The sequence below is a fragment of the Miscanthus floridulus genome, chromosome 2 (genome assembly GCF_019320115.1).
Source record: "Miscanthus floridulus cultivar M001 chromosome 2, ASM1932011v1, whole genome shotgun sequence".
In the NCBI taxonomy this organism is placed as follows: Eukaryota; Viridiplantae; Streptophyta; class Magnoliopsida; order Poales; family Poaceae; genus Miscanthus; species Miscanthus floridulus.
In genome coordinates, this window is record NC_089581.1 from 5027140 (window position 1) to 5090741 (window position 63602).

At 46.3% G+C, this 63602-nt stretch overlaps 4 protein-coding genes, 1 non-coding gene and 2 pseudogenes across 5 annotated transcripts; 3 read left to right on the plus strand and 4 right to left on the minus strand.

The window, feature by feature from the left end:
- Positions 1-7400: 7400 nt before the first annotated feature.
- LOC136537728 (heat shock cognate 70 kDa protein 2-like) lies at positions 7401-13736 on the minus strand (annotated as a pseudogene).
- Positions 13737-23123: 9387 nt separating this feature from the next.
- On the plus strand, positions 23124-28776 carry LOC136515570 (phosphatidylinositol/phosphatidylcholine transfer protein SFH10-like). Its single transcript, XM_066509122.1, has 7 exons — positions 23124-23486; positions 24030-24447; positions 25493-25638; positions 25989-26084; positions 26565-26821; positions 27362-27582; positions 28169-28776. The coding sequence occupies exons 2-7, from the start codon at positions 24121-24123 to the stop codon at positions 28532-28534; spliced, it is 1413 nt and encodes a 470-aa protein (XP_066365219.1). The 5' UTR covers positions 23124-23486; positions 24030-24120; the 3' UTR covers positions 28535-28776.
- A 2285-nt stretch (positions 28777-31061) lies between these two features.
- Positions 31062-33897, plus strand: LOC136515579 (zinc finger protein GIS2-like). Its single transcript, XM_066509129.1, has 4 exons — positions 31062-31202; positions 31421-31657; positions 32805-32894; positions 33106-33897. Exons 2-4 carry the CDS (start codon positions 31482-31484, stop codon positions 33614-33616), a joined length of 777 nt encoding a protein of 258 aa, XP_066365226.1. The 5' UTR covers positions 31062-31202; positions 31421-31481; the 3' UTR covers positions 33617-33897.
- A 255-nt stretch (positions 33898-34152) lies between these two features.
- On the plus strand, positions 34153-34227 carry TRNAV-AAC (transfer RNA valine (anticodon AAC)). Its single transcript has one exon. It is a non-coding gene; the product is annotated as a tRNA-Val (tRNA).
- A 511-nt stretch (positions 34228-34738) lies between these two features.
- Positions 34739-36669, minus strand: LOC136515588 (actin-depolymerizing factor 3-like). Its single transcript, XM_066509134.1, has 3 exons — positions 36484-36669; positions 35254-35519; positions 34739-35164 (listed from the first exon to the last, which is right to left on the minus strand). Exons 1-3 carry the CDS (start codon positions 36484-36486, stop codon positions 35014-35016), a joined length of 420 nt encoding a protein of 139 aa, XP_066365231.1. The 5' UTR covers positions 36487-36669; the 3' UTR covers positions 34739-35013.
- Positions 36670-41130: 4461 nt separating this feature from the next.
- Positions 41131-42487, minus strand: LOC136535994 (actin-depolymerizing factor 3-like; annotated as a pseudogene).
- Positions 42488-51090: 8603 nt separating this feature from the next.
- On the minus strand, positions 51091-55135 carry LOC136535996 (zinc finger protein ZAT1-like). The gene is made up of 2 exons (XM_066528431.1): positions 54499-55135; positions 51091-52037 (listed from the first exon to the last, which is right to left on the minus strand). The coding sequence occupies exons 1-2, from the start codon at positions 55010-55012 to the stop codon at positions 51367-51369; spliced, it is 1185 nt and encodes a 394-aa protein (XP_066384528.1). The 5' UTR covers positions 55013-55135; the 3' UTR covers positions 51091-51366.
- Between the last annotated feature and the right edge of the window lie 8467 nt (positions 55136-63602).

A 63602-nucleotide genomic window follows, 5' to 3' on the forward strand; every position in this document is an offset into this window, starting at 1 on the left:
TAGCTCCGGAGCACTGTTTTGCCAACACGATTAGGGAAGGGTGGCCGTACCTGATTAGGCGGTGAGGCGGCGAGGCGCTCCATGTAGGCCTTCCGCTACTCCCGCGGCTCAGGCAGGAGCTGGGGCACGCTGAGCACGACGTCGACGCAGAGGTTCCCGAGTGTGCCGATGTCCGTGTTGTTCCTCCCGTCCTCCCTGGCCTCTTGCGGCGCCCCACGCCTCCTGGCCTCGTTGACTGCCCCCAAGACGGCGGCAGTGACGATGCGCCGCTTCCGCACCGCGCCGCCGCTTCCCTACCGCAGCATCGTCACGCCGCCGCATCCGCCCCGCGCCGTCGCCGGTGAGACAAATCGATGCCTCGCTTGGCCCATCCTCGGCACCGCCCTGTTGGGTTCAGTCGCCGGGATCTAGACGGAGCATGCCGGAGTACTCGAGCAGCGCGGTGAGCGCCGCCTAATGAAGCTGGACGCCGAGAAGTGCACGCCGTACCTCCTGGACAGCACGGGCAGCCAGCTATTCGCCTCATCGTCCGGCCTGGGTGGCCGTGGCGGCGGTCTGAGTGATGGCCGCGGGTTCCGCATGCATCGGCGTAGCCTCGAAGGCTGCAGGCGCGCTGGGGCGGGGGCACGATCTCGTGTCGGGGTGCTGCGGTCTCGCATCCCTGGGGCGGGGGCTTGGGCGGTCGCTGGGGCAAGGCACATCTAAAGAAGCTGGACCATCGGATGTGGTTGAGTGAGGAGAGAGAATGAGTGAGAGTTAATCTGATACGTACATTTGTAATGTGATCTTTATCTGTGTTGTTTTGTGGGGTGGACGTAGTTTAGGCTGTGACTGTAGATGTGGGATTTGTTTGGTGGCTGTAGGATAATTTGAAGTGGTGTATTATAGGGGTAGAGATAATGGATGTGAAACATGCATATAGGAGGGCAACAAAGGAGAGAAGAGACGTCATTCCTTAGCTTCTAAGGATGCAATGTGTGTGAGAGTGAGATCAGAAAAATACATGGATGGATGTAGCTAGTAGCAGCAAGAGTGGGAGGGTGATGAGAGAAGCAAGGGGGGCCGGGTTTTATGCATGACACTACCGGAATGCACAGGTTTGCCGTGTGCCCCCCGTGTGCCCACGGCACATGGCGAAGGCAAAAAACACTCGACAAAGCCTTTGCCGAGTGTTGCACTCGGCAAACACAGACTCAGCAAGCTGTCTTTGCTGAGTGTTTTTTGTCGAGCACTCGGCAAAGACGTTGCCGAGTGCTAAACCCGACACTCGGCAAAAAATATTTCAAAAAATATAAAAAAAACCAACGCCGCCACCAGGCCGCCACCGGTCTATAGAGTATACCAGCACAAGCGTCTAGTCTAGGATATAAAAAACAAGTGCCATTGGCCCATATCCTCCCCTTGTATCAAAACAAACGAATCTTGGTGACAAAATCATCCTTACGGATATACCCAAAATAACAAATCCCAGGGACATTGCACTAGGCAAGACATCCACTTCTGATAGAATGAACCATTCAACATTACCAAAATTAACAAGCACAATCAATCCACCACCTACCAAGTACCAACTGAGGGGATCACTTGTAACGTGCAGTTTTGCAGATGCCATCAGAATTATCGTGTCATAGGAAACCCAAACCTAGCCCAATCTGATCAGACCCCAATCCAACAACGTTCGCATGTCGATGAATCCACCCGCCCTAAATCAACAAGATAGAAAGGAAACGCCCCGCGAGGAGATCGCAACCATACCATCCAAGGGGTTGCTGAAGTTGACGTAGGCGTATCCGAGCGAGCGGCGCGAGGTGACGTCCCTGCAGACGCGCACCGACACCACCTACCTGGCCTGGCTGAAGAGCTCGTACAACTGCGAGTCCGAGACGGAGCCCTCTAGGCCGCCCACGTAGAGCGATGTGGTCGGGAGCGGCTGCGCCACGCCGACCGCTCCCGGCGACACCACCACGGGGACTGCGCCTGGGAGGGAGGGAAGGGAGGGGTGCCGCCGCCGGCCGAATCCGGGAGGAAGGGGTGCCGTGCTCAGGGAGGGAGGGGAGAGAGGGAGGGGCAGCGCCGGGGTAGAGAGGGAGAGAGGGAGGGGCGGCGCCAGGGAGAGTGGGAGGGAGGGGGCGGCGGCCGCGCGAGTTTATAAGATGCTGAGTTTGCCGAGTGTCGAATCTAGGACACTTGGCAAAGCTAAGTTTGTCGAGTGTCAGATCACGGCACTCGGCAAAATTATCTTTGTCAAGTGTCTGCACTCGGCAAACTTATCTCTGCCGAGTACCTATCTTTTGCCGAGTGTTTTTTGCCTCTTTTGCCGAGTGCAATTATTTTTGCCGAGTGTTTTGTGACAACACTCGGCAAATAGCTTCTTTACCGAGTGCCCGATAGAATGCACTCGGCAAATATTTTAGCACTCGGCAAACACCTAGTTTCCGGTAGGGTGAGGAAAGTTGGAAACCCTAGGGAGGCAACAGGAAGAGGTGGTGATGCCTGTTGTGCTACTGTTTGGAAGCTAAGGTTGTCTTGTGCGTGTTCTTTGCTTTTTTTTCCTTCTTCCTTCATTTCCCTGCTTGATTAGCTAGCTAGCTAGCTGGGGGCGTTTGGTTGCAGGGATTAAAGTTTAAGAAGTGTCACATCGGTTGTTACATGGGGTGTCGTATGGGGTGTTCGAATACTAATAAAAAATAAATTACAGAAGTCCTCAGTAATCCATGGGACGAATTTATTAAGCCTAATTAATCCGTCATTAGCATATATTTACTGTAGCATAACATTGTTAAATCAAGGACTAATTCGGCTTAATAAACTCGTCTCGCAAATTAGTCTAATTTGTGCATCTAATTTCATAAATAATCTATATTTAATACTTCATGCATGTGTCTAAACATCCGATAGAACAGCGACTAAAGTTTAGAAGGGAGAACAAACACAGAGGGGCTGAACAGTGTACATGCGAAGCTCTAGTAAGAGGTTACCAAAAAACATGAGCTAGCTACCAATACAAGTTGTCCAGTCCAGGGGTTCATTCTAGCCAGTGTTTGTACAGGTGCAACTTTATGTCCATATTGATGAAAGAGATCAATCAGTGGTAAAGTTACTCTTGCTACGACTCTCTTTGGACTCTTGGCTAGCTGAGTAGCTGGTGCTTGGTGTGGAGAATTCCTATTCTACTACCACTCTATCTTTCTCTCTCCCAAACCCAAGACCAAAGTTAACAAGTATAGCTAGACAAGTAGACAGTGCTCTCATGTATGTACAGTTCTATATGAGTAGGCAACTTTAAGTACATAGAGTAGATAAAGCAAAAAAGTACGTTCTGTCCTACACAGGTCTTTGTGCAATGTACAGATGAGCAGTAGAGGTGACCGGCCGGGAAGAAGAGCTGCTAGGTAGAGAGAGAGCCATACGGATCGATTTATTTTGTTTGCTTGCTTGCTTGCATAGCTGGGAACAGTGTTTGAGAGTACATAGCCATTATATTGATTCCAAATTTGTCGCCACTAGTCCTTTCTATCTCCTGTGGTTGAACACACCTGTCCTGATATATGTACGTGCTGATGCTACTAACTAGCGCAATTCTCAAGTACAGTACGTACTTGGAAGAAATTTCAGCGCAAACGTGAAGCATCTATGGTAGGCTACTAGCCCTAGTAGAGTAGTAGATAGATCTATATGAGACGTCGCGTTTCGATCGCTTTGTTGAACGAGTTAAGCAAACATGTCATCTGAATACTATACTAAAATAAACTATGATGGGGCTTTACACATTCGAATTGTACATGCAAGATCTGGACAAATCACGAGGTTCTTATTCTATTCGGGTCCTTCGATAACTAGAAATAATCAACAAGTGACTTCCCAAAAATCGGCGCAATCTTTCCTTGCTTTCATATATTCTCCCGTCCCATCCATCCATGCTTGCGTGTGATGCATTTTTTTCCCCTCTCCGAATGGTATGGTGAGAGGATTTGTGCTCACTGTCTTATAATTAGATCATTATATTCTCCTAATTGGCTGTCTTGTCATCAGGTACCAATTGAATAAATAAACCTGAAACAACCCACTTTCCCTAGCTTGCCTATGATTGATTAGCTAGCTAGAGAGATTAGACAGAGGATAACAATTCGGTTCTTTCAGCGTAGCAGGAGGATCTAGTAGGCAGTGCACTCGGCTTTCCCATTTATTGATGAGCTAGCTATAGCTACTATATATCTCGTTCATTCAAGGCGACTGGTGAGTGGTCAGTTCTCGATTCAGTTAAGTTACTTACTCCTTTCAGAGATTCAGTGCATCGATCAGGCATCAGCAGTCATTTTACAATGCCAGAATGCATGCAGCAGACCCGAATTTTTTACTATTTAACCCTTTTTTTAAAGTTTTTCTCAAATAGACCCCCGATGGAAATAATTTCAGAAATGGACCATTGGCTCGGCGCCAGAGTGACTGGCGCCGAGCTCGGCGCCACGGTCACTGGCGCCGAGGTCCTGGGCACGGGAAAATGGCCTGCCAGGGGCTCGGCGCCATAGTGAATGGCGCCGAGACACCTGCATTTAACCCAGCCTGCACTTCTTTCCCGAGCTGACTTTTGGCTAAGTCCCTAAATTCACTCTGGCGCCGAGCCCCTGGCAGGCCATTTTCCCGTGCCCAGGACCTCGGCGCCAGTGGCGTCGAGCCAAGGGTCCATTTCTAAAATTGTTTCCGTCAGGGGTCTATTTGAGAGAAACTTTCGAAAAAAGGGCCAAATAGTAAAAAGTTCGGGCAGCAGACTGGTAAGAGTGTCCAGTAGGCAGCTAATGCTGCTGCTACCTACAGAACGCACGAGCCTTCAGATCAGGCTTTGGTTAGTTGCATGCTTTGCGCGGCCTGAGAACCTTCAGCTTTCACCTGAACTAGGTTACATACTTAATGCGAACAAGGTTCTACTACAGCTTGAATCCATCTCCAGGCAGCTAGTGTCCAAAACGAGATGACCGTCGACATATATATGTATGTATAAAAGTTGAACCACCGGCCGACGTTGCAAGCATGAGTAGCACCAGCAGGTTTTTGTTTATATGATATGAGAGAAGAGAAGAGAAGAATATAACATGCATCATGAGCAGCAGGCGCTACCACACATGGTTTCATGATTCAGCTTTGGAGGCGCGTATAGACGACAGTGGCTTTAATAGCAGTCCAAGATTCTGCCCCGCTTTTGCTCACTGAAGATTGTGTGCGCACTAGCTAGCACTACTGGTCATTTGAACCTGCAGCAGCAGCAGCTGGCTTGACCGAACCTGCCGCGCGCACTGAAATCCTCAAACATCTCTCTCCACCGCCTGTATCTGCATGCGTTTCCTTTGGGGCGAAGGGATCGACGATACAGATGTACTAACTATGTATACAATACAAGTGAAAAGCTGGGTGCAGGAGAAGGAAATGAAGTGAAGCTTGCTACTTGCAGATTTCAGAGATGCACGCATTCATGGCGTACTGCAACGATGGATTCAGATATCAGAGATGTCGAACGATCGATGGATGGATAGAGAGAGAGATATATATGCATGCATGCAGTTCGGTAGCAGTAGTACACGGATGGATAGATGGATGGGTGGATGAATGCATGGACCAGCCGCAGCAGACAGGGCAGAATGACGGAGGCAGAAAGCTAGTCTATGGCGGCAGTCAATTAAGCTGACCGATGAATGCATGAATCAGCTAGGAGTAGCTTGCTAGGTACTCGTATAGCTTAAGGTAGCGCCGGCCTCGACGATCGCCTGGCCCCAACGCATGCACTGCCATGGATACGATGATTTCCCCCGGTCCTTGCTCTCAATCAAGCCGTCAGAACAACTGCCGGTGGAAAGCGCAACCCAGCACCAGCACCGGGAGGCAACCAAAGTCACTGGCAAGGGCAGGCAAGCGCCGGGCCGGCTCGTCACCTCACCTCTCGCTCCCTTTACTTGGTTCTCCCTCCCACTACTCTTGTCCTACTGGCCTGGCCCGCCCTGGCCTCTCTCTTTCCGCGGTGACCGGCCGCGGCAGGTGCCCGGCAGCAGCGGCATCCACCTGGGCGGACCGCGGCCATCGTGCGACCGACGCGCGGATGCCCGGCAGCAGTATGCCCCGGGAGCGGGACGGCCAGGTGAGTAAAGCGACGGGGGCCGCTGGGCGCCTGAGGCGATAATGATTGGCACTGGTTGGCCGGCCGGCCGGCGCTTTAGTTGCTTAGCCGTGTAGGGAGAGGGAGTGGGGAAGGATCGGAGTCGGAGGGGCCGGCGGGACGCCGCTTTCGCCCTGCACTATCATGGCTGACGATCGCGAGCTGATCGATCGATTAAAGCCAAAGGCGCGCGCGCTCAATGCATGGCTGGGATCGGAATTAATTTGAAAGCAAGCACCGGAGATGGCTGCCGTTTCATGCGACTTTCCTTCTCTTCGCCCGACACCTCCCCCGGATTCTTCGTTTCGATGGAGATCTATTGGTTGTCGTTGTAGCAGCCATATCACGCATGCATATATAATGCGTCCTCGCGCACCGTATGCACACACGCGATGTGTGTGCATACGGTGCGTCCAGCTCCAGCACAGCAGAGCATATATCTAGCGACGGTCATGCTCACGCCGGCCAACAGTGGCGTCGCCGACAGGAATCATTACGGACGAATCAGACAGTACGACATTCTCACTCGCAGTTTCAAAACCCCCACCGCCCCATACTACGGCCGGAGGAGCTGACGAACCAGCTAAGGGTGCGTAGTTCGCGAAATGAAAAGTCTTCGGTGTCAGGTCGATGTATCGGAAGGACGTCAGGAGGGGTTTTTGAATATTAATAAAAAATAAATTACAGAACCCATCAGGAAACTGCGAGACGAATCTAATGATACTAATTAATCGGTCATTAGCACATGTGGATTACTGTAGCACTTAAGGCTTTTCATGGACTAATTAGGCTTAAAAGATTCGTCTCGCGATTTTGCCGAGAACTGTGCAATTAGTTTTTTTTCCGTCTATATTTAGTACTCCATGCATATGCCGCAAGATTCGACGTGATACTTTGGGGTGAAAATTTTTGGAAACTAAACAGGGCCTAACATCACCATATATTATATGTATATTTTTATATTTTAATGAAGTGCAGGAGTATCATCTCATCTCAGTAGCAAAACCGTTCCCGTTCGGCTTGTTCGACTTTTTTTTAGCCGTAACAGTATTTTCTCTCCCAACATTTTAACCAGAACAGTGTTTTTTTTTCTTCTGCGTGAGCAGTGAAAAGGTTACGATTTCAAGCAACAGCAGCCAAGTTGATCCTGAGTCATCATGTTTAAAAGGGAGCAAAATACACAACTAATGCGGTGTAGAATACCAAAACAGAATACTGAATAGAATATACTTTCAAAGCGAGTCAATACAGGTCCAACCTGAAAAAGCAAATTGTTCATGACACGCACATAACCAGCGTACAACTAATTATAAGCCCAAGTGGTATGATTGCCACCTGGGGCTGCAAGCAACAAAAGAGCTATCATCTTCTTTTACTACTACGATACGAAGAATGATGGTCCGGGGTGCCCATAATTTAATCGACCTCCTCAATCTTGGGGCCAGCACCGCCAGCAGCAGCGGGGGCCTCATCCCCCATTCCGCCAGCCATGTCAGCACCGGCGCCCTGGTACATCTTGGCAATGATGGGGTTGCAGAGGCCTTCCAGCTCCTTCATCTTGTCCTCAAACTCTTCCACCTCGGCGAGCTGGTTGCTGTCGAACCAGTGGATGGCCTGCTCAACAGCGTCCTCAATCTTCTTCTTGTCGTCGGCGGGCAGCTTCGAGGCAATCTTCTCGTCCTGGATGGTGTTCCTCATGTTGTAGGCGTAGTTCTCCAGGGAGTTCTTCGACTCAACCTTCTTGTGCTCCTCGTCTTCAGACTTGTACTTCTCTGCTTCCTGGACCATCTTCTCAATGTCCTCCATGCTCAGCCTCCCCTTGTCATTGGTGATCGTGATCTTGTTCTTCTGACCAGTCGTCTTGTCTTCAGCAGAGACGTTCAGGATACCATTGGCATCAATGTCAAAGCATACAGTGATCTGAGGGACGCCCCTAGGTGCAGGGGGGATTCCAGAGAGCTCAAATTTCCCAAGGAGATTGTTGTCCTTGGTCCGGGTCCTCTCGCCCTCATAAACCTGGATCAGCACACCAGGCTGGTTGTCTGAGTAGGTGGAGAAGACCTGCTCCTTCTTGGTTGGAATGGTGGTGTTCCTTGGAATAAGCACAGTCATGACTCCTCCGGCAGTCTCAAGACCAAGAGACAGTGGGGTCACATTAAGAAGGAGAAGGTCCTGCACCTTCTCATTGCCCTCGCCGCTAAGTATAGCAGCCTGGACAGCAGCACCATATGCAACAGCCTCATCCGGATTGATGCTCTTGCAGAGTTCTTTTCCATTGAAGAAATCCTGCAGCAGCTGCGGAACTTTGGGGATCCTAGTCGAACCACCAACAAGTACAACATCATGGATGGTGCTCTTGTCCATCTTGGCATCCCTCAGGCACTTCTCCACAGGCTCCATGCACTTCCTGAAGAGGTCCATGTTAAGTTCCTCAAACCTGGCTCTGGTGATGGTGGAATAGAAATCAATGCCCTCATTGAGAGAATCGATTTCAATTGTAGTCTGCGCTGTGGAAGAAAGTGTCCTCTTAGCCCTCTCACATGAAGTCCTAAGCCTTCTCAAAGCCCTGGGGTTCCCAGTGATATCCTTCTTGTGTTTCCGCTTAAACTCCTGGACAAAGCGGTTGTCAAAATCCTCACCACCAAGGTGAGTGTCACCAGCTGTAGCCTTCACCTCAAATATACCCTCCTCAATAGTGAGGGGTGAGACATCAAAAGTGCCACCTCCAAGGTCGAAAATAAGGACATTCTTCTCACCAACGCTAGTAGCTTTCTTGTGAAGACCATAGGCAATTGCAGCAGCAGTTGGCCCATTGATGATATGCATAACATTGAGACCGGCAATAACACCAGCATCCTTAGTTGCCTGCCTCTGGGAATCATTGAAGTAAGCAGGAACAGTGACCAAGCATTCTTCACAGTTGATCCAAGGTAAGCTTCAGCAATCTCACACATTTTGACAAGAACCATGGAAGAAATTTCCTCAGCTGAGAACTGCTTCTCCTCACCCTTGTACTGCACTACAATCATAGGCTTATCCACTGGGCCAGAAATAACCTTGTATGGCCACATCTTAATATCACTCTGAACAGAGGCATCAGAGAACCGTCTTCCTATAAGACGCTTAGCATCTGCATAATTTAATAAAAAGAAGCACCATTAGAATCATAATTTGGACGTTACGTTCAGTATCTCTGCTTATATAAATATCTAAAGTCTTGCCCACAGATATTATTAAAGAAACAAGAACTAATGCCAACAGAAAATAAAGTGTCAGTTCAAAAAATACCATTAGATATGCCCTTTTATTGGATTAAGTTTCTGAAGCAATGGGCAGTTATAATAATATCGTGGATAAACAAGATCTCAAAGTACAACCCAAAACAGTTCAAATGTATATTATCATGGACTACTTTAACACCTTGTGTGATGTGTATATGCAAACCTAAAAAACATGGATAAACAGATCTCAAAGTACGACCCAAAACAGTTCAAATGTATATTATCATGGACTACTTTAACACCTTGTGTGATGTGTATATACAAACCTAAAAAATATGCATGAACAATAACATCTTTTGTGATCTGTACCTAACTAATGAATCTAACATGCTTAGGGGTACATGTGAAACATAACTTTTATTATATAGTATCAAAGATAGATACATAATTTAAGTACCACATGTCCATGTCAATTCATACTTAAACTGCCAAATTCAACCAACATGATTGTTCTTACAGCAAACATAACAAAACGATACAAAGTACAACCCAGAACAGCTTAATAAAGTATAACAAAAGCCAATATTCAAGTTAATTTAATCCCTCTGATTTAAACTAGCAGGTGCATTTCATTTTGTTAGGAAAGCCTTTGACCAACAATCTATATATCAATACATGGTTTTGTAACATAAAATTGATGTCCACATTGACAAATACTTATGATTTTGTATCACATAAATGGCATATTGAAAAAGAGTAATTGATCATCAATGTCTTGTAGAAATAGGCCTACTAACTTCAAGAGTACAGACACAGAAAAGGTAGCTACAAATCTAGGTGCTAGGACCTATAGCTATGTTCACACCAAATGCATAAAAAATATAGAAACAACTCCAACTACAACAAGCTATGTTCACAGCGAATAATTCCAAAATAATTTGTCTACAACCTAGGTGCTTGGACTGGTTCAAAAAGCACTGGGTCAGGCCAGCAAAGTACTGGCCTGTTTAAACAATACAAAACTGGACCCCACAACCATGCAACGAAACGACATTTATACAATTTGCCACAATATAAAGACAAATTTGTCTTCACACACCATATCAATGTGCAAATGCAGTCATAATAGGTCCTATAGAGAGCCATACTGTTGAAAATAAGAGTACCATGAGAACTACTAGCAATGATAAAAAGAGCTCTGTTTTGTTTAAGTATAAAATGCATAACCAGGGACTAGTTTCTGCATGGCCGACAAATCGGCAACAGTGACTTCACGGATGTGTCATCCAACATGGTTTGAATATTTCAATACCAAAAACTTTTATGCGCAAATTCTCCAGTGAACAAACAAATAAATAAATTGCAATAACGGAAAGACAAATCATCATGGCGAACATAGTACAATCCAATATAAATTCCTTTTTCAGTCAATCCAACATAAATTCTTTTTTCAGATGAATTTACAACACTTTAATAACTGCTAAGTATAAAACAATACCTGGATAGTGCATTACCACCTAGTCCAATCATATGTAGAGGCGCTCGGAGTCGGTGAAGGCGACGTGGCGATGATCTCGACGCGGTCGTGCTGCCACACGCCGACGCACGAGTACGTCGTGCCCAGGTCGATGCCGATCGCCGGCCCCTCGCCCTTGGTCGGCGCCATTGCTGCGTCTAGATCGCTCGCGGCGGCGGCAAAAAGACTGGATGAGAGAGGGGCAGCTAGGGTTAGGGTTTTTGCGACTGCGCTTGGAGCAGAGGCGATTGCTACTGGGGTTTTCAGAGGCAGAGGCGGCGCCGATGTCGTGGTGGTATTTGGGGCCAGTTTAGTTCCCCAAAATTTTGCCAAATTTTTCAAGATTCCCCGTCACATCGAATCTTTGGACACATGCATGAAGCATTAAATATAAATAAAAATAAAAATAATTACACAGTTTAGACGAAATCCACGAGACGAATCTTTTAAGCCTAATTAGACTATGATTGGACACTAATTGCCAAATAACAACGAAAATCGCTACAGTCGCATTTTGCCAAATTTTTTGGCATCTAAACAAGGCCTTGTACACAGAGCTCACTTGGTCTCGGTCTCTGTCTCCTCCGAAATTGCGGGGGAGCGTGGCCCAACAAGGGCCCAGTTCGAACTCTACAGCTTCTGCAGGTGGGGCCCGTAGAATTTAAGTGTTTGACTGTTTGTTTTCTCCCCGTGATGCTGTTCGTCTTGCTGCCAATGGACCCATAACCGAAGGTAATTCTCTATTGTTCCTAATATACTCCTGTTTTGCTAAATTTGACCACGCCTAGGGACAAACTTTTATTTATCCTTTTTTATTTACCACCGAGGAATAGAATTACAGTATTGAGTATGCCGGGGCTGAGCTAGCCAACTAAAGTAGACTTCAAGATGCTTGCTAAAGATATATATTCCCTAGGTGGGATACAACAACTACAGTAGCAACTTCTAACCAAATGGTCCTGAATGCATCTGTAAGTGAAGCAAACTGAGCCCCATACAACAATGAAAGATAGTTAGAATGGGCGACTATTTCCATTTGCATAGTCACCGATCACTAAAGCCAATTCAAATGGCCATATGAGGTTGATGCTTCTGCTCTGCATCTAGATACCGCACCATGGCCGTGGCATTATCTTAATTGGCTGCAAGGTTGGTACTTTTAGCCCACAGTAAAAAAATCGAACCAAGGTTGTACAGCTCAAAATTCTGGTGGTCAGGAGTCGGATAAAAAAACTAGGAGAATTTAGTAGTTAAGAGTAGGTATTAAACTCTACTAGATTCAATTTTTTGTTCATGTTAACAGAATAATTGCAGAAGCTGTGTAAAAGAATGGTCATTTGAAAGTTCATTCTTTTTTTAGCCTGAGCTAGCTAGCATATTTTTTGGATTTTAGCTGATTGACAAGTTAAATCCACGACTTTTACGTTGGAAGATGATGAACGTTGTATATGCAGTCTATGAAAAAAATGTGAACCAAACTTTGGTATTATTTTCAACACCAACTTGTTCTGAAAATTGTAGCTTTGGAAAAGGTTGCATTATACAGTGCTGTGTTACTGGTTTTGCTAACAGATGTCCTACCTGAAGAAGCTTTGTTAGTTAGAAATGGTAAAGGCTAAAGCTAGGCACTAAAACTTGTAGTGCGTGCATTGCACAAAAGTAGATTTTGGATCTGGATGCGTCCATCCTAAAATCCGGCTTCATTCTAAGCTATGCACTCAATCGTTTGGTAAGCAAGAAATGAATCAAGCAAGTTATCAGATTAATTCAAAGATTTGGCACTTCAAGCACAATTTTGAATAAAAACAATAAGCAAGAATTCCGAATTCGAGTTTTGGAGTTAGTAGTCTTGCTACTCATGGATTATATTTATGACCAGACTATAACGCTTAACTGACATAGATGGTCCCATATATTTCAGAAAATTTGCTACACCAAAACAAGCTTATGAGCATTAGAGAAAAGTATGGTTGGCTCTATATGCAATTATGCATCCAATGATTTAAGCCATCAAATTGTACAGAATATAGCTATGGAAACATAACCGGATACAATATGGTTCTTTGCTTGAACAATGATAAATATTATGAATGTAAAACTCTATATTCAGAAGTAATTGTCGTCATCAAGCTTGCATCATGCTCCCTTGAATCAAAGCCATGTTTCTCTGTTTCACCCAAAATTAGATATATTCAGTGAGCACTTTACCTTGTAGGCATTTCCTCGAGCTGTTGTTGGGCGTTGTCCATTTGGTCGACCACTCCATTAGGGTGCGTATAGAGGTGCGGGAGGCTGCGTTGTGCTTAGGGCGCAGCATTGGTGCCGCTGACCTTTTTCGTCATGTGCGCCTTGTGCGGCACTGGAGGGGGGCGAGGTCCGCGGTTGCGGCTGGGAGCAGAGGGGGGCGTCGCTGCAAGGAGAGGAGGCGGCCACGAGGGCAGTTGTCAGATGAGGGCGCCACGTTGATTCGTGTCTCAGAGTGCTCATCGCTCGCGGGCGTGGGCGTGGGGAAGCCATGGCAGCCGGTGGCGCTGCTGGCGCCATCATGCTTCGTTTCCCAGGCGGTGGAGCTCGAGTGCAGAGCGCCGCGACCCAGATAGGGGCGGCGGCGACCCGAGTGCTGGATGGTGGGTGGCGCAACAGGTCGCAACGAACGTCGATGGGCCGCAGGCGACGCAGCAGGCGGAGGGCGGACGCCGGCACCTTCGCGGAGGGCAGAGGGTGCCCGCTCTTGTGGTGCGCGGTGGTGGCCGTGTCCAACTCACTTGCGGGGCCGCGCTCAGCTCGCCCGCGGGCTACGCCGCCTCGCTGATGGCTGCCGCCCGTGCTGCCACTCGCTCGACGGACGAGCCCGAGAAAGTTCGTGAGCTTTCGGGTTGAGAAAGAAACGGGCAGGGACCAAATCGATCCGCAATCGAACGGACAACATCGCAAGTTTGCTGGATCGGACGGCCAGCGGGCTAACGAGCTACGTGGCCCTATTCGTTAGCCCGCTTTTGGTGCAGGATTCGTTTATAGAGATGTGGTCTTGGCCAGCAATGTGTGTAGCGCACGCATGTGGGCGGGGACGTGGGGCGCGTCTGCCTTGGCCCTCCCGCCCGCGAAGACAACCGGGGTGGTCGACTCCACCTTCCACGAAGCAATCTCGTGGCCACTAAAGATGGCAATGGCCATGGGACCCATGACCCGATACCCGACGGGTATTTATTCTATTAGGGTCTAAATATGGACTAAACACACTACCCACGGGTACGCAAATGGACCAAACCTTTCACCCATCGGGTACGCGGGTATGGGTATGTTCTAGCAATCCCCGTACCCGTTTACCCATGGGTGAAAAATACCCAGTCCAAAACTAAATAAGTCCACCAGCCCATGTAAAACCCTAGGTTCACCCGTCGGTCCCATTTGGCGACTTGGCCGCTGGAGCCCTCAACCGCTCGAGGGAGGCTCGACACCTAGCCTTCCCCCGCCGAAAAATAGGCGCATGAGTAAAGCGCGTCGTTACCTCGTCTCGGCGCTGGCAGCCTGGCACCGCAATCACCACTCACCAAAACAAACGTCGCCACCGCTCAGGGTGGGCATTCGGTTCTCGATTCGGTTTCGGTTCGGTTCCCTTGGTTATTGATGAAATTCGGTTCCTAGAAAACAGGAACCGATCGGTTCCAAAAAATTTTAGGAACCGAGCATTTCGGTTCTCGGTTATTTCGGTTTGGTTCCGGTTCTAACCGAACTAACCGAATTTTTTTAGAAGATCTCAAGACAATAATAAATATACTTGTTCTAAGGCAAATTTATGCAACACTATATTCATTTTTAATAATAATAATAATAATATATAAGAAAACAATAGCAATATAGTAACACAAATATATAGCAGTTCAAATATAAAACATTACACATAAACTAAACATAATCCTACAAAATACAAGTAAGTGAAGTATAATTCATGTAATTCGGTTCTTTCGGTTAATTCGGTTAACCGAGAGTAGGAACCGAATTTTCTTCGGTTATTTCGGTTCTTCAATATTAGGAACCGAACTAGGAACCGGAATTTTCGGTTTCGGTTCCAGATATTTCGGTTCGGTTCTCGGTTCTCGGTTATTTTTGCCCAGGGTTAGCCGCCGCCAAAAAAAACTACGCCGCCCGCCCGCCCCTCGTGACCTCGTCTTGGCGTCTCGCGTATTCGCATCGCATCAAAGCACCAGGAACTCACCACGCCATGCCGGCGTTGGAGCAACTCGAGCAAGAACGGTGATTGCCCATGTTCCCCTTCCCCTAATCCCCTTCATATCATATTATTTGCACTTGCAAGCGCAGCACTGCAGAGGCGTTCGGCCCTCCGCGCTCCGCGCCGCGCTCCTTTGCCTCTTTCCCCCGCACTAACCAACTCCTTCACTCCGGCGTCAAGGGATTTTGTGGAGGTCCTAGAGGATGGTGACCACCTGAAGTCGCCGGATCCCGACCTCGTCGTCGCCGTGAACACTCTAAAGCTGCAAGATCCGGAGGTCCAAGTTGAAGTCGCCGCTAGCGCTCCTGCAGCGGATCCGAAGAACGGCGCCAGCGTCGCCAGTACTCTTGCATCCAAGCCCAAGAACGGGAACAACGCCGCTCATACACCCAAGTCCAAGAACACCACCACCAAGGAGAAGAAAAGGACCGGAGCGGCCATGGAGAAGACGAAGCAAAAGGACGGCCGACCCCCTCTTTCTCCGGCTTCATCTCGGGAAGGTGTTGCTGCTCCTTCCGGTCGCCGCTCCTCTTCTACAGCCACAAATTCAGGTGGAGGTGGTGCAGTAACTAATACTCGGCCTCCTGGTACTAGCCGCAAGTTGCTGCAGCCACTGATGTAAGTAAACCCAAGAACAATAGTGCTAGTGCCAGATTGTATTTATTCTGACTATACGCTTCTTCTAGTTTAAATGAACCAAAGCATATCCTGTTATGTATGTCAAACCCACCACCATATCACCATGTCTTAACTTTCAGGTTTTGTTTATTGGCATGCCTAAATTTTTTATTTCATCTTGACATACAAAAATATGTTACTATGGACATCATGACGATGCATGCATATAGGCAATATAGCATTGCATTCAGTTAGTATACTGCTAAAATAACTTTATTTTTTCCTATTTTTAGTGATATAGCTATCCTAGCTCCTCAGTTGTACTGCCGTGTGGTGCAATTACCAATTCCTCTATTGCCATATGTAAGCAGTTCAAATAGAACGAATTGACATATTTTGCTTGTTTCCCATGTCCTGCCATATCTGTTATGTTTGATATTTTTTTATAGCATATATTTTTTTATTAACATTCATTCTTATTATGTCATACAGATTGAAAAAATGAGTACTAGCCGTGATAGCTAGGGTGGACCGGTCGACTGTTGAATTGTTGATTTTTATGTGTGTGAATAAATTATTGGCGGGTACGAGTGACCCGCCGGATATGATTTATCCGGCCGGGTATGGGTCTGGGAAAAATTCTCCACCCATGGTGGGTACGGGTATTCTGGTGGTACCAAATTTTTATGGCGGGGATAGGTCTGGGGTGGCCATACCCGATGGTGATTTACCCATTGCCATCCTTAGTGGCCACAGAGCTACACTTGGACAATGACATCAACGAGGTTAGCGTCGTGGCACTGCCGATGGCGCTGTACGAGCCGGCAACAGGCGGTGCGTGCGCGTCCACGTCCAGTGGGTGGAACAGTGCGCTGCCCAAGAGGACCAGGGACGGGTTCGATAGACGCACTGAAGTTGTGCTCCTAATTCTCTGTTCATAGCAATGGGTGCAGATTGAATAAAATTCAGTTCAATTCGTGATGTCAGTCATTTGTTTCTTGCTACTGACCCATAACTATTTTCTTGTATGTCATATATGTACGAGTTATTTCAGAAAGGGGAAAAACAATAAAATCAAGGCTTCATTGAATATTGATAGGACCAGTAAGAGAAAATCAAATGGCACCATTTCCACTATATTACTTGTAACTATATTTGGAGCATTGAGCACCCATCAGGACTCGAAGAATCTGACAGTTGTTTGGTGATATCCAACAATGTTGAACGTCTGAACGCTTTTCAAGTTTAGTTATAATTTATTCTTAATGATGACGTTTTTTAGAAGAGCTACGTACTCTCTCCGTTCTAAATTATAAGTCGCTTTGACTTTTTTTGGTACATCCATTTTGTTATACATCTAGATAAATAATATGTCTAGATACATGATAAAATTGATGAACAAAAAAGTCAAAGCGACTTATAATTTGGAACGAATGGAGTACTATATTTTCTCTGTATTGATCAATTTATTCTCTTCTTGCATGTTACCATGTTGACGGGGAATACAATTAGAGTATTGTATTTAAGTATTTAACTATCTGCAATAAAAAGGTATAGGTGATTTTGATTACTGTTTCAGCATTTATGTGTTCTTGATATTCATTTTCCAAACTTTTGCAGACCATTTTTAGTTTTTTCTGTATATAGGGTAGTAAATCTTATGAGTGGGCAGATACTTTGACTAGCAAATTTTGTGTACGCTCTATCCGAGAACAACCACTTCTATTATTCTCTTATATGCACGATATCAGTCTACTAGAAATTCAATTTGGTACTTAGTCACCCTGTTCGCTGGTTGGTGTTGGTGTTGTTTTGGGCTGACTGGTGCTGATTTTTTATGAGAAGAAAACACTATTGACTGGTTGAATAAGCCTGGCTGAAGCCAACAAGCGAACAGGGTGAGTAAGGCCTTGGATGCTACACATTTTCATGGAGCTACAAAATGGACGGTTCATTTATGGATTGAATTTGATTTGTGCAAAAAAGGGGAACCGTGGCATGGATGCTTTTATGGGTTTTGTATAGTGTTTTGTTTGCTTGATTAAATGCTATCGGTTGTGGATTGTACATTTCAGTTTGATGCTATGTTTGTGGCACGCGGCACACTGGGTTAGTGATTGTTACGAAAATGAATTAGCACCCAAGAAAACCTAATAAACAGCAAATATGTGCATGGTTGTTTTGACGCTATTAAATTGGTGCACATGATTCTTTATAGCTCAAAAACATGCTGCTAGGATCAGATGGACTGTACTATCAGTTGACCTCAATTTTTTCATGCTCCTACAGCATTGAAAATTTTGAGAGTCGTAGCAACGCACGAACGAAAATTTTAGCTCCTCTAAAGCGTTGAAAATTTCAAGACTCATGTAGCAACGTATGGGCGAAAATTTTGAGGCTTCTGTAGCAACGCACGGGCATCTCCTAGTCTTGGTAAATTGAAATCTCCAAGCTCAAGGACAAGGAGAGTGTAAATCTCGATGTCTATTGACTCAGTTTTATCAAAGATGTTTATACTGACCGAAGCTACGTATAAATTAGAGAGTGTAAATGTACCTTTTATAGAAATAGTGATTATATCTAAAATGTCATCATATATGCATCCTTTGTGGCATATATCTATGCAGCCACAGGGCAAGCAACTTCGCCATAGTGAGGTGTATCTTGATTTCTACCAGCTCAATATTTTAGAAATTCTTATAGGAGTAGGAAGTGCGTGCCATCAATAGAGGGTGTATATAGTGACTTGCCAATCTCAAAACCTCACGATCCAGTCTCTCATAAGTGCTCATAAAATAGCATGTGTGTACATATATATGTATAGACGGTAAGTGTACATGTATGTACATGAGCGTTTTATATTGTGATAAGTAAAAAGTGACATTAATAAGGCACAAGAGTCTCTATCTATTTTAACACCACATATCCAATCATACCTTTTCTTTTTAGATTATATACTCCCTTCATTCTAAAATTATAAGACGCTTTGGATTATTAGATATGCAGTTTTTGCTATTGCACTTAGATATACACTATGTCCACGTATTAAAACAATATATCTACAAGAGTCAGAACATCTTATAATCTGGAAAGTATGAAGTATCATTTTAAGTTAAATCAAATTATATACCATTTTAATCTTCCTCCAAGTCAAACTTATTCAACTTAGACTAAATTTTACTAGTTTAAATAAATGCAAAATCATTATATATTTTGTGGTGAATTTAGTAAAAATACTTTGTGGTATTGTTGTCAAGATCTGCCGGTGAAAGGTCCTTGTTTGGTTTTGGTAATTGAGTGACAACCTAGGTGGACTAATTGTGTTTATGTGAGATACACAGGTGATTAGTCCACAGGTACATGTGTGTGAGCAACATATGCCATGAAGGTGAAAATGGCTTGGAAATGTTGCAAAGCTCACACATGTGATGATGAAGGAGCTTAAATGCACATGAGATATGACATTGAGTCATGTGATCAAGGTGGAGAAGATCAGGACAAGACTTGGCTTGATGGACCGGTTGCAAGCGTGAAGGGCAAGTCGAAGGCTTTGGAGTGATGGACCGCGTGGCGGTGAAGCTTGAGCAAGACTTGGCGCCGATGGACGATGGCAACGGTGAAGAGCAAGTAAAGTCAAGATCGATGAACCAATATGATCACGTGATGATATGAAGTGGATCATATCATTGTTGATCGTGTTGGTGCATGTGTTCCATCGACATTGGAGGAGATGGAATGGAATGCGCAAGGCAAAGGTATAACCTAGGTCATTTCATTTCACCGGTCATTGGTGTGTAGAGAAGTTTATGACCGAGTTTAGGATAGATGGTCGTACTATCAAGAGAGGCAAACTTGTTTGCATATCGGTCATCTAGTGCCACTCGAGTGATCTAACTTTGCATTGTCGCTAGGATCGAGTGGCGTGGCAAGTTGAGTGGCTAACATCCTTTGGGAAATGATTGTGAAAATGCTAACACACATACACATGGTGGTGTACACTTGGTGGTGTTGGCACATTTACAAAGGAGGTGGTGTTTGCAGGGTTGAGATGGGATTCGGCGCTTTCGGGAAAATTGAATGCCTATTTTCTATTACGCCGGATGCAAATTCTTGTGGTTAGCTCATTGGAGCAAGGGTGAAGATGTTAGAAGTGAAAACGTGTTGATCGCGAAGATGCCAGCGTCGGTCAACTGACCGGACGCTAGATCTGAAAGCACCGGATGCTGGCAGGGTGCGTCCGATCAGGCTGACGTACGGTGACGCAGAAGCTGGAGTGTGACCGAACGCTGGCTGCGTCCGATCAAGTGTGACCGGACACGTCCGGTTGAGGTCGGTACCTTACTGGAAACGACCGGACGCTGGGGGTTCAGCGTCCGGTCAGTTGAAAGCTACTGCGTCCGGTCAAGTCAAGTGACCGTTGGAATCGGGACACGTGGTCGTCTGCGGGCGATCGGACACTGAGGTCCAGCGTCCGGTCAACACGACCGGATCGTCCGGTCGGCCCGACCGTTGCCTAGTGAAGGGGTAATGGCTAGTTTAGCCCTTAGGGCTATAAATAGAAGTGGCATTCGGCCATGGCTGGTGTGGAGCACCTTGGGGGACTTTGTGTCCATGCTTGAGAGTGCTTAGGAGCCCTCCATCTCACACATACTTGATAGCGATCATCCGATTGTGTGAGTGAGCGATTCTAGCGCGATTGCATCGTGAGGTTGCATCGAGTGGCACTAAGTGATCGAGTTGCAAGCCGGTGGTGCTTGTTACTCTTGGAGGTTACCACCTCCTAGACGGCTTGGTGGTGGTCTCCATCGAAGCGCGCAAGAAGCTTGCGCGGCGCTCCGAAGAAGTGCTTGTGAGGGGCATTGTGCTCGCCCCGCGGGAGCTGCGAAGAGCAACTCTAGTAAAGCGTGTTATTGAGCTACCCTTATTTTCGGGGTAGGTTCTTGCAGCGCCTGACGTGTGGGCTTAGCGGGTGATGCTAATTAGCCGCCGAACCACCAAGTAAGCGGTCGACACAACGGGAACTAGCGTATTGGCAAACACGTGAACCTCAGGAGAAAAATCATCGTGTCAACCTTATTCTTCCCGTTGGTTTGCATCCCTATTACACAAGCTTGCAATTACTTTTATACATATTAAGCTTGTGTAGTTGCTCTTGTAATTAGATAGCTTGTGTAGCTTGCTAATTACCTTCTTGCTTGTGTAGCATAGAAGTAGCTCCCGTGCGTGACTAATTTGGTTTGTGTAACCTTGTTAGTCACATTACTTAGTTTGTGTAGCTAAGTATTTGCGCTCTCTAATTAGGCATTGGTTGCCTTGTTATTGAGCATTGCTAGTGAGATTTGTTAGCTTTGTGCTTTTGCTTACTAACATGTGTAGGAGCTCTCTTGTTGCTTAAAATACTAGTGGCATAGGTTTGTGTAACCTTGCTCCTAGAATTGTTTAGGAGAGCTCTAACTAGCCCGGCACCTTTGTTGTATAATTGTTATCTTTGCAAGGTGCTAGTGAACATATATAGTGGGGTATAGTCTTGGCTAGACCGATAGTTTTAATTTCGCATTTGTATCGGTTAACCGACGCGATTAAGTTTTAGAAAAGACTATTCACCCCCCCTCTAGTCGTCATCTCGACCCTTCAGCCGGCTCAGTCCTTCGGAGGTACTCATATGAGTAGAGTTTGCGTACGTGTGTTCATAAGGATGAGAGTACGTACGTATTGTGGACGTCTACATTGTACTATATAATTCTAAAAAAAATGACCAAAGTTAGAAAAGTTCAAGAGAAAAAGCTAAATCTATATACCTAATACTAAAAGTGCTATTTTTTTTCATCTGTTCATCACCACCCACCCTTGTTTATCTCTCCTTCCCTCCCTTATTCGGTCAGGCTCAGATGACAATCGTAGACTGTATCATCTTTTAACACAGCATCAATTATTTATAATTTAAATTTACAAAACCTTCGGGCCACTCGTATACGTTCTGTTCGCTTGGCTTATAAGTCATACTTTTTCAGTCAACGAATAATATTTTCTCTCACAACAAATCAGCTAATAATACTTTCAGTCATAGCTTATCAGCCAAGCGAACAGGGCAATAATGCCATGGCCACCTAAGCTCTGAGCCATCGGGCCCGTTCGGCTAGCTGAATGTTGGCTGAAAAATATTGTTCCGGCTGAAATGCTATGAGAGAAAAACACTGTTCCGGCTGAAAAAAGAAGCCGAACAAGCTAAATATGGGGTAAGCCGAATGGGCCACATGTTGCGACACATGAGCGGCCGCTTTTTCAACTTTCTTAACCTCATAGCACGAAGTACACAATAGACATCTATTTAAATTGATGCAATCTTAAGTCAATTTCTCATATGCCATTAATCTTTTACTAGACATGGCATTTATTATGAGTTCTAAAGTCAATAGACATGGTATTTGTTACAGACGTGCACATACTCGTACACACGTCACCTTCTACAAATGCACGCACGCATCCTAACTTTATGAGCATATACGAAAGATTGAGCTGATAGGTCTCGAAATTAATAAAGCCATCACCGATGCTTAACGGATCTCGAGATTAATAAAGTCGTCAGGAGTAACTCACCGTCAACGGACATATAGTGTACAATTGAAAGAATATCATTGTTAAGTTTTAAAATATAAATTTAGAAAAATGCAAGCACCTATGTTAAGGTTGAGAAAATATTTCTTTTATTCATTTTCTCTATGAAATATGCGTGGCGGCCTGCCCAAGCCCGAGTCCAGGAAAAACTAGCCCGGTTTATCCGTAAGACGGTTGTAGATTAGAATTTTTTCGGCCCAAACCTGGCCCTAAAAATAAATTGGTAAGGTCCAACCGTTGCCGACGATGAATTGGGCTGTGTTTAGTTCGCGAAATGAAAATTTTTGGATGTCATATCGGATGTTAGAAGGAGTTTTTGGATACTAATAAAAAAACTAATTACATAGCTCGCCTGGAAACTGCGAGACGAATTTATTAAGCCTAATTAATCCATCATTAGCGCATGTTAGTTACTGTAGCACTTATAGCTAAAGATGGACTAATTAGTCTTAAAACATTTGTCTCGCGATTTTCTAATCAAACTGTACAATTAGTTTTTTTATCTATATTTAATACTCTATATATATATCGCAAGATTCGATATGATAGCTTGGGGTGAAAATTTTTGAAACTAAACCCGGCGTTGGTCTCGTCTCACGTTTGACGTCACGACGAATCCAGCTCCGCTCCAGCCTCTATCTACGGGCTCCGGCGGAACCCACTCCAGTGGTCGTCTCGTCTGACGTCTGGTATAGTCCTCCGGGCCCACGCCGAAGCGGCCACGGACGAACCACCCCGCCCCCGCGCGTAACACGAGAAGGACACGAGCGCACACTTCTCAACAGTTTTCCTCTCAGCCGCGACCTGTCTCTGTCTGTTCTTCCGCCCCCACCCACGGATCTCTCTCTCTTCTTCTCTTCCCCGCGGCCGCGGGAGTGTTCGTGTTCCTCATTCCTCCCGCTTCCTTCCCCGGCACTCCCTCAGATCCGCGCCCGTTTCCCCGATCCACGCGCCCCGCGACGCGAGGGGGCATTCCAGCCCTAAAGCGGCCGGTGAGCAGGCCTCCTTCCGCCGACGCGGACCACCTGGAGGGAATTTATCCTGGAGCCGTCTTCCTCCTCGCCTCCTCTCGCGGCGCGGCGCGGAGGCCTGAGTCACTTGGAGGTCCAGCTGTGTTTGGATTGATTTCTTCGTTTGTGGGTAAGGACGCACGGCTGGATCGCCCGCTCGGATGGTGGATTGTTCTACGAATGAGCTTTTTTTGGGGGCCTCTATAGGATCTTAGTATATACGTGTGACCATTCAGCGATCCAATCTAGATCACTCTTGCTGGTATATATACTCCAATCCCTCCGTCCACGCGGTTAGCTAAGCATTTGTTGGTGGATGGTGATCGGCGGGTTTGTAATAATAGCTGTTTATTTCCAAATAAATTGAGGTTCAACTAACTGAAACCCCATCCCCCTCGTTAAGTCCGCCCTTCCCGTGTGCTGAGGGAGTAAGGAAGCGATGTCCAGGTCGTGTCAACCGCTATGTTTATACTAGGACATAGAAATTGCTCGGTTAGGCCTGAAATCGATACCTTATATTATTTGTTTCTTTTGGTCATCACATAGTTAGGTGTGTTTAGTATGTTCTTCGCTCTTCCTGGGTTGCCAGTTCAGTTGTTGATATGCATTGCGTCTGCTTATTGTTACGCATTTCTTATGTTGAATAAATTTCCTCGTTATAATCTTTCTGCAGTGGCTAGGGGCACCTGGATTGTTTTAGCTGAAGCTGGTGGTACATGTGAATAGCAGGGCCTGTCTTCTGTCTCTGCTCTTGCTTCTAAGCAATGGCGAATGCGAGCAAACACTTGCAACCGTCAGGCAATGACAGGAAGTACCAGGGCATGTTGGTTGCTTCTCCAGCAAAGACTATTTCACCAAAGTGTGTGAACCGCATTGTGCCATCAAAACAACTGATCTTGGGTGGGGATTCAATAGGCCATGTGGTCTCATTTCTGATTAAGGTCGTTGCTCTTGAGGCAGTCAGAAGAGTTTCTAAAGCAAGATGCCCATTCATATGGAATTCTGTTCAAGCATTGCAAATCCTTGTGTATCCTCCATTTAGTTGGATCCAAAGATGGGCACCACTCAAATTTCTCGTGCAGGGAATTCAGGTTATTTGATTTCTCTGCTCTCCAAAATGGATACTCTTTATTTTCAAAATTAGTTAGTGCTTTAGCAAATACCACGTGCTTAGATATTGTATTATTCCTTGACGTAGATGAAAGATAGACGAGGGAGGGGGAATGCTATTTTGTTATCCATTACTACCTTCTGTGTACTTATTTGACCATAGTACTGTAGTACGTCAACATTGTCTCGTTTACTCACAATCTTAATAACATGTTTGGTTCTGATGTAAGTTATATAGTTTATTTGTGTTTCAAACATGGTGACGTGGAACAATTTTCTCTAGAAATCAACATAGATCAAGCAGCATTATCTTGTCAATAGGTTCTTAGGATGCTCAATTTTTCTTTCCATTGTGGCATATTTTAGCAGTCTTTTTTTGGTTCCAACACTACAGCAACAAGAACACTGGTTTAGGCGTTTGCTCAATTGCATGTTTTACATTTTGTAGCCTTGACAAATATTTTTATCCGTCCTTCGAGCCCATGCCAAGTCGAACCATGACTGGTCCAGAGTTAATCTGTAGTGAAATGTTCTGACTCACAGTCTTGCTTAATATATGAAGAATTCTACTTAGCTTAGAGCTGGCATAAGACTAGGAGTTTGGTTTGGGGGCATTGGGTGTTTTGCACAATGGGCTCCTTGCAACATCATCTGGGCTTCTAGACAGATTATGAAATCAAAAACATTTTCCTAAAATGTGGTAAGCGCTAGGCGAGGTGGCACCTAGCTCATGATCGCCATTAAGAGGCTATGCAGCTACCTTTTATGACAGTGACAAAAAATGGACATATCTTATTTAATGTACATTGCAGCACTTCACAAGGTAACCTGTACTTACTGTGGAACATCCCAGGTAAATTCATGTGATGAGTGCGCTGTAGGTGCCAATCAAATCTCATTTGTATCTTTTCCCTTCTTCGATACATTGTTGGATACTTGAATGGGTTGCATAACACATTCCAAAACAGCATTTTATTTTCCCAAACAAAGATCTCCAAGTAACTGATGATTTGTTCTCTACTGCAGAAACTATCCATGCCACTGTTGTTTCTGTCAGTCACAACAACAGTAAGTGAGCTGTCTTCCAAGCGTGACGATGAACCAGATAACAATACAGAACATTCTGAGACACCTTCTGAAACAAATGAAGTGGCATCAACTTCTGGCACAAGGTTGGTTAAAACTTGAGAAATAAGCCAATAATCAATAAATATCTCTTAGTTTATGAAGTGCTTTGCTGGTTTGTTGTCGTTGAATCATGATATCATACTATTCTAGTTCTTTTGGCATCCTATCACAGCAATTAGATAGTGGTATGGAAAGTGTAAGCTGGAAGGATTGCATATAATGCGTGGATGTATTGCATTGGCCCTCTCGGGCAGTATATATAGAGAGTACATAGACTTGGGGGGCAAGACACCTCCCTGGATACTTATGTCAATACATCCCTAACTACCAAATATACTCTTAACAAAAAGAAGTCTGCCTTGTTTAATAACACTGTGGGTTTGATTTGTTTTAGTGATGCTGCTGATGGCACAAAGGAAATCGTGCAAGAGAACTGGCTTGTGTTACTTTTCAGGGAGCTTGAGAAGCAAGGCATCACTTTGCCTGAGAGGTGCTTTCTGCTGTATTCTTTGCTATTCATGTGCATCATATTTGGAACTATTGGAGTATTTGTCCTTGAGTTAGGATCTGAAACACTATGCAGCAGGCAAAAAAGTTCATTGTACATTTTGCAGCGATTTTTTTTACTGTACTTCTGAATATGGGACATCAGTTTATCCTTAAGAAGAGAACTTTGAAAGTGCAGAAATATGTTACTGTCTATGTTGTCTGTGTGAGGATAGACGCAGCTTCTAAGTTCTCAATTTAATGAATTCTACACATTAGTTGGTATATTATGTTGGTAATCTTTTGATCTTGCTTGCAATGCTATTATCTACAAATAGAGAAGATATATAACATCATTTCGTTTATGAATGCTATTGCCACAGTACACAGTAGTCTTTTAATCAAGCTGCCTTTATTAGGAAGCTAGCACATGTCTGAAATGAGCATCCTGGTCCACACAACTGAGTCTAGATGGATGTTTCAGGTTTACTGAAGATGAGTTACGCAGATTTTATGTCGCTGCAAATGGTGACTTTTCAAGTTTACTCTCTTCGGTTAAGAAGACAATTCGTTGGAGGGAAACATTTCACATACTTACATTGCAAGAACTTGATAAATGGTCTCACTTAGTCTTTTGGCATGGATTTGACACGATGCTTCGGCCTTGTTTAGTAATTCGTCTCGGACTTGCATGCTCCAGCATACCACCTCGTGATAGACCCCGTTTCGGGCAAGCAGTAGGTAATTTCCCAAACTGTTCTGTCTGTAAATTTATTTATGTTCTTGATGATTATCATTCTCTACGTGATAATGTCATTATGGCCTCTTAGAGCTGGGTAGTCAAACTCACATCTAGGGTGGGCAATGTTTTTCCTGCTTGCAGTAATCTGCTTCTTTCAATATATCTTTTCTGCTAGCAACATATCTTCTATCAATGGAACTCTTAGGCTCAGTTTAGCATTATATTGATTGTCAAAAACATATCCTTCTCTTTGTTTCTTGTTTTGGTATAGGTCTATGGGAATTAGTTGAAAACATTTCTTTGAATTGAAGTCTTACTGTAACTGTCAAAACTCAAATCGATAAAGATCCCTGTAACTCAGTAGACATAGCATAACAAAATGGGCGCTACCGCACTAGCATATGGCCTTTGTTGTGCTCCCTGCCTCTCCCCTTGTTTACTTACTATGGAGAAGGTATTATGATTTGTTTTCATCTTTTGCTTCCTCTAATTGTTTGCAAGAAAAGTGGCTACTATCTTACTGATGTCTTTCAATTCAGTTTCTCAAATTGACCATGGTGTTGTAAATTTGACCAATGAAGAAGATTCAAGAATTACTGTTTTGCTGGATTGCCATGGGATTTCTCCATTCAGATTTCCAATGCAAATGATGAGGTCATTTATCACTGTAGTTCAAGAAAACTACCCGAATCGTCTTGGGGTATTGTTTGTTGTCCGCCTTCCTCCAGTTGTCAGAGTTATTGCACAGACATTTCTTCAAGTAAGATAATTATTACACCCTACTTGCATCTCATGCTGCTGGTTTTGTCTTGTGTATCCACTTCGCCTGTTTTATTTGGGTGATGAATATTTTTAAAACGACCTGCTTTAGTGATGTCTATTATGTTATAAGGTGACAAAATATTTCAAGTTTTTAACTACAACTGATGTTTTTTTAATATGTCTAGAAGTGCATTATTGATGATGCACTGTCAATTCATTGTAAGACCTGCCAGTTTTCTTGACAACACAATATCTTTGTTCTAAACATGCATGTCAGTTCGTGGAGATATGCTTTGTCAAGGATATACAAAATCTAGTGGCCACATGAAATCTTCACTCTCATATGGTAACTTGGAATGGTGACGAACAACACAATCTTGATGATTCACTTCAACTTATGTTTGATGCCAAAAGTTACCTGCAACACTTGTTTTTTCGACCAAAGTTGGTAGTCTAATCAGGATACAAACCAACCAAGGTTGACTACAAGTTAAAATAATCTGTAGAAAGGATCAGTTTAACTTAATAACTTTTCACTGGTAGATTGCAACATCACATGGTACTTATAGCTTAATTCTATACAGGTTTTGAAACCATCCACAAAGCAGAAGTTACGCTTTGAGGGAGATTCGTACAAGAAGACATTGGCAGAGTTCTTGCAGGTTGTGCCAGCGTTTCTGGGCGGTAAATGCAGCTGCCCACAATGTGAGAAGCCTCGTAATAGTTCAGTGATACAGGCAGGGGAAGGGAGCAGGAACCAGCCTCGCTTGGTCAGCGTTGATGACGGATCACCTGTCACAGACTTCGACTTCGATGAAGAAGAGATCCCATCAGCTTATAGCTGCGAGAACGCCATCAGGGCCGCAATAATCGGCCTGCTGATGGTGTGCATCTTCATCGCGGTTCTGGCTGGGATGAACGACCCCGCATCCGTTCCACCCAGTGCCTGAGAGCTATGGAATCGCCTACTCTCCTATAGTAGATCTTAGATTGTCTGTTGAGTAATAGAGTATATACATACATGTGTTGCTGCTAGGATGCTAGGGTGTTGTTTTCCTTGGCAACTTCTTCTCGGTTGTCGTCAGACCGCCATGATAGTGCTTTGTCTCAATATGAGCGCAGATGAATAATATCCTGTGTGTGGTAAATGTTGGCTCACAGTTCAATTTGAACCCTTCGATGTCTTTCTTAACGGGTTTGCTGTGGTAGGGCAATGTGATATCTCGTTAGTGTAAGTAAGAGTTGTCAACCACAAGACCACAACACATTGACTCGAATGGTTTCAGCTCTTTATATAGTTCATACAATCATACGTTGCGCTATGATAATCCTTTGCGTAGGGCGCACCTAATAGCATTTTTCTCCAGAGAGCGGAGTGCTATCTGCGCCGGGCCAGACTGCTGACTTCACCTCCCTCGCCAACCTCATTTTCCAAAACCAGGGTTGCCCTGTCCTTGCGGGGAAGAGTGGCGCCGCTGCTTCGCTCTCGCCTTTCCCTTCATTTTCCACTCCCACCTTACCCCCAATATAGGTGGCCGCTGGTGAACACAACGCCGAAAGCCATGGAGAGAAACGAAAGGTGAAGAGTGGGTCATACTCCAGTGGGATGCGGTGAAGCACTAGTGACTAGTCTGATGCTCAAGTCATGGGCTAGGAAGAGCTGCGGGAGCATGGAGGGCGTCAACAACGGCGAGCTTGACGCTGGGACCGCTGACATCAAACTCAATGGCGAGGGGAGAGGCAAATGGGGGTCGGCGGTGATGGCCTGATGGGAGTGTGAAGGGTGTCCTTACTGGCATGGCGTGCATCTCCAAGGAGAGAGGGGAACTAGAGGAGGGAGAAGACATGAGTGAAAATTTTGGTCGGGAGGAAGGCGTGCAAGAGGGACGAGGAGGTGAGAGAAAGGGACAGAGGAGGGGCATTCTTGTCTTTTCGCATGGGTCCTCTACGCTGACACGTTGAAAACTCGCGACACATACGCGAAAGTAGACAAAAAACGGTGATATGGCAAAAAAAAAAAAATCCCGATGGCAATTTTACAAGAATATTTGATAGGATGGCTTTTGACTGTGCATTATTTGATAGAAATGCAATAAATTAAATATCCAGGTGTTCAAAAAACTAAACATCCCTATGAGAAATCGCTTTTAGTTCTTAAATAGATACAAATTAAGTGTTTGTTGTGTCTCTATGGTCACTGATGTTCTTAGAGTGGTCGATAATCGTTTGGTTATGAATTGTTTACATGTAATTGCTTAATGGAGAACTTTGTTTGATCTATGTGAGATTAGTCTCGTAGGAATTGTGTTTTTTATGTTTCAATACTTCAAGTACAAGTTGTTATCTGAACTCATTCAGACTTGATGCTGTAAAGAAAATGGGGAAAATCCCTATGCGAAGCTAGGCCGTGAGTGCTCCAGGAAGTCCCACCACTGAGCCATCCGCTCATTCGCTTGCATGGATGATGTTGGTTTTGATAAATCTTGGCTTAATGAGTCCATACATTATAACTCTCCTTTTTCTCTTAACTTTATTATAAAAACGTGATAAGGCACAATTATGGAGAAAAAAAACAGCAGAAGAGATTTGGCGGAGGATCAAACCACGGGCTGCATCGGTCCCGTGGAATTGGCCCGGATCCCCGGAGGTTAGGGACACCCAAACAAGCCCTGACCGCGGTCTGTCTATATGCTGCAACCTTGCCTTTTCTTGTCGAGAGAATTCCTTATTTGACACTGGAAAAATGAGTCGTTCCTTTCTTTATCCTAAAATTTTCTTCATTCCCTATTTGACACTCACTTCAACTTTCGTTCCTAATTTGACACTGCCGTCAAATCCGTTAGCTAACGGTGTTAACTGGTCGTTAAAAAGACGTTTTTGCTCCTAGAAAAAAAAAAGCGGCGAAGCAAATTTGAGAGAAAAAAAAACCTGCGCCTTTTTTTTAGCTGGACGCATGCATCAGAGGCGGGCGCAAGTTTTTTTTTCTCTCAAATTTGCTTCGCCGTTTTTTTTCTAGGGGCAAAAACGTCTTTTTAACGGCCAGTTAACACCGTTAGCTAACAGATTTGACGGCAGTGTTAAATTAGAAACGAAAGTTGAAGTGAATGTCAAATAGGGAACGAAAAAAATTTCAGGACCAAGAAATAAACGACTTATTTTTCCAGTGTCACATGAGTAGGGATGAAAACAGTACGGATATTTTCTGACCGTATTCGAAACCGAATCCGTTTAGAGGGGTTGAGATCTGTCCGTATTCGAATCCGGATATCCAACATCCGATACCGTATCCGTATCCGAATACACAAATCGTATATTTATGATGTCGATATCCAATCGTATCATATCCGACATAGTTGACAATATCCGTATTTGAATCCGAATCCGGACAGAAATATGAAAACAAATATAATATCGGTGATATCCGTCCGTATCCGATCCGTTTTCATCCCTACACATGAGGAATTCTCTCTTTCTTCTTCCATTAACCCCCAGCGTGCGCCCCCTCCCAGCCCCCGCCTCCCCCCGCGCCCCGTGGCGACGACTGCCCGGCCGTAGCTGCCGCTCTACGCCAGCTGCCAGGTCTTCTTCGGGCCCTTAGCCGGCGACGAACACCACCAGGTACGCCCACCCCTTGTCTCGCCTTCCTGCTGTGCGAAACCGAGCACCCAAACCCTAACCTACTATTTGTATTCGGATCTGATCTAATTGCAAGTGTATCTGCATGTATTATGACTACTAAATTCGACTTTTTTGCAAAAAACATCGGGTGAGGGGACGGACATTTCGGTTTCTATTTCCATTTAGCAGTTGTGATATTTAGCCATTTTCTTATGCAGATGCTCTGAGCCTGGCTGCTGAAAGTTCCTTTTGGAGTTCGTTACATTAGGATTCGTTTTGATGACTTCATCAAGAAGCAACAGCAGGAGCAGAAGTAGAAGCCGCAGTCGCAGCAGGAGCAGGAGCCGCAGTCCTCGGCGAAGAGATAGGTTGCGCAGTGAACGTGCACCCCGCCGCAGTCGCAGTCGCAGCAGGAGCCGCAGTCCATACCGTCGCAGAGAACGGCGTGGCTACAGGTATGCTTCTGAGTTATGTCTTTATTCAGTGACTTGCTTTCATTTGATCTTTTGCTGACAATAGATCTATTTTTTGTATATATGTTACATGAGTGATTCACTGTAATGCCAATATAAGCGCACCCTTTTACACTATAGTTTGCTTATGTACATGTCCAAGCTCGCTCCATTGCTTAAATTAAAATGATTAATCAATGCTGCACTATCCCTGATGGTTCTGCCATAATAAAGTAACGAATCAATGGCTGCTTCACAGCCGATTTATGTCACAATTTGCTCTTGTTTCCATTTTTTTTAATTCCACAAGTTATGTGGGGGTCAGTTCTGTTTTGAAATAGCAATGTTTGGTCTGCTTCCATGATCTGTTCCTTTTTCCACTCTTGTAATTGGTCAAGTACATGAATGATTGCTCAGCATGAGACAATGTTTAGTAAATAGGATCAGTAGCTTACTTGTGTAAAGAAAAAAAAAGAATAGACTGTTCATAGGGTTATTTCATCAAACACTACATCAAAACCATTTTAGCATGTGAATTGTACTTCTGTAGAGGCATGTTCATGTTCATTAACATTAGAGTCAACTGATGTCTGGTATCTAGGAAGAGATGTTTTGAACTGTGTTTCTGCTAATCAAGTTAATGAATTTGGCACCTCATAACATCTGAGCCTCTGTAGGAGGAGTGGGGAGGGGAGATTGTGCTAGGTTGAAACACCTTCATGAAAATAGATGTAATATTTGTGGGCTTACCAAAATACCTTCTCATCACCTAACTGGGTTCTAATTATTCTCATCACCTAACAAGGCATTTCGCTTCACCGTTTTCTTTTAAAGAATGCACAATGTTGTGTATTTCTTTTTCTTCTATGTGAACCCTGGGAGAAATTGCACCGCTAGGGTTCATGCTAGCAGCCTAGCACCTCATAAGACCTACAGCTGGTGTGGAGTATCTTTAGGCACACACCATGGTTTACCACTGAAAGAGGGGCACATTGTTCTTATCTTTTACCAAGATAAGCTTTATCTTATGGAAATGGAAACATTGCTTTGCTCTTCATACATAGTTATGCCAATGTTTAATATCTTTTTATGTGAATCATATTCCAGGCTCATGGAAAATGAAACGTTTTTAAAATGAATGATTTTGCAGGGATCTTGTATGCAAGAACTGCCGGAGACCTGGGCACTTCGCTAAGGAGTGCCCATCTGCGCCTACGTGCAATAACTGTAATCTTCCAGGGTAAGATAAACCAGCAACACTCTTAATATAGCTGCATTCATTCCATTTTTTGTTGGAATCAAATGCATTTATGACCTTTTTTTTTCTCGAACACGCTTTTATGACTTATTGTTGTACAGAGTATTATTTTAATAATTCCCGCTAGATGCCATATTTCATTCTTGAGATGTTTGTTTGTAGTGGACCATAACTCTTTTTTTTTTTTCTACAGCCACTTCGCAGCAGAATGCACCTCACAAACTGTTTGCTGGAACTGCAAAGAGTCTGGGCACATTGCCAGTGAGTGCAAGAATGAGGCCCTGTGCCACACCTGCAACAAGACAGGTCACTTGGCACGTGATTGCCCTACTTCAGGGGCTAACGCTAAGCTATGCAACAAATGTTTTAAACCAGGCCACATCGCTGTTGACTGCACCAATGAACGGGCCTGCAACAACTGCCGTCAACCAGGGCACATAGCTCGGGAGTGCAAGAACGACCCGGTTTGCAACCTGTGCAATGTCTCTGGTCATGTTGCCCGCGTCTGTCCAAAGACGACTCTGGCTTCAGAGATACAGGGTGGCCCATTCCGTGATATCCTTTGCCGCATCTGTGGTCAGCCAGGGCACATCAGCCGCAACTGCATTGCAACCATCATCTGTGACACATGCGGTGGGAGGGGGCACATGTCTTATGAGTGCCCGTCGGCCAGGATATTCGATCGCGGGCTCCGCAGGTTCTGAGAGCTTTTTGCTGAGGGCTCCGCTTTGTTCTGATGGTTGAGTTTCACCAGGATGTTTCATTTGTTTCTGACAATATTGGAACAGTTTTCCTTCTGCCATGGTAGTTGAGGGACGATTCTGTAGGATGTGTTGCGGGTGAAACTCCCTTTTCCCTTTTAATCAGGATATATAGCCCTTTTGTAGGGGCCTCAAACAGTGCTGTAACGGATCATGTGAAAATTGCCAGGTCATGTTTAACTTTTGTGCTCATTCTCTGTTGCCTTTTGAGCACCTGTTTATCATACTCTGTTTCACACTTATACTGTACTGTAACGTCATGTAGAGCTGTGAAATTTGTATGGTGACATCGGTGGTTTGATCTGGACAAAGAGATGCCTGACAGTTTGACAAGAACATAATTTGATGAATGAGACAGCCATACCATGAAGTGATAAACCACGCAGAAGCTACGAGCGAAAACATCAGTAGAGGGTACCAACCCTCATTGTGCGAAAACATCAAATCCTCAATATGATTAACCTTAATCATACCATCATGGTGTCGTGGTGTAGTTGGTTATCACGTCAGTCTAACACACTGAAGGATCTCCGGTTCGAGTCCGGGCGACGCCACTTTTTTTTGTCCCATCTCGTGTCACAGAAGTACAGAACTTGCATCATGCAAGTCTGTTCCAGATTGTTGAGCAGAATTTCCAGATTTTTTTCCCTCCAAAAAAAAGTCTGGACATTTTACTCAACAATCTTTTTTTTCCCAACTCGTGTCACAGAAGTACATAACTTTTGCATCATGCAACTCTGGAAATTTTGCTAAACAATCGAGGGATTTGCATCACACAGACACAACACTACACTGGCCACAGAAACTTAAGCTTCGAGCTCGTGGCCACACAAACATTTCAACAATTGCTGAAACTCAGCATGATCTTCTCCAGACAATTGTCACCGAAACATGGTTTTATTCCCCTCTTTTCAAGTCCGTGTCACAGAACTCAACGTCCTCAACCCTGGAAATGTTGCTAAAGAATCTAGGGGTTTGGATCACACTACTTCACTGTGGCAAAAGGAACACTTGAAATTTTTCTGAAACAGATTAAGCCTCCAAGACAATTGTCACCGAATCATGAATAGGGAACATATCGATTACTTATTTGTAGTAAGTTGAACAGCGCAACACATGTCCATAGTCCATACATAATTGGCAGATAACAAGGAATTACATGATAGATCCAAACCTTCATGGTCTTCTGGAAGCCATGAGGACCTTTTTTACACAGCAACAAACCTGCAAATCATCAAGCAGTCTTTCACAGCACCAAGTCTATAATGGCGTACAAATCCACAGTAGTAGGCGAGTCCATGATGCATGATCATGAAACACGTGATGGCGGTGCGGTGCGCCTAGCGTGCCCGATCCTTGATCTGATCAATGCTGATTTCACTTGCATCTGTAGCCTGGAGCTCCACCTGAATGCCATTGAGCCCACTCTTGAACTTCTGGTTCGAGCTTGCGTAAAGCATCTTGCTCTTCACCTTTGCAGAGTCTGGGGACCTTGGAATTCAGAAGCAAAACATCTCATGAGTGAGCAGCTTCACAGCAAACAGCAACAAGGGATGCAAACACGAGGGTACAAGCAATACCATAGGATATAGAAGATCCTGCTCTTCTGGACATCCTCTGCAGTCACAAAGTCGAAATCATAGATTGCGTATCGGCAGTCATTCTCAGGGAGGCTGTTTGTGAAGTCCTCGTAGCTGGTAGTGCGATCCCCAACCTGGTCCACAACTATCTCCTTGAACTTGTCGTCCATCTTGTAAGTTATGAAGCGGTGCAGCCTCTTCGACTGCAGCTCGCCGAACTTCAGCATGCACTCGTCATTCACAGCGACACCCGATCTTGCATTTGCCTACGATCACAAGTTAAATCATGGCTAAATGGTAATACAACGTTGAAACTTCCCTTCAAAGTACTACGGTATTCGTAATTTATGAGACAGTTGCTTTCACACATTTTAGTTTGCATGGCAGAGCCAACTGTCCCCAGCATTCTAAATGAGGCTGCATTGAAGCAGTACAGAAACTGCTAATGTTAGATATTTCAGCTCATAGTCTTACTCTAACATGAGCGCACTAAGTCCCTATAAACACGGAAGGCATTTCTCTGGAGACGCCTAGTGAGTATTAGCAGAGTATACTACCAATAGAGATTCCAGCAAAGCTGCGCAGCTCCTGGTCAATGGCAGTGCCAGTGTGCTACTGCACGTCTGGAACCTATAGTCACAGATCCACACGAGAACCAACAGGATTACTGAGCAGCCGGTGCAACCCTAAGACGTCGAGACCCAAATTAGCAGATGTATTGCAGTCACACAAGCTACACGGGCGCTGAGACACACAGATCAATCGAGATTCCACCGCCACCACATCTCGCAAAACTTAGATCTAAACAGTTCGATTTCACACGCCACGGTGCAAACAACCACGGATCCAAGCGGCCGCGCACCGCTCTCCGGTCAGCAGCTAGTACTAGACGAAAGCACCCGACATCGAAATCACAGATCGCAGAATCCCGGTCACGCGTGCCAAGTTTCTGGCTCCAAGCGTCTCCCCCAGTCCCCACCACACACGGAACCATGAACACCCCCACGATCCGATCAGAATTCCCTCGCGAGGAAACCACGAATCAGCCCACGAGCAAGCCGAGCAGCTGCGATCCCCACTGAATCCAACTAGATTCGAAGCACTACGCTACCACCCCGCGAGAACAAAAAGCCCGAAATCAGGCGCGGAACCAGCACGCCCCCGCGCCGATCTGGGAGGCAACCAGAGCGCGCGGGGGGGAGGGGAAACGGAGGGGAGCAGGGGCCTTACCATCTCGGGCAAGCTCGCGCGCCGGAAGGAAGGGGGGCGAGGAGGAGGAATCCGCCGAGGAAGCGAAGCGAAGATGGGAAAGGGAAGGGCAGCGAGAGAGGAGGGGGGCTGGCTGCTGCTGTTCTGCCTGCGTGCCGAGTGACCAAGTCCTGCGGGGACGCCTCGTGTTTTGATGTGGTCGCCGGGTTTTCCACCGCGCAGCCCCCGTGCGGTGCGATGCGGTAATTTTAACCCTGTTTAAAAACTAATTTTAAATTTAACACTGTCTGTTTTTTTTAACTAACACTTTTGACTGCATCTATTGTTCCGGCACGGCCAAATACCTGTGCCGCGTCATACATAGTGGCGCGGCAACGGACTGACGTGGCGACGACCAGAATCACGATCGTTGACGTGGCAGGGCTCTACCGCGCCACCGATCTTAGCGTGGCAATGCAGGCCACGGAGCATGGCGCGGCTGGGCCAAATAAATATCGCGAGCGAGCCCGCCCGCTCACACGCACCCCTGCCCGCTCGCCCGCCGCCGCGCATCGCCCGCCGCCAGCGCCCGCACGCGCCCGCGCCCGGCCACTCCCTCCGTGCAGCGCCCGCGCCAGCCGCGCCACGAACGCCGGCGCGTCAAGGCCGTCCGCTCCTAAGGTACCTCCATCTCGATTTCATATTATTTTGATTATTATTGTTTTAGAATAATTAGTGATTTAGAATAGTTAGTAATTTAGGATAGTTAGAGTTTTATGATTGTTATTGATTTATGATAGTTTGTTAAATTTAGGATAGCTAGTGATTTAGGATGGTTAGGTTAGTGAATTTGTTTATGATTTACGTAGGTAGTTTTTAGGTTTGAGGTTGTGTGTTCCAGTATAGTTAGGATTTTGGGTTTAGGGATTGATTATGTATTTATTATTTAGTTTATAGTTAGTTATTTAGTTAGGGATTTTGGGTATAGATACTAGTTTATAAATGTCGGTACTTACTAGTGCGTGATGCGTCGATTTTGATGATTTTATGAAGTTTCGTCAAATGCTTATATTCCTAGTAAAGTTGTTTATGTTACTAGTGTGTGATATGTCTATTAATATTACTTTAAATATATACATGTACTTTTCATATTGTGTTCGTATTGCATAACAAGTAGTTCTAATTTTGCAATGCTACATAATCTTAATTTGAATACTCTAATGCTTAGTTTATCAATTTGTAACAGGATGGCCCCTCCCACGCAGCACCCGTTGTACCCCATTCTTGAAGTGAAGTACGACGACCAGCACCGAGCACACATCTTGAGTGACAACGACGCAGAGGTGGTCTTGCCTATTTTGAGGACCCGCACGCACACCAGGGCGCACCAGTGGGATGAGCGTTATGCGCCGTACATACGGCGTGCTGCTTCCTCGAGCTTGTCCGTGTTGTCAACCACGGTCTTCCGCCCCTTGACTCAGCACTACTTACTGTAGCTGTAGACAGGTGCGAGTGCATTCTTTGTACGTAAACTTTCTTGTAATAAATTTGAGACAACTAACAGTCGTTCTATTCTTATAACAGGTGGAGGCCTAAGACCCACACCCACACGTTCCACCTACCATGCAGGACGTGAAGGCTATTTTTGGCCTTCGGTTGGGGGGATTTCCAGTGACAGGGATAGTTGACAACGATCACTGGAGGGAGCTGTTGGCTCAGTTTACTGCCTTTCTTCCACCAGACAACGAGGCTTCTAAGAAAAATAAGTGAGAAATTAAAGCCTATTTAATACTTGCATTACTTTCCTGCGGCCATCGGGTCTCATTTTCTTTGGTAAGTTTCAGGAAAACTTCTGGTGTTTCGTCGTCCTGGATCACGGAGCGCTTTAATTACTTGGACCGACAGGCTGAGGAGGCTCAGATCGATAGGTTCGCTCGAGTGTGGCTCCGGCACTTTCTTGGTGCTTTTCTCTTCCCAGACGCCTCGAGCAACACCATCAGCTGGATCTTCCTTGACATACTACGTCAGCCGTGGGAGAACATAGCGGCGTACAGCTGGGGCAGCGCAGTCCTAGCATGGATGTATCGATAGCTATACGTTATCTGCCATCGCACCGCAGGGTATGCGAACCCTGGAGGTTGCTCGTATCTACTCTAGGTTTGGTGTTGGGAACGATGGCCCATTGGAAGGCCCCTTAGTACTGGTTTACCGGTAAGTACTTCGGTTCATTATATTCTTCGATATGGTTACATATGATGAGTTTATTAATGGCTAATTCATTATCGTGTTCAATGCAGCAATGGAACGGGCATGATACACTCCCTACAGCTCTGTTTATCTGGACGGAATCAGAGTTAGTTAGAGGGAATGTGAGGCGCAAGTACAGGGAGTACACAGACGGTCTCGATGTCCTAACACAGCACCGAGTTACGCTCTCTTTACTATCATACATGTGTCTTGTTCGATCTACACTATATCACAACCTAACTCAATTATGAAATGTTCAGGTACATTGGTGTCCTTGGGATGCTCCGGAGCTCCAGTACTATCTTAGTCCTGTCATTAGGGACGAGTCAGAGGAGTATCGCTACAACGTCCCTCTTATTTTCTTCCACGTGGTCGAGATTCACTTGCCCGTTAGGGTCTGTAGACAGTTTGGAAGAATGACAGGCTACCCACCACCGCTTTACTCCACCAACCAAGGATTGCACGAGTGCGTTATCGATTAATAACAAAGCTACAATTCAGAGGTATGTGTGGTACAACTAACATCGTTTTGTTACAGGTATGACCGCAGAAAGAGGTACGAGACTAAGGATTGGTGCGTGACACACAGCGCGCACATCCACTTGTGGGAGACCAGGGAACGACAGTCGGTCCATGCGGGTCTTCCATACGACCAGCACACCTTCGACGAGTACCTGTGCTGGCTTCACAGGTCTACGAGAACACATATCAAGCCCCCATACACTGAGGAGGCGATTGACAAGGACTCGGAGTAAGATGTGATCGAAGATGTGTACGGCGTTGCCACTAGAGAGGACACACAGCTACAGAGAGCCCCGCTACAAAGATACGTGGTAAGATACTTAAATGGTACAATTTGTTATCCATTTGGTATTAAGTATGTATACTAAAACTATTCAACCACGTTTCTATACCCAGGCGACACAATTGTTGAGGCTATCCAACGAAGGAGCGTTCCAGCTTTACGAGTCTAGAGGGCAGGGGCCAGGCATTCTCGAGGCTTTTGTGGAGGTAAACATAAACTAGTCCGTTCTGAAATTGTTTCTTTAGTGTATATGCGTTTGGGAAACACACTAACTTTAACGTCTATTTATGCAGAAAGTGAAGAAGAGCTGTAGGAAGCTAGCTCAAAAGCTGAGCTGCATGGACACTCCTTATGAGGAACCGCCACTCCCGGCGCGGTCGGGTGACACGTCTTTAGCCTCTTTGAGGACACCAGTCGGCTCTTCTCAGCCGGTGATAAGTTACGATTAAACCGTCCAGGTACCGCCAGGCGGACGTCCACTATTGATTTTACGTCAAGCAATACTTAGAATAACTCCCACTATTGGCGCGACGTGTTACGATTAAACCGTACAGGTACCGCCAGGCGGACGGCGGGCGCGGCGGCCAGGCGATACTGGCCGCGGGGTTTCATTCGGCTCTGCCGCGCCACGGATCAGGGCGCGGCACTGTCGCGCCATCGACCTTGGCACGGCAGACCCTGCCACGTCATTGGTCAGCGATTCCGGTCACCGCCACGTCAACCCTCTGGCGTGCCACCATGCATGCGCGCGACACAGGCATTTGACCGCGCCAAGACAATAGGCGCGGCCAAAAGTGTTAGTTTTTTTAAAAAAACAGACAGTGTTAGATTTAAAATTAGTTTTTAGAAAATGTTAAAATTAAAAAAAATTGTGGGGTGGGGTGGGTGGCTGCCCCGTGACGGAACGGAGCGGCCGCTGCGAGCTTCCGCGGTCGTCGGATGGCGAAATGGACGGCCGCGATTGGTGACACGTCGGCGCAGCGCGATGTCGCCCGTGGGGAGGTGGGCCACCGGAAACGTATTCTACGGTCCCGCGACGTAGCGAGACACGTATGCGCTTCTTGATCATAGCACTTGTGCACAGCACAGCACAGCACAGCACAGCACAGTTCAATTGCGCTGTGCATTTATTCTCTTTTTTGCTTTTTTATTCACGTGACCTTTTTCTCATAAAATCTCTCGTTCGTTTATCGCGAAAGAGATTTCAGAATGAGCATCCTGGGAAAATAATAAATAGATAAGAAAATAAAGGATTCGGGGAGAAAGAATGGACGCGGAAAATATCAGGGGAATCAAAACCACAGAAAAGCAGCGGCGGCAGCGATTGACACCGACCGCGGGCCGTGGGCCGTGGCACCGGCCTTATCCCTTTTTCTTTTATTAAATTATTATTATTTACTTTTCTTTGGCTGCTTTGCTAGCGTGTCGTCGCGTCTCCTGAGATGTCTGTCAGGCCGTCCTTGAAGCAGTACTACTAGTAGTAATCATGCACGCTGATCTGTGAGCAGAGCATTAGCAGTTGAAGCAGGACACAATGTTTGCAAAACATCGCTGTTCAGTAGCCTGGACACCACGTGCACGAACAGAGAAACGAAACCGTCGTAATGTGATGATCATCTCCGATTTCAGTGAAAAGAGCGACCAATTATTCATCAGTTTTATTCGTGTAGTAGTAGTACACGTAGCAGCAACATTACAGGAAGGAAGGAAACAATCCAAGCACGACAAGAACGACTCGGTATATCACCATTAATTACGGTACACCTTGCACTCCGTACGCACGCATACGTGTACGTACGCGACAGTGACGTAATGGATGGACGACGACAATGCAAGCACTCATCCAGTCAGTCCTCGTTCATCAGGAGGCGTGATCGTTGAGGACGTCGAGCGTCAGCTCGCTGGGCTCGGTGGCCTGGAGGTCCACCTGCACGCCAGTCCAGCTCCTTCCGGAACCCCTCGCAGGAGCTGGCGTACACCATCTTGCTCCTCACGCCCGCCGCCTCGGGGGACCAGGACACGAAGAAGATCTTGCTGCGCGGCGCCTCCCCGGTGGCGGTGGCGTCCTCGACGGTGAAGTCGTAGTCGTAGATGGCGTAGCGGCAGTCGTCGGCGGGGAGGTTGGAGGTGAGGTCGCCGAAGCCGGCGGCGCGGGCGCCCACCTTGTCCACCACCACACGCTGCAGCGCGTCGTCGACCTTGAACACCACGAAGCGGTGCGCGCGGCCGGCGCGCAGCTCCTGGAACCGGGACACGCACTCCTCCGCCACCGCCACGCCGGACGCCGCGTTCGCCTGCAATGCAATGCAGCCATCCAGTCGCTCAAATGAAAACGTGCTCCTGCAGAGTCCAGGCTGGGAATCGAGCGGCCAGAGGGTACTTAGCGGCGTGGAGAACTGGAGAAGGGAACTGAAGATTCAGGTCAATTCAAAGGCGATCACAGCATACAAACTTGTAGCTATGCAAGTAGCCGTAGTAGTGTTGCAGTGTCAATGGCCGTGCCCGTGCGCAAGTAATCCGACTGTTTTAATAGCTCGCGAGCTTGCCGGATCAATGGCCGTGTCAAAGTTTCAAACATGTCAGTGTCCAAGAAGTAATCAGAGAGGAAGAAGAGGTGTATTGTACACGTGTGAGCACCGCGGTGGGCGGAGCCTAATCTGTTCTAGACGCCTGTAGGTGGCACTCGGCGGTCGGCACAGGGCGCGCGCGTGTCTTGTCGCCGCGGCCTCTGAACCGTGATTGGTTCGGTAGTTACAGCTAAATAAACACCGGCCAGAGCGTGCCTACCCATCCTGATTAAGCGATTGCTATTAATTGGACAGAGCATGTGTGTGTGTGTCGGAGTAGGTTACGCGGTTGCATCGACAGCTCCGAGCATTGCTTGGGCCGTTTTGTCTCGCCGTCTCTTGGACAGGGCTGCATCTACATTCGAGGCCGGGGCCCGGATTGCCGTTGCTTTTCTAGAGATGGAACTGCTTACATGTTAAGTGCCATGAGTGCTGAATTGAACATTACTCTTTCTTTTATTTGAGACGCTTCATCTAAGCGGTGCTAATCATACCCAACAACAATTCTTTTACAATTAACATTTGTTCTTCAGATTTCTGCATATTTATATTTGTCAGAGTTACAAGAATCTTTTTTTTTTTGGCCCTTCAACCTTCAAGTGTGCAGGATATTCTCACCGCTGTTTGATGAAACTTGCCTTCTACCTGTTTAGAGATATTGCAACTTTTCGAGGAAGCTTGAACCTTTTCAAAATGAAGCTAGTGATCAGTGAACGATGGTGTCACTTGGAGCGAGAGTGTAACGCCCCGACCCGAGATGACGGCTAAGGCCCACTCTACATGTTGAATGAGCCACACCTGCTAATTCACTCTCTTGCAGCTTTCGTCCTCACTTCACGCAAAAGTATCGATCCGGACGTTAACCGCCTCCTGGGTCTAGTGTATTTGAAGCTAGTCTAGTTCTGGTTCCATTTCCTAATAGAACTAAACTGGAAACACTGTGCCTTAGCTACAGTATCCCGGCTGCTACGGTACCACGAATTTGGTCTGGCCCAACTGGCCCATGGGCTGGGGTTTCACAGAGAGTTGCATCAGTAAGTGCTGAATCATTTTTGGAATATTGCAGTAAACTGTTGTGCTTTACTAGTATTACTACCTTCAACAATTGCTTCCTGAAATTGCTACTGGTTACTTGTAACACCCTGGTGTTATGAGCTTGTTTAGTACCGCAATTTAGGTCTAAGAAAAATTTTCGAAACGAATTCTCGGGTTTTTAATTTAAAACTTACTTGAGGCGATAAGCGAATCTTGTGTGACTTAGTTTCGCTGACTCGAATCAATGCCCAAGTTAAATTACTCAGTGCGTAAAGATATTCAGGAATGTCGAACGACAATTCTGGCCAATCGATAGCAAACGGTTTGTTCTATTAAATTAAGCATGAAAAGCAAAAAAAGGGACAAACGTACTCCTACGTATAACTGTGGCGCTAGTGCAGCTGTAACACGTCCCTATCTATCCTCTCCGCAAGACTGTGAAAGTTGACCAACTGCTCCTCTATTGCTTGCCTTTTCTTTTCTCCGCTCGTCTGCCTCTGCTGGTTACTGCTGCTGTGTACTGGTTCGCTTCAAATTTCCCTCAGGATTGCACGTAAACGTGGCCTCGGTCGCAGTGATGATGGAATGCATCGCTGCCTGGCCTAACCCTGCTGGCCACGTTGGACCAGGACGACCTGCCACGCCGTGTTGATGAAGAAGATGACAGAGCCGTTGCTGTCTCCTTCCCACTATTCCTCCCCATCTCTGGCTTGCTGTCTTTCTTTCAATCATGTCGGTCTCTCTCGTGCTCCCGTCGTCGTGCCTAAGTCTGTGGGGAGGTGCTGCTGCTGCTCCTTTTTATCCACCAGGCTGCCGCTCCTCAGCCCTCAGTCGCGCCATTCCCCTCCTGTTGCAGCTGTCGCTGCCCCGCTACCGCCAAGGCACACCTCGAGCGCGCTGCTCACAGCCACCTCCCGTCCATGCCATCGCTTTGCTCTTCTCTCCCTCCGCTATCAACCCCCGATGCTGCTGCTGTGTTGGTGTGTCGGGTACCTGCCGTGGTCTCACGCCGCCGCGCCGCGTCGCCGAGGAGCCGCGCCTTGCCAGCCGGCTCGCCCGCGCTCTTCCTCCCCGCACTCCGCAGCAGCCGCAGTGCCCTGCCGGGGCCTTCTCGCTGTCGTCCACGCTACCCCGCGCCCGCCTCCCGGTTCCCTGTTGCCCGCGCTGGTCCGTGCCCGCTCGACACCCCGGTGTCAGCACCGCTCCTCCCATGCCACCGCACTGTTTTCTCTTTTCCCCGCGGTGGCCACACCCGCTGACAGTGCGTACCGCGAGCGCGCGCGCAAGTCCTCGCTACCGTGCTACATCCGGCCGCCCGCGCCCTTGTCCTGCTCACCCTTCTCGCCCGCGCCGGTGCCGTCCCTCCCTCGCGCCGTGGCTAGGCAAGCCGAGCCACGTTGCCGCGTGCCACCGATGCAGCCAAGACGTATTGCCGCACGCAGTCGATGCCGCCGTGGAGCCGTCCTGCAGCGTCGTCCCGTGCCTCCTCTGCTCCTCTCTATGAAGAATATGAAGTGAATGGGTATAAATCCAAGCTGAAGTATTATACAGGGTCTTTACTGCGAAGTACATTGCTAGAAGCTCAGGGGCAGATTCGCTAATATGCCGCGCCACCTGCCCACGCTGGGTTGACCTGTGGTCGCCCGCCTGGGCTGCCTTAGCCACGTGGGCCGTTTGATGGGCCGCTCGCGCCGCGCGCTGGGCCATCCGCGCCGCTGCCTGACGCTGCGCGCGCAGCCGCGTCCACGTGGACCGGCCGTTCTGGCTGTTGGGCCACCGCTCGTCTACCGTGCCTTGTGGTGTTGTTTTGTTCTGATAATTCAGCGCCTCTCAAAAATTAAAAATAAAATATAGAAAATCATAAAAATGTGAAACCAGTTTTGTTGAGTATATTTTGTTCACATAGTTTGATAATATTCTTAGAAGCTATATAATTAATTTAAGGTACTTAATATTGTAAAATATACACTTGTAGGAATTTTCATGATAAATTGGTAATATTGTTGAATCTGAAATGTGGACAGTAGGCTCCTAGCAATATTAGGTACTTATTATAAATTTTGTAGCTCCAGAATAATTAATTTGCTAAATAAATAATGATGCCCTAGTCCGAATAAAGATTAAATGGATAAAATGGGATAAAGAAATAACTTGGGTTTATATAACTAAAATATATGTTGGGAAATAATGCCTTATTCAACCATATGGATATGTAGCCTAAGTACGGTTGTCGTTAGAACTAGGCGTTAACTTGAGAGGCGTACATCGTATTTTACGAGTCACGATTGTAGTCGATTAATTACGTCTTTGCATTTGCATCAATGCATATCATATAGGTACGATGATGGATCAACGGATCAATTGAAGAATGATCGGGAATCCAAAGATGATGTAACGGTATTCTCTCCAGGAGAGAATGCAATGGGTTTTCTATTCAGTTGATGGTGGATGAACTGAAGATGCCAACACTAATTTTTGGTTATATCTTACCCAAGCAAGCCCCGGTGCATAACCCATACTTTTCTACAGTTTAAATTATATTTGTGCATTAAGTTTTAAGGAGTTGAATGAAACCCACTTGCATATATATCTTTATCCTATGAGTCTTACTAGTATGACATGATCGTGTAGAATGCTATGCTACAGGACTCCGGTAGAAGTCGAGTGATGGCTGTCACTCGTGAGAGATAGGAAATATATTACTGTATTATGATCACTTGGAAAAATATAAATGGTGGAAAGGTAAAAAAATAGGTGACCTGAGGCAGGGATATAGGTTTGTGTATTGGTGGGTTTAAGAGGTTGTGTCGCTGTGGACGATGGGTAAGCTTGGTTACACTGCTTTTCTAGTCTGTGTCGGTTAAGGACCGGTCATTGCATAAGGCTCTAGGTAAGTCACAGACTTATTATCCCGAGCACATACCTGGGTATGGGTGCTTGGAAGACTTGTTGCTATCTTGTCGCGAATCCGGCTCTTTCCAGACTGACTATTAGGGTTTGTTTTTGGTGGAAAGGTACTTGCACCGCCCTGAGTCCGGAACTCAGGGGCGGGGGCTTGGAGTCCCAGTTTGGACGGAGACCTAGACACCTAGGACAAGAGGGTAGTGGGTTGATCCTGCTTGTGCCTTAGGTACAAGCAGGGCGTGTGTTTTCGGGGTACCCAGCTGGGGGCATTGATTCGCGAATCGTCGGACGATCCGGTACGGCTTGTCTACGGTCTAGCACCATAATAAGCACAGAAAGATGAAAGATAGAATGGAAAAAGGAACTATGATTGCTTACCACCTGCTTGAAAGTAGTACATGTGCTTACATAGAATGGTTAATTAATGAACCAATGCGGCTATTAATAAAAATCAAATATAAGGACGCACGCTTAGTAATGCTTCCCGCCAATGCAATAAACCCACAAGCTAGATAGTCTTGCATATCCTTGGAGTCTTTTCTTTTCTTCTGTCGGGTAAGTCTTGCTGAGTATAATTGAGTACTCAGAGTTTTATTCCCCCTGTTGCAGGTGACAGGTAGAGGCTTGAGGTGATCTTTGTGTGTGGATTCCTCCTGGTGAGCTCAGAGATGATTTTCTTTACGCTGTGATCGTAGTCTTTATTTATAACTCTCATTAAATATTTTTATAAATGAAAGTTTTATAATATGTTATCATAGTTTACATATCAATGATTCATCATGTCAAGATTAGATAGTTATTTTCACTGTAATTCTGGTCACATATTCATATTCTGTTGTTAAATTAAATTATTCATAACTCTGATAATATGATTACATTCCACTGTTATAATAAAAAATATTATACTCTGATGTTGTATTAAAAGTGATGTAAGAAATGGTCAAGAATGATATAAGTTTTATTCTCTCATTTATGATCCTGATGGCAAAAATATGGATTTTCGGGTTCTCCCTTGGGGTGTGCCCGACGGAACCGAGTAATTTAGTGTTCTCACTTTAGTGCTTAGTGTCTAATGGAAGACAAGCACTCCTGTAAGGCATTAGATTAGACGGTTCTGCTACATTACTGGAAACTTAGTTTCAGTTCGCGTAATTGTGGCCGGTGAAGGTATGCGTGTGTAGTTGCTCAATTGACATGGATCTGTGTATTTTGATTTTTTTTAATTTTAACATTTTTTGTAAACTAATTGTAAATCTAACAGTGTGTTTTTTAAACTAACACTTTTGGCCGCGCTTATTGCCATGGCGCGACGAAAAGCCTGTGCCATGCCATGCATAGTGGCGCGGCAGGTGGCTGACGTGGCGACGACCGAAAATGCTAACTGGTGATGTGGCAGGGCCTGCCGCGCCACTGATCTTGGTACGGCAGTGCTGCGCCCTGATAAAGGGCGCGACAGAGCCAAATAAAAGCCCCGCGGCCAGTCCCGCATGCCCGAGCAACAAGCCCGCCTGCCCACGCCCACGCCCGCCCGCCGCCGAGCCCGCCGGTCGCCGCGCCACGAACGCCGGCACGCCACGACCGTCGGCCACCCGCTGCGCCCACCGCGCCCGCACGCCAACGCGCCACCCCCTCCGGCCACGCACGGCGGCTGCCCGCCGCGCCCGCCGAGGCCAGCGCCCGTGCCTCCCGGCCCGGTCTAGCGCGCCACCGCCGCGAGGATAAGCGTCACTATCGCGAGGTACTCCCCTAGTGTATTTGTTGATTGAATCGACATTGTTAGTATAGTAAGTTAGTAAAATAAATAAAGTTTATATAATTAGTAAAGTACAGTTAGTATAGTTAGTAAAGTTAGTTTAGTTAGTATAGGTAATATAGTAAGTTAGTATAGATAGTAAAGTTAGGTAGTTTAGTTATTACAGTTAGTGAGTCTAGTTATACATTGGATTTAGTCTAATTAGTTGTTGTAGTTAGCCTTGTATAGATGTTAATATTAGATTAGTTAGTATAGTTATAGTTAGAATAGGTATTAATATTACTATAGACATTACGTATGACGATTTCGACGACTTAGTAAAGTTTCTTGAAATGCTTTTGCAGATGGATTGTTGTGTTAGAGTTTTATATGGAGGAAGTATTAGGAGAGAAGATGTTATGTTTGAGGATATGGAAGAAGAATTAGAATGGTTTGATGAACCTCCTAGCTTTAATGACCTTTGTGTCTGTTTAAATGCAAAGTTTGGCGGTGATTTCACACTGAAGGGGAGGTTTGATACTAGGAAGACTAGGGCACACTATGACCTCATGCCCATGCGCGACCCTGCTCACTAGCCCTGCTACAATAGGGTGCTCCAAGGTTCTAATGTACGCATGGCTAAGGTGGTGGTGGAGAATAGGTATAGGATGCAAGGTGTTCAGGACGGACCGTCCATTGATGGTGTTAGAGGCAATGAACAAGAATTAGGGGTCGAAGAGGAAGCAACTCAGGATAACATGGATTTGGACAGTCAGTTGACGCAGGAGTAATTTCATTCAACTATAGTAGGCTGTATAAGCAATGACTTCGATGTGAATGAGTTCGAACGGTTCCCACCTGCATTTCCTAGTGCGATGTTCAAATAAAAAATTATATCATATATGTCTTAGCAAAAGAAACAAAATACGATTTCATGGTTACCACAAAAATAACCAACCTCATCATAGTCAACCATATGGCCGCAATAATGGTCTATTCCAAGCTCCGAAGGGTCTAGACCATAATTGGATTGAACACCACATTCGCACTTGACTGGAGGTGCTTTGTAAATTAACCTTTCTTTCTTCTTTTGCTTTGCCTTTGGAGGTTCTTCTGGCCATTGGTTCTTAGGACCATACAACCACTCCTTGAAACAACACTTCACCATTGAATATACCTAAATAAGGTGACATTAGTACATGAACACGTATAGCTCAATATTTCAACACATACACTTTGCACTTACTTCATGCTTGTTTGGACACACAAACTCCAACGTATTCTCAGGGTTTATCACAGCTCAATCTCTTTAATCACACAGAGGAGGTTCCTCGAGTCGTCTAACTACGGCTAAGTGCTTCTCCTTAGCCATCATTGGAGGGGGGGTTAGGGGGAGGTGGAACCCACCGCTCGAAGTGCTCTCGTGGATGTCGCCTTCTCCACCAATCATCGAAAAGGAGGTACCTAGGGTCAAACTTATCTGCACCGTCGATCCACTGAAAGAAAAAGCACCTCTTATGGGCCTATACAACAAAATTCCAATAAAATATTAGTAACCTAGTAATACAAATGAAGAAAAAAACATACAGAAACAATTACTTACATTAAAACGACTGCATGTGTAGAAGCAACGAGCCGCTGTGTCCGGATGTCTCGATTGAAATACGTCGACCGGATGACCATAGTCACAGTTAGGGACAGGGAGTTCAGGAGGAACGGGGGCATCTTTACTAGACTCGTCAGGGTACAATTCTCTAGGACGACCTCGTTTTCGCCACAACTGCTCCCGAAACATGTCTCCCATCTAATAAAATGGTTCAAATTAAACATCAATCAAAACAACGCAAATTAATGTAAAATATAATCATTTGCATTGCAACTAAAATAATATAACCAACACTTATAGCAACAAGAATATGCATGGTAAACATACTTCTAACTAAATAATTAACCTTAACATTGATAAAATCAGACTAATATCTTCCTCCAAACCATAGCCCATAGTTCTCAAATATAATTTTCTTCCTAACCTTAACTCTCATTCGTAATATTCCTATCCACCGTTCAAATGAAAATAAAAAGTGCAGCATTACCTTGAACGAGGACGAGGAGGGAGGGAGGCGACCGGGAATGAAATGAAAGGGAGGGAGGGAGGCGGCAACGGAGGGCCGGACGGGCGGCGGGCGTGGCAGCCAGGCGCGGGCAGGCGGGACTGGCCGTGGGGCTTTTATTCGACTCTGCCGCGCCACGGATCAGGGCACGGCACTGCCACGCCAAGATCGGTGGCGCGGCAGGCCCTGCCACGTCACCGGTCAGTATTTCCGATCGTCGCCACGTCAGCCACCCGCCGCGCCACCATGCATGGCGCGGCACAGACTTTTCGCCGCGCCATGGCAATAGGCGCGGCCAAAAGTGTTAGTTTTGAAGAAAAAAACAGTGTTAGATTTAAAATTAGTTTACAAAAAATGTTAAAATTAAAAAAAACTGTATTTCAGTGTGTGAAAGTTACTTCAAGAGCATGAATGTTGTTCATTCATGCTGTGTGAAGAAAACTGAGCTAGCTCGATTGATCGATCGAGGACGTGAATAATGTATACTGTAACTAGCCTATAAAAATGTGAGATGAAACTATGTACTGAGAGAGCGAGACTACCTGTGTTTTATTTATGAATCCAAATATGTAAAGCTAAGTAGTGTAGCACTCTTGGAAACTGTGAGATTAATACACTATCAGCTTGTTCGGTTGGCCGGTTCGTATCGTTGTTGGTTCGTGAAGAAGTACTGCTGGTTGGTTGGTGTGAGAGAAAAATACTGTTCCGGCTGAAAATTTACGATCGTTTACGACAAGCCACGGCCAAACGAACTGGCTTTATAAGAATTGCCCTAACAATGACCAATGCTTCATACTAATTTGATGGGCCGCATTCCTAGGCCGACCTTGGCTTGACTACCCAATTCCAATACTTTTCTGTTTGCGTGACTGTTCCATATTTCGGTTTCTGATCAGTTTCAGTTGCTTACCGCATAAGACTAGCCGAAAATGTAATCACAGTATCACACAACTCTTCAAACGCTGGGTAATAGCCTTATAGGTCCACCGCGCAGGTGCATTCAGCGTATCCCAAGACCATTAATCTTAGAATGTTGACCCCCAATCTATACGCATACACCACAATATCAAATTGCATAGCTTTTTCTGAATGGCTTTTCATGTGGCCCTGTTCGTTTCGCTGAAATTTAGCTTATGTTGATGATAATTTGTTGTGACAGAAAAACATTGTTTGTTCGTTGAAACGTATTGCTGAAGTAGTGTTGAAGAATAGGATGAATATGTTTAGCGACCTTGATTAATGTGGTTTGAGAATATAAGAAGCAGCATGCGAATTGTTTTTCTTACAAAGACAGCGAGGCAGCCAGAGTGCCAGATACAGAAAAGTTAATAAGAAGGAATAATAATCAGTTATTTACATGTATAGAACTAAATGAATGAATGAATCAATCAATTGGCCAATATGCCAACAAATGTACTGTGAATCTACAATGTGCAGACGGACGACTGAAACTCAAAGAATTCCTCTACTGCAAACTAGAAAGCCACCGATGCATGGCCTCTCCGTGTACGGGCAAATAAAACTCTACACGAAGAGCTGGAGGAGGACGGGCGGCGCCTGCGCGGTGGTGGCGGCGGCCTCCTCGCGGTGGCGACGCATGTGGCCACCGAGCGCTTGGCCCATCTCGAAGCCGAGCCCGCAGACGTGGCACAGGTGGCTCGCGGGCGCCGCCTGCTTCGTCGTGGTCTCCTTGGCGTCGTCCTTCGCCGGCGCCGGCGCGGGCATCCCGAGCGCGAGGCCGTGGCGGCCCCGCAGGTGGCTGGTCCTGTGCCCGCCCAGCGCCTGGAACGACCCGAAGGCGCGGCTGCACGTCTTGCAGACGAACTCGCCGCCGCCGTCCCCGCCGCCCGCCGCAGCGCGCCGGTGCCTCTTGCTGCTGCCGTGCTCGGGGGCCACGCCGCCGCCGCCGAGGGACAGCGCGAGGGAGAGCGGCACGGCGCCGGAGGCGGAGTCTCTCGGGTGCTTCGCCATGTACACCAAACGGTCGGCTGGGGATGGAACTAAGGGCTTGCGATCGAGCTCAAGATGTTGGGAGAGAGAGGTGAACGGAGGACCGACGCGGGATGTATGCGAGCTCGGAGGAGCAGAGCAGGCCGCAGCTGGTCGTCGTGGAATGTGGATGTGTTGGTGTTGGCTCCGGCGAGTGCATGCTGGCCTTTTATATAAGCGGAGCGCGGAGGAAGACGCTCTGCTGTCTGCTCACGTGCACTCTACGTCGGGGCAGACGAGAGAACGAAAGGCTGGAAGGAGCGCGTCCGTGCCTGGGCGACTCGTCTGCCTGCGCCGGCGTCGCGCAGTCTGCGTCTGGAACGGTCTGAACGGCAGAACGGTCTTAACGCGGTCGGCGTATGGCGTGTGTGCTGGCCTCACGCCGCAACGCGGGACGGGGAGCTCGGAAGGGTCCGCGAAACGGAACCTGACGGCGTTAGGCAAAAAGCGTCGGGGAGACGGGGACACGGACTGGTCGTTGTTAGCCTGGGGCCGGCGCGGGCAGGGCAGAGCGCACCAGCTCGCTCGGTCTCGGTCTCGGTCTCGGTCTCGTTTGACGCCGCGCGCCGTTGCCTGGGTGACTGCCTGACTGGTCAAAGGCCGCGAAGAATGAACAAGGGATAGGCTGCTAGCGTTAGCTAAGCTAAAAACTCGTAGTCTCGTTCCAGAAACGTCGTAGCCTTGAGGGAAAAGTTTCCCGTGAAGCTGCTCACCAGTCACCACACGCACCGCGCACGTGTGTGAACGGGAGTAGGTTTCGCTGTACGTACCTGGTAGACGTACTAATCGGGAGTCACGGTAGTCCACTGCCACACAAGAGAACACGGCCTGTTCGCCTTCTGATCCGTAGTTTTCAGTTTGTTTTTCAGTTAGAATAGTATTTTTTTCTCACAATAAATTAATCGAAATAGTATTTCAGCTTGTTTTTTTCAGCAATCGGGAGCACGAAGATGACACACCACCTTAATAAGTCTACCTAATCCTCCATCTTAAGAAGAATAGTCATATCTTGAAAAGTCAAACAAATAAAAGTTTCACCTAATATATATAGAAAAAGACGCCGATAATTATGATGTATAATAATTATCCATGCATTAATTACAGAATTTATTTCATGATAAATATGCTTGAAGAGATAAATATTGGTACTGTTTTTGATAAATTTAGTCAGACTTGATATTATTTGACTACTTCGGGAGGGTAAATTTATAGAAAATATTAATGACATTTATGGCTCCAAATAGATATTTATTATAGAATTTATTTTATGATAAATATGTTGAATACATAAATATTGATACTACTTTCGATAAATTTAGTCAAACTTGGTATTATTTGACTACTTGGGGAGAATAAATTTATAGAAAATACTAATGACATTTACGGCTCCAAATAGATATGAATTATATAATTTATTTTATGATAAATATGTTTGGAGATATCAATATTGATACTATTTTCGATAAATTTAGTCAAACTTGATATTATTTGACTACTTTGGGAGAGTAAGTTTGTAGAAAATATTAATGACATTTATGGCTTCAAATAGATATGCTATAAAAATAAAATCCATAATAAATCTAATCATGATTATTTTGTATCATAGTTAATATTATCTTTCTATATATTTCTTCAAAGTTAAGATAGATTATTTGATAGAAAACTGAAATTGTATTTTTTTTCTTTATTGGACGTAGAAAAGTACGTACGTATCTAGTCTAGGTTCCAACCTAGGGTGCACCGCACACCTACGGTCAAGCATGATTAGGAGATAGGAGTACGGAGGAGTCATAGCCAGCACCAGCTGTTATTAGCGTCATCCTCATCCATCAGACGACCCTCATGCATGAAACTAGCCGGGCCCTGGGCAAGATTCATGGCGCTCCTGCTTGGGCCCGGGGACAAGAGGTGCCCACGTTTGGCTTTCCCAGGCGCGGAGAAAAGCCTCAAATTCCTACTGAGATGCAATGCAACCTACAAGTAGTTGCACAATCACAAAGTCATGCCCTGCTTCGTTCACCTTCTTTCTTTCTTTTTTATTGTTTTGGTCTCGGTTATTCGTCCCAAACCCACAAAAACCTGATGCTAAAAGTTTAAGACGGATCGGGCATGTACGGTCTAAGAACCGGAAGAACAATCGATCGATTTGATGATGGGTACCGAAATTATAACAAGGCACACCGCGAACGTTTGGGAAACCAGGACGGATTAAATGAACGAGACCATTGTATCTATTATTTTCCTCATAATAAAGATGAGGACGATGAAATTAACCAGTGGGACATCCAGAAGATGCATGGTGCGGCTCAAATTGATGAGTTATTCGTGCGCGATTTCTGACGAATGCAGTAACGGGACACACATCTTAACCAAAACTGATGAATGATTCGTGCGTGATTTCTGACGATGCAACATAACGGGACACAACATCTGAACCAAAGAATCATCGATCTGTTATACTACCATATTTGTATGAATCAGTTTTCTGACATCCGACCGAAATCGAACTGCTAATCCAACACAAAAACTACTAGCTAGCTAGCGTAATTGCAAAAGCAACCAGCTGCAGCTAGCAACTAATATGATTTTTACACGTCCTGGATTCTAGTAAATGACGCTGATGAGTTAGCCCCCAAACATGGAGAAATCAGCCCGCCGGATCAATCTAAGTGAAGAGCTCGAGCAAGACGGGCGGATCGATGGCGGCGGCGCGCGGGGCCTCGGTGCGCCAGACCCAGGCGTCGGCGGCGCCCATCTCCTCGCGGTGCCTCCTCATGTGGCCGCCCAGCGCCTGCCCCATCTCGAAGCCGAGCCCGCAGATGTGGCACTCGTGCTGCTGCTGTTGCGGCGGCTTGTCTCCTCCGCTGCCGCCGTTGGCCGCGGCGGCGGCCTGCTTGAGCGCCCTGGCGCCGACGCCGAGCTCGAGGCCGTGGCGGCCCCGCAGGTGGCTGGTCCGGTGGCCGCCGAGCGCCTGGAACGAGGTGAAGGCGCGGCTGCAGGTCTTGCAGACGAACTCCCCCTCCCCCGACGTGGCCACCACGGCGCCCCTCCGCCGCGCCCGCTTCGCCGACGACGACGGGGTCCCCGTGGAGTCCGACGTCGTGGACGATTCCGTAGTGCTCAGCGACAGCGCCAGCGACACCTCGCCCGCCGGCTCCTGCTCCGTCCTAGGGCGCTTCATGATCTGGGCGGTGTCCTCCTCGCGGCGGTCTCGGTTGGGTCGGTGGTGGGTGATCTCTCTCTGCAGCTACGGCTCGGGCTCGGAAGGAAAAGATGTGGTGTTTTTGTGCTTGGGAGAGGAGGTGTGGGTGTGGGTGAGGGTGCGCGCCCTTTTATAGGTTGTGTCCCCGTCCAAGACAGCGCAGATAGAGGCGGTGCTGGGCTTACGTGTGCGCCAAGTTGGTGGGGGCCGACCGACATGGCGGGAGGTGGCGTGGGCGGACCAATCCGGGCAAGGCACCGGAACGCGCGGCGCCGCGTCGCGACGTGGACGGATGGGCGTCCATCGCGCGTGGGACGACGCTCGGCTGGCCCTGGCCGGCTGCACGCACCGGGCGTGACGGCGAGCGGACCGCGGGGCGCAGGCAGTGACGCACAGCCTGGCACGGCAGGCAGGTGCAGGTGGGCGGGCTGCCCGGCCTGCGCGTGGCGGCCGGTGGCCTCCGCGAGACCGCGGCTGCTGCTCTCGCTTAGCCGCGGGGGCAACGCCGCCGCCCGCGGGTTCGGCGGAGAGGGGATGGGAGTGGAGTGATGGTGGTGGGGCCGAGCGGGATGGGCGGCGTGTGGGGATGGACTTGCTGACTGCACGCACGGTCTGCAGCGGCTGCAGGAAGTCGCTGCTCTGTGCTCTCATCAGATTTGTGAGATTTGAGTGATTCTTTGCTTAGGGCATGTTTAGTTCCCAAAATTTTTTGCGTAGTACTCATCACATCGAATCTTATGACACATGTATGGAGTACTAAATGTAGACGAAAAAAAACTAATTGCACAGTTAGGTGAGAAATCGCGAGACGAAATTTTTGAACCTAATTAGTCTATAATTAGACACTAATTGCCAAATACAAACGAAACTGCTACAGTAGCTAAAACCTAAATTTTTTTGCATCTAAACGTGCACTAACTTTAGTACATAGTCGAGGTGACAGTATCTGAGGCTCTGAGCAGTAGTATATACTACTAATCGCAAACAAACTGGAGGGAGCAGCCGATCGATCCCGCATCAGAGCTACAGAAGCCAAATTGACAAGTAGTACGTAAGTAAGCTGTGATGGCATCAGTGCACCACGGCTCTGCCCAATTTGTTTGACTATCGAAAGCCAACTGGAGGCGTACTTCTTCTGCAACAAGCAGCCGCACTTTCGGATTGATTAATTAATCTTAGTGCTAGTACTACTAGTATATATCTTCAACAAAGGCCGGAACTGATAACAACTAGTACGTACGGAGACCAGTGCGGCCGCCGGCGCACACCATGGAGTGGAGAGGCGATAGATGATGCAATGATTGACGTCACGGTGGGTCGACCTGATACTGTTTTGGATTGGCTTGGCTTGTGTGTGCATGTGGCCGAGGAAATGAGATGAGCACGCGCATTAGTTAGCCCTTGTTTAGTTCCACCCTAAATTCTCAAAAAGTGCTACAGTATCTATCACATCGAATGTTTGCGGCCCGTGCATGGAGTATTAAATGTAGACGAAAAAAAACTAATTGCACAGTTTGGTGGGAAATTACAAGACGAACGTTTTGAGCCTAATTAGTCCATGTTTGAACACTAATTGCCAAATAAAAACGAAGGTGCTATAGTAACCCCAAATTCCAAATTCCTAAAACTAAACAAGGGCTTAGCTGCCGGACAAGTTGCTCGTCTAGGTAACCTACGTGTGGACGGAGACGGAGACAAAGACAATGAGGCAGAAGATCTGTCTCTGTCCACCGACACGGTTAAGGGAAACGCTCGCGTCGCGCGCTTTGCCTACCATCCTCCGTATATACATAGTCAAAAAAATTCATGTGTAACACGACAAAAATCAAAGAAAAAATTCGGTAAAATGGCTATAAATTAACCTAATTAAGATAATACAATTGAAAAGTTCAAATCGTTGTAGTCCTTCAGAGTAGGGAAGTGTTCCTGCGTCTTATTGAATCTGAGCTCAAATCCTTACAGATAATGGTAGTTAGCAGCTCGATAGAAAATAATCCCTTTTCTTACAAAGAACAGAGAGATTGCATCAGGATGTGGAGCGCACATGCTGGCTATCCTGCGACGGATGGTCATCTCCTTCGCCCACGCGTTCCCCCTACCGTCTGACACCATCACCATCTTACCGCCGCCGCCTAGACCACAGGATCAGCTCCCGCACTGCCGTGGATTCGTGCTGCGGTGGGTCCCGCACTGCTCGGTGCCTCGGCACACCAACGGTTGTGCCGCACTGCCACATAGGCTCGGCAACGGTGACTAGCGCCAGGCCTAGCCGCCAGGCGGGGCGGCGGGTGACGGGTGGCCGGTGGTGTGCTGCGCTCCGCGCTTGGGCAGCTCGACCTCGGTGCTCGGGGACGGCAGCGCTCGCGCTGGTGGAGTCCGCAGGGACGCCGTCCGCCTCACGATCAAGTGTCGCGGACTCGTGGCCTCGGGGGCTCGGGAGAGTGAAGGGTCGAGATGGCGGACTAGAGGGGGGGTGAATAGTCTTTTCTAAAATTAATCGCGTCGGCTAACCGATACAAATGTGGAATTAAAACTATCGGTCTAGCCAAGACTATACCCCACTATATATGTTCACTAGCACTTTGCAAAGATAACAATTATGCAACAAAGATGCCGGGCTAGCTAGAGCTCTCCTAAATAATTCTAGGAGCAAGGTTACACAAACCTATGCCACTAGTACTTTGAGCAACAAGGGAGCTCTATAACAGAACCGACCAATTATACGAAATTAAGTAAGAAAATCATCCGCCAGAGCAGACGATTTAGCAAACTTAAGCCCGTATAACCCGGTAGTCCGTGAAATCACGAAGGATTTCAAACCAACTTCCATTCCAGCCAAGATCGTAATAAGTTTAGCGGTCACCATCACATATTACATAAAATTTCGCAATCTCAGATACATCAGAGTTTCAACAGAGTTATTATAAAACAAGTTCAAATAAAAGTAGCGGAAGCCATTTGTTCAAACCACACACACACTCATGCGGAGTTCAAATATAGTGCCAGCGAATGATTATCTCCAACAAAAGCATCAGACGAGACGTAAGGAATGACCATACCCATGGTCCTAAGCATCACCCATCGCAGGATAAAGGCAGTTGATACAGTAGCCATAATACATCTGTCCATCTACAACAAGTGGGAATAAAACCCTGAGTACGAGAAGGTACTCAGCTAGACTTACCCGACATAACCGAAAATAAATGACACCAAGGATTATAAAGGGCTTTATAGTAGGGTAGCTGACTCATTTGCAAAAGGAGCATTTTTAGCATTTCAAGAACCTTTCTAAAAGCATTAGTATCAAGTTAATTATTATTAACCTGTCGACTAGATTTGCACCTATACTAGAGCAAACACATGATTAAGCAGATAATGATAACCCATGATCATTAAACAACTTTCATACTGTCATATTCATTATAACTGTCCAAGTGTTCCATAAACATTTACTACGATGAAGTAACTCAAGTCAAGTGCTCACTATCTAGGAGCGATGGCGATTCGAATCGATTCCTAACCAGCTGGTGATTTATTCCTTACACAAACCTCACCCACCCGCTAAAGTGAGATATTGATCATCGAGTCAACTATCCAGGAATCTCGAGTTTGCTAGGAACCACATGTACCCAGGGGCCGACCGACTGCACTTTGGTCTTATCATCTCGCCCCCGTGTCCTACCACACCTGCTCCGGCACAGTGCGTTGTGGGCAATCTACTCGGCCCGAATAATCTCCCAGCTTCACGGTCGGAAGGTACTTTATCCGGCCAGCTAAATATAAGGCATGCGTTCAACATGACTCGAGGCCCAATAACGGTCGGTCCTTAATTGACACAGACAGAAACACTACAGTCCAAAACTCTACAAGTCTCCGTCCGGTCTCAATTTCATTTAACACTTAGTTATACCATGACTTCATAGTCATCCAAGCAGATCCAGGTAACCCCTATAGCTCGCAGGTGACAGGAAATCACCCGACTTCTATCGGTCTAAACCAGCTAAGCATTGACTCGACTGCGGATACTCGGGTAACAAGGATATAGTATAACAAAGGTAGACAAGGTATAATGCAGCAATGGTTGCAAACAACTCCTAAACGTAATGCATCAATTAAAGTAAAGCATTTAATGAAATAATTGCAAACTGGGAGAAAAATGCTCCAGGGCTTGCCTTTCTCGAATGAGCTCGGACGGTGATCGGGGCACTCCAGAAGTTCCTCAACGTCCTCCTCGTCGGCTTCTGGCACTTCCTGCGGCTGCACCTCGAACTGCTCCTCAGGCTCCTCGGGTATGACGACTGGGCTCTTGGTTTGTGATCCTGTATGATGCAATGTGCGTAAGTGCTTATGCAATCGGTGCATCGGATGAGATGAATACAATGGATATTTTTGAATGCAAGGTAGTAAACATCATCCAAGAAAATATACTACAAGCACATGTCATCTACTGCATTCTCTTCTACTACTAATATGTTAAGTCAACACATCTTTTTAAATGCTTCAAAGATACACCAAAGCTTTACTAATTTCTTAAACACACTTAAAGCAACCCTTAATTAAACCCTAATTAATAATAGGTTTGAATAGCAACCTCTATTTTTATTGCTTAGAAAAATATTAGAAAATTACCATAGCATAGTACTACTCTAAGTAGACTACCATAAAATTTTCATGGCATTTGGATAAGTAAAATAGTCTACACAAAAATGACAAGGCATAAGTCCTTAAAAAGGCATAAATAGGAAACCTTAGTTAAAAGTGTCAAGCAACAGATTTCTCATTTTTTCTAGTATCACTCTAGCATAAGAATAGCACTCACCAAATTTTACCTTTACTGGATCTATAGAAAAATTATGAAAATTCACACAAGTATTAATCAATGATAAAAGGAAAAATCTATAACTCAAAAACCACACATGCACTAGCTCTGAAATTTTAACCAGAGCTTCTACTAAGCAAGACTAGCATACCCACAAAATTTCATAATTTTTGGACCACAGAAACTCAAGATAAAATTTCAACAAGTTTGCATGTATCTAAAAACACATTTCAAAGTCCTATTTAATTCATCCAAAATTTCTAAAACCTGTGCTCATATAATATTTTTATTAAACACTAGACATTACCAGGAACTCAATAAAATTAGAACCATAATATTTGGATCTACCAAACTTGATTTACACATTTTTTGAATCGTGCACACAAATCTGTGAAAAACAAAATAAACAAAACAAAAAGGAAAACCTAATCAGCTACTGGGCCAGCCCGAACAGATCCGGCGGCCCATGACTTGCGCGCGTACACAGCCTAGAAATGGTGCAGCCCAGGTCCGGTTCCCTCTCAGCAGCGGCGGCTGACAATAGGGACCCACGCGTCAGCGACCGTAAAGCAGAGCACGGCGAAGAATGGCGCGGAAATGACGCCATCTCGCCGGCGGCGATTTCTCCGGTGGAATTGAGGGCAACGGCGTGCCCACCTCGACCTCCCACATCCATAGCACTCCTAAAACTAGACTCTAGCGGACTCCAGGGATGTCGGCCATGGCGCACGGTGGTGCTCCGGCGAACCCAGGCGGTTGGTGGCCATACAAAGCGCGTGTAAGCTTTCAGTGAACAAGACGGACCTTCCTATGCTACGGCTACCGGCTACGGTGAAGCGGTCAGGCGGGACCGCTTGAGATCACCGGCGGCGACCATGGTGGCCATGCCGCGGTGGTGCATGGTTCGGCAATGCCACTCACCTACAGCTTGGCTGGCTCCGTGAGGGCGCTGACGAGGTCCGTGAGGCGATGGCGGAGCTACAGGTGGGATGGTGGTGGCTGTGGCCCCACGGCGAGCTCGAGCGAGCTCGGCGGAGCTGATGGCGTCGGTGGTGCGCTGCGGCTGTGAATGGGGAAGGCAACAAAGGAGTGGATGAGTGCAGAACGCGTGCGGAGGGTAGCAGGGCGCGCTCCTCTTCAAGCCAGCCAACGCGCGGCGTGGTCAGGGCGAGCCGAGCGCGTGGCGGACACGTGGCGGCCGCCATCTGACCTCGGTCGGCCATAACAGGTCTGAAGCCGAAACACTGTAGCGTGATGCAGATAACAAGAAACTGACTGACAGCGCCAAATGGTGATGCTCTATCTCCTAATCCGTTGATCATTAGCGAAAGAAATCAAAACAAAAGTTGTACACCTACATGCCAGCTACAAAACTCATTTAGAGATCAATGTCTAATTCTCAAAGGACAGAGAGTAAAATCATGCCAAAGTCGTGTTCAAGAAACTGAAAAGTGGAGTTTGTACTTAGAAAATTTCTAAGTGTTGAACCCAACCCAATTTCTGACTTGTGGGACCATTTAGAGCATGTTGTGCACATTTTCATGACTTGGTCACAAAATAACTTTTGTTCCTTATATAATTTGCTACAACTTTGTTTTAGGTTGCTCAGACATGCAAACATTCTAAGTGGTACTTTTTGAACAGTCAAACCAAAAAGTCCTAGGGTCAAACAAGTCAAACCATGACTTGGAAACTTAATTAGGCAAAATGATCAACATGAAAATTGTTCCTAATGACTTTCTAAGCATAGCTAAGATGTTTAACAATATTTTTAGCCATACCACACATTGGTCACACAAGAATCAAGCACTGAATGTACTAAAACGATGAAAAACAATTGAAATGTTACTTTTGTTTCATAGTCATGTTTCACATATTTCATGATCTTGTTGCATTACAATAACTAGCTAGGTTCCCCTAAAGTGAGTTGCACATGTTGCACTTGGGTGTTGCACACTCTTTAATTCAAAAAACAACACTCATGAAATATACAGTACGTTGCAATGTTTTGATAACATGTTTCATGTGATATATGCTCATGAATGGATGAATGATGCTCATGTTCATGAAATGCAAGTGCAATTAGGCAAGCCTAACACCAGGGGTGTTACAAGCTCCTACACATGCTAGTAAGCAAATGCACAAAGCTAATTAAGCTCACTAGCAATGCTCAATAACAAGGCAACCAATGCCTAATTAGAGAGCGCAAATACTTAGCTACACAAACTAAGCAATGTGACTAACAAGGTTACTAAAACCAAATTAGCCACGCAAGGGAGCTACTTCTATGCTACACAAGCAAGAAGGTAATTAGCAAGCTACACAAGCTATCTAATTACAAGAGCAACTACACAAGCTTAATATGTATAAAAGTAATTGCAAGCTTGTGTAATGGGGATGCAAACCAACGGGAAGAATAAAGTTGACACGATGATTTTTCTCCCGAGGTTCACATGTTTGCCAACACGCTAGTCCTCGTTGTGTCGACCGCTCACTTGGTGGTTTGGCGGCTAATTAGCATCACCCGCTAAGCCCGCACATCGGGCGCCGCAAGAACCTACCCCTTGAGTGAGGGTAGCTCAATGACATGCTTTACTAGAGTTGCTCTTCGCGGCTCCCGTGGGGCGAGCACAATGCCCCTCACAAGCACTTCTTCGGAGCACCGCACAAGTTTCTTGCGCGCTTCGACGGAGACCACCACCAAGCCGTCTAGGAGGTGGCAACCTCTAAGAGTAACAAGCACCACCGGCTTGCAACTCGATCACCTAGTGCCACTCGATGCAACCTCACGATGCAATCGCACTAGAATCGCTCACTCACATAATCGAATGATCACTATCAAGTATATGTGTGATGGAGGGCTCCCAAGCACTCACAAGTATGGACACTAAGTCCCTTGAGGTGCTCAGCACCAGCCATGGCTGAAGGCCACTTCTATTTATAGCCCCAAGGGCTAAACTAGCCGTTACCCCTTCACTAGGCAACGGTCAGGCCAACCGGACGCTCCGGTCGTGTTGATCGGACGCTGGACCTCAGCGTCCGGTCGCTCACAGATGGCCACGTGTCCCGATTCCAACGGTCACTTGACTTGACCGGACGTAGTAGCTTTCAACTGACCGGACGCTGAACCCCCAGCGTCCGGTCGTTTCTAGTAAGGTACCGACCTCGACTGGACGCGTTCGGTCACACTTGATCGGACGCAGCCAGCGTTCGGTCACACTCCAGCATCTGCGTCACCGTACGTCAGCCTGACCAGATGCAGCCTGCCAGCGTCCGGTGCTTTCAGACCCAGCATCCGGTCAGTTGACCGACGCCAGCGTCTTTGCAACCAACGCGTTTTCACTTCTAACTTCTTCACCCTTGCTCCAATGAGCTAACCACCAAGAATTTGCATCCGGTGCAATAGAAAATCGGCATTCCATTTTCCCAAAAGTGCCGACACCACCTCCTTTGTAAATATGCCAACACCACGAAGTGTACACCACCATGTGTAAGTGTGTTAGCATTTTCACAATCGTTTCCCAAAGGATGTTAGCCACTCAACTTGCCACGCCACTCGATCCTAGCGACAATGCAAAAGTTAGATCACTCGAGTGGCACTAGATGACCGATATGCAAACAAATTTGCCCCTCTTGATAGTACGGCCATCTATTCTAAACCCGGTCATAAACTTCTCTACACACCTATGACCGGTGAAATGAAATGCCCTAGGTTATACCTTTGCCTTGTGCATTCCATTCCATCTCCTT

Bases quoted from the DNA above. Each gene is read 5' to 3' on its own strand.
- LOC136515570 (XM_066509122.1), top strand. From the start codon at position 24,121: ATGGCGAATGCGAGCAAACACTTGCAACCGTCAGGCAATGACAGGAAG. The intron at 24,448-25,492 runs GTTATTTGATTT...TCTCTACTGCAG, and splicing joins TTCTCGTGCAGGGAATTCAG to AAACTATCCATGCCACTGTT. The intron at 26,822-27,361 runs GTAATTTCCCAA...CTTTCAATTCAG, and splicing joins CCGTTTCGGGCAAGCAGTAG to TTTCTCAAATTGACCATGGT.
- LOC136515579 (XM_066509129.1), top strand. From the start codon at position 31,482: ATGACTTCATCAAGAAGCAACAGCAGGAGCAGAAGTAGAAGCCGCAGT. The intron at 31,658-32,804 runs GTATGCTTCTGA...ATGATTTTGCAG, and splicing joins AGAGAACGGCGTGGCTACAG to GGATCTTGTATGCAAGAACT. The intron at 32,895-33,105 runs GTAAGATAAACC...TTTTTTCTACAG, and splicing joins AATAACTGTAATCTTCCAGG to CCACTTCGCAGCAGAATGCA.
- LOC136515588 (XM_066509134.1), bottom strand. The intron at 35,165-35,253 runs GTATTGCTTGTA...CTGAATTCCAAG, and splicing joins AGGATCTTCTATATCCTATG to GTCCCCAGACTCTGCAAAGG.
- LOC136535996 (XM_066528431.1), bottom strand. From the start codon at position 55,012: ATGAAGCGCCCTAGGACGGAGCAGGAGCCGGCGGGCGAGGTGTCGCTG. The intron at 52,038-54,498 runs AGATTGATCCGG...GCACGTGAGCAG, and splicing joins CTTGCTCGAGCTCTTCACTT to ACAGCAGAGCGTCTTCCTCC.